General features: G+C 38.1%; 1 protein-coding gene, 1 long non-coding RNA gene and 1 pseudogene across 2 annotated transcripts; 2 read left to right on the plus strand and 1 right to left on the minus strand.

The window, feature by feature from the left end:
- The first annotated feature begins 10142 nt into the window (after positions 1-10142).
- Positions 10143-38426, plus strand: LOC118348704. The gene is made up of 3 exons (XM_035690846.1): positions 10143-11355; positions 32380-32469; positions 38143-38426. Exons 1-3 carry the CDS (start codon positions 10143-10145, stop codon positions 38424-38426), a joined length of 1587 nt encoding a protein of 528 aa, XP_035546739.1.
- A 15925-nt stretch (positions 38427-54351) lies between these two features.
- Positions 54352-60078, plus strand: LOC109015047 (annotated as a pseudogene).
- Positions 60079-61532: 1454 nt separating this feature from the next.
- On the minus strand, positions 61533-62610 carry LOC118349860. Its single transcript, XR_004802807.1, has 4 exons — positions 62562-62610; positions 62348-62453; positions 61999-62193; positions 61533-61547 (listed from the first exon to the last, which is right to left on the minus strand). It is a non-coding gene; the product is annotated as an uncharacterized LOC118349860 (long non-coding RNA).
- Positions 62611-72089: the final 9479 nt, after the last annotated feature.

Genomic DNA, 72089 nt, shown 5'->3' on the forward strand with positions numbered 1-72089 from the left:
TTACTTCTGCTTCAAACCTAACCTCCTCTAGCATGTCAAGTTGTTATTCTAATCGTTCGTTGTTGAACTTGTGGTCGAAGTGGTGCACCTTGTAGGTAGGGATCTTGACCTTGACGGGTGGCATCGCCTCATGACCGTAAGTGAGAGTGAAGGAGGTTTCTCCCATTGGGGTCCTCACTGTGATCCGGTATGCCCATAAAACTTTAGGAAGTTCCTTCGCCCAAGTGCCCTTTCTGTCACTTAGTTTTTTTTTTGAGTATTCCCATCAATATCTTGTTGGTTGCTTCCATTTGCCCATTAGATTGAGGATGTCCTAGAGACGAGTAGCAGAATTTGATCCCTAGTTCCTGGCACCAGTCTCAGTAGTAGTCAAAGTCGAGCTGCCACCCATTATCTGATATGATGATATGGAGAATGCCAAATTTGCAGATGACTATCTTCCACAAGAAGCTTATGATGTTGCTCGCCGTGATCGTTTCCAACGCCTAGGCCTCTACCCACTTGGTGAAGTAGTCTATTGCTACTACTACAGAGCTTACTCCTCATTTGCCCATGGGGAGGGGGTATACTAGGTCAATTCCCTACTGGGCGAGGTGCCAGGGTGAGGTGATTGACATCAATTCTTCTGGTGGGCAATGGGGTACTTTAGAGTATTCTTGACATTTCCTCGGCATCCTGGAGGGCATAAGGCCAGTAGTATCCTATCCCGCCCTCATTACTTTGCCTAGCAGCACCTTTCTCCCCCTTAGTGGTTGCCATAGATTCCCTCGTGTACTTCTACTAGCACGTATTCGGCTTCTTCGAGTGAGATGCACTGAGGGGTGTGGAGTATCCCCTTCTATACAGGATCCCCTCTAGCAGAGTGTAACACAATGGGATCCCCTTCTATACTCTTCACCCTCATTTGTAACAATATACACCCCTACTTCTCCTCCAGCTCGGCAGGATGAGTAGTCAACAAAGACCTGCTAGGGCTTCATGGGAGGTGCATGTCCGACCCAGTCGAAAAAGCAAGTGAATTCTGCCAACACTTGCCCTTTAAAAGAATTTCGTGGTGCTTACTCAATGTCGAATTTGCTCAGCTTCACGCCCAGTTCGTAAGACGGCTTGAGGCATTTGGTCTTTGTAGGATCTTCTTTAGGGGGTCTCAGTGAGGACCTTTATTAGATAAGCCTGGAAATATGGGTGGAGTCTTCGGGTAGTCACCACTAAGGCGAAGGTGAGCTGCTATATGTGTGGGTATCTAGCCTCTGCTCCTCGGTAAGCCTGGCTGGTGTATTACACGGGCTTTTGGACCCCACCTTCATCTCATACCAAGGCCGAGGAAGCCGCTTATCAGGAGACTGATAGGTACAGGACCAAAATTTCTCCACATCTGGGTTGGCTAAGCGTCAGAGGGCTGGTGAGATATTTCTTGAGAGCCTCAAATGCCTGGTTGCACTTGTCATCCCATGTTCGTGCCTTCCATAATACCTTAAAAAATGGTAGGCACTTATTGGTAGACCTTGACATGAATCTATTAATGGCCACTATCCTTCTGGTGAGTTTGTGCACTTCATTTATTCTTTGAGGAGGGGCCTTGCGAAGTATGGCTTCCACTTTTTCTGGGTTACCTTCTATTCCTCGTTCCAACACCATGAAACCCAAGAATTTCCCAGAGCTTACACCGAAGGGACATTTTGTGGGGTTCAACTTCATTTGGTATTGCCTTAATTCTACAAAGGCTTCACAGAGGTCATCTAGGTGTTGCTCGGAAGTTCTACTCTTGACCAGCAAATCGTCCATGTAAACCTCCATGTTTCTACTGATCTGATTCTTAAACATGCGGTTGACCAGCCGTTGGTAGGTGGCATTTTCATTTTTTAGCCCAAACGGTATGGTAGAGTAGTAGTATAATCTTCGATCGGTGATGAACAAAGTCTTCGTCTCATCGTTTTGGTTCATGTGGATTTAGTTGTACTCGGAGTAGGCGTCCATAAAGCTGAGCATGAAATGACTCACCGTAGAGTCGACAATCAGGTCGATGCGGGGCAACGAGAAGCTATCTTTTAAGCAAGCCTTATTTAAGTTGGTTAAGTGAACACACATTCTCCACTTACCTTTTTGCTTCTTCACCAACACCACGTTGGACAACCAGTCTGGGTAATGGGCCTCCCGTATGAAACCTGTCGCAAGTAATCGATCAACTTCTATAGCGATGGTGATGTTCTTCTCAGCGCTGAAACTTTGGCGTCTCTGCTTTCGGGTCCATGCTCAGGTGGTGTTGCATGATCTCAAGGTCGATTTTAGATATGTCCTCGTGACTCTAGGTGAAGACATCCTAGTGTTCCGTGAGGAATTGTTGCATGGAGCTCCTATTTCGAGTGTCATCCCGTTGCCAATCATAGTCGTGGCTACAGGGCGGCTTGGGTTCAAGGGGATCAACTCTAGTGGCTCATTTGGCTGCAAGTCCTGAGTGCCTGTTCATCTTGGATCTCTCCATTTGTTGTGGTATGTTCGGGCGGGGGTAGGAGAACGTGGTCGTCGCTTGGGGTGTGGACCACATGCACGTTGTCATCCCTTGGCTTCAATTCCTGCACGTAACACTCCTGTGTTACGACCTACTCTCCTCAAATTTCTCCCACTCCTCCAAAGGTCGGGAACTTCATCTTCAAGTGGTAGGTCGATGTTACTACCCTTAGATTGTTGAGGGTAGGTCTGCCGATTATGACATTGTATGATGAAGGACCCTTTACCACTAAGAAGATGACCATGATGGAAGTCGTACAAGGGAAGCTACCTGCCAAGACATACAGGGTGCTGGTTTCGACTGGCTGGACCATATCTCCAGAGAAACCCTTTAGTGGCATGGGAGGTCGGGGACCGATTTGCTTCTCCAATATTTGGTGGGGCGGTATTTGCCCAATACATTTCTCGGTATCTTGGTTGCCTGGAGTTCGCCTTCAGACTGGATGAGGTCGTGCCCCCGCCGACGAATCCTCTTACGATGGTCCTGATTTGTCCCAGCGGCGGTTCTTCTTGATGTGGTGCACAGGGGCAATTGTACGGGGGGTCCCCGCGCACCTACCCTTTGCCTGTCGGCTATTTCAACACTTCTTTTGCGTGATCTCCTCCTCTACTCTGACTCTGGTGTCCAGGCGGGAGGATATCGCAACCTTGGTTGCCCAGCCTGCTCTCTTTCCTCTTTCAAGGATATGCAATCTTTTGTGTTATGAGTGTTAGACTAATGGTAGGTGCAATAGCAGCTACTAGTTCTCCTATAGTCGTCTTCTTGGGCCTATCATAGAGGCTTCCTCCCTGTTGTTGTCACGTGGTCCTTTATCCAGCTTCTGGCGAGTTTTGCTCTTGGTTGGTGCCTTCCTTTTTCTTTTTGCCTGTTCTAGTTCTTTTTTCCTTGATTCAATCAGAGCTTGGAGTGTATCTTCGGTATTGGTGAAGTTGTCGGCTTGATCCATGAACTCCCGCAACGTGGTGGAAGTTCTCCTTGAACTGGGACTAGGGCCATACCCCTTCTAAAAGCGTTGCCAAAGTTATCTTCTTGTCTTGGTCGTCTGTAGTCATGCGCTCTTTGTTGAACCTAGATAGGAATGCTTTCAAACTTTCGTTTTCCCCTGCTTGATGGAAAGGAGATACGTTGTGGGACGTCTTATTCTTTTGTTCACCATAAATTCTGTGAGGAACAAACGAGCCAGCTCCCCAAAGCTGTCTATGGACCTGGGTGCCAATGAGCCAAACCATACTCTTGCTGGTCCCTTTAGGGTTAGTGGGAGAGCTCTAAAGGTTTCTAGGTGTTCGAGGGGGTCTTTGGCTATATCGTACATGTCCATAAGGGGAAATTGGAACTTCGATGGTAAGGGCACAACCATCACCTCCTCATTGTAGGGTAGGCCTATGCTAGTGAGCAGTTGGTTTACTGACGATGACGTGCCCATCTTTTTCGCCATCTCTTCATATTTTTCCATTTGAGGTTATGCAGCTTATTCTACATGTTTTTCTTTTTTCCTCCACGTCACCTCCCGCTCCTGCATTCTTGGATCCTATGTGCTCACAGTCGCTTGGTCCTGCATCATTCTCTAGTCCATTGGTGGCTACTCTGAGTGTCTTGTTCTCTCTTCGAAGGGTCTCCACTTTGGTAGTTAGCTTTCCAACCAGTTATTCCATCATGGCAAGCCTTGTTTCCATGTTTGTTGACGTTGCTTATTCTTGATCCCGAGTTGTCTGAGAATGGGTTGTCTTAAGCATACAAAGGACACGTCAAGTCAGTAGAGATCTCACAAATGGCGCCACTATTAACGTCGTGTTTCGTACATCTTTGGGCGGGGTTCCAACAACTCAGGTCTTGGGCCTTTTCACCTACACACTTAAGTAAACATAGAGAGTGGGGGGCCTTGGTGGAGGCCGGAGAGTCTTCGATGTTTAAGTCAATATATCTTCTTTGTAGTTGGTGCATGAGTTTAGAGGAATCAGAGAGTTCTTCGTACCTATGGGTAGGCTTTTATACTAGGTTTCTGGGTGGAGACAACTCATACCTAGTTTCAGGGAGTTCATGTCATTTCATCTGTTCACTAAATCAGAGTCCTTTAATGCAGTGTGGCTCTTGAGGTGGCATCATTAATGTGGCGTAGAGTCCGGGGAGTGGCGCCATTAATGTGACATGGCGAGTCTCGTCTGCTATCAAGAGATTGAGGGTTCCCCGTATCTCTTGCCCACCTACTTGCGCTGGTTCCTGAGGGTTGGGTCTCATCGGGGTGTTTCAGGGTGGCGAGTCTCGTCTACTCCTACCGTTCGCTTTTCCCCACGCATGGGTTGATTCATAGGCGGGTTTTGCTCATAGGCTGAGTACTTTGTAGAGGCCCACTGACTCCTTTTAGAGTTGGGTCGTTGGGCTTGATCTAGCTTTCTGACTCACTCGTCCAGAGATCCCTGATGGGCTTGCTATACGGGCCAATAGGAGGGAAAAACCCCCTTACAATCATCAAAGAATATCAAGCTTCCACCTTTTTTTTCCTTACTTATTTCTTGCTCTTTCACTGTGATAGTATATTTTATTATTACACATTATGTTTTGACCAATGAGCAACAGAAAGACCCTGATTTCTTTTTAAATTTTAAAATGACATCTATGCTTTATGAATCGATATTTAAGGTTTTTTTTTTTGAAGAAACAACATTTCATTGATCAACTGGTATAGAAGAGAGAGTGAATACCTAGAGGAGGATCCTCCATATCCACTATGCAGTCTAGTGTAGACAGAGCATTCTTGCCTAAAGTATGACCTAGTACATTAGCATCTCGATATATATGCTTAATTTTACAAGCTTCAAAACAAGTGATGCTAACTTTGATTTCAGATATGATTGAACCAAAATAAGTGTCATCTTCCAGTCTCTGTTGAGCTGCCTCTACCACTCTTTTTGAGTCGCCTTCTAGAACAACCTCCCTCATTCCCAGATCAATACCATTTGGAGTGAGAAACAACGTGAATATGTAATGTCTACAAAGTACAATCTACACATCACAACATCAAGAACCAACATGAATAAGTTAATAACACTATAACAGTATATAATTCCCAAATTGAAAATGAAAATCCTAAAATTACCAATTAGCAATTGATGTTGTGACGGCGGTGTGAAGACAACAATAAGGCAAGTGGTGGTGCGGCATGAAGAAATCTACAGCTACACTGCACTGGAGGAAGAGGAACAGACCAACCCAATGTCATGAGAGAGAGAATCAGAGAACTCACAGTGAGAGGGAAGAAGAAATGAAGACGAAAGGCAACGAGGCCTTCTTCTTTACGTAGCAAAACGACATCATTCCTATTTAAATGGAAAGACATCGTGTAAGTTAGGAATAATAATAAAAAAAACACAGATGCAAAATGACGTTGTTTTGCATCTACGTCTTTATAAAAAATTCGGAGTTTGGAGTCAGAATTTGGAGCGCTGGGGGACTCCTAACTCTGACTCTGAAGGTCGGACGGAGTCGAAATTCTCAAAGATTTACATAGCCCTAGACAGTTCCAGCTTATGCACCTCATTTTTGTTAGTGGGGCCGCTCAGCAGCCTACACCATGAATTCATGTTTTAAGCTCTTAACAGGAAGGAGCATATCTTTGTATTTTTTGGATGTAGTAATTTGAACATTGCTTTCTATCTCTGGATTTTATCTTTTTCTGCTGTTTAACTCAGAAGGTAAATTGTCCATAGATTCCACAGCAGTTGCCCTTGTCAAGACTACTTCTCTTGCTCTTCTCTTCCATCTGACTTTAGTAAATGTAGGTTGAACAAATTTAGTTGAAGACATGTTTGAGGGACTAGTTTGACTAACTGACTTGGAGCTGTTGAGCTGCACTCCAGATAAGATCCTCAAGGTTCTGCTAGGATCCACTGTCATTGCTTCTATACATGATTGTTCAGTATCCATTCATTTTCCTGTCATGTTTTGATTTAATATAGTGGAAGTAGATTGTTGTGCTTGCTCCATTTGAGGGACTTCATCCACCTTGTTATGCAGCTTTATGTGACTGGATTCCATGCCTTCTGTGTTGCTTTGATTTTTTATCAAGTGACAGCCTTCCTGACAGGAGATTTGAGGTTGTTGAAGAATTTTTGCTCTACTTGCTTCCCCTTCTCCCATACCTTGATTAGCCTTAATCTGTATTTTATTGCCACTCCCCCCTAATCTTTTATCTCCAACACCATTTGAATTGATTGATGAAGCTCTTAGCCATTGACCATATTGAGATTTTAAGACACCTGTTAAATTCCTCCTGGTTTTATCCATCACACAACCCCTATCCACATGTTTAATGACTCCACATTAAAAACAGAAAAGAGGGAGTCTCTCCTCTCATATTTGATTTCTATCCACCTTTGCTGGCCATCAATTCTAATCAATCTTCCTCAAGCTAAAGGTTTAGTGATGTCCAGATTGATTCTAACTCTGAGATATTTACCCCAGCCAACTCCATCTTCATCTACATCAACTGTCAATACTTCCCCTATTGTGGACCCAATAAGTTCCCACCCTCTAAGGTCATGGTAGCCTAAGGCATGCCGTGTAATTGAATCCAAAAAGGTTCATGAGTAAAAACCAACTCGGTAGGAAGTATGGTAGTAGAAAATTCTTGTATACAAATAAGGTTTTTGTCAAAATACCATGGTCTACCATTAAACACCCTCTCTATATCCATTACTTTCTGGAAATTCAACGAGAAATCTGTTATCATGCCCCACCTCGTTAAAGACTAGCCATCCATCTGGATTCCATACTTTAGTCATAGTTGTTTTAAAGTCTTCCTCATTGATTTTTTGTCCATAAGAAAGAGAATTATCAAGCAATTATGGCATCGAACATCTGACCTTCTTGTTTCTTCAGCCGTGAAAGATACTTATTCTTTCTCTTCCGCTGTTAAATTAAACCCTTCCCACAGTCGTTGTAGTTCTTCTGCCATAACTTACTGCTTAACTCAGTCTAACAACTAACTTTTACCCTGCTAATACTAGTAAAATCCTACCCACCGCCTTACCCTTCAAAAAGAAAGAAAGGACATACACCTTACGTACCCTTCTAGGAAGAAAAGGAATTTCTGCCGAAGCCTTCGGGGACATCCATCCATCTCTTTAACTTTCGTTTTCCTTGATATATAGTTGACACCGTGGCTAGAGAGGAGAGCAACACTAAGCCATAAAGTTGATATTTAAGGTTGTTGCCGCATTTATTCTTTCACTCCCTATTTTTACCTTCAACGACAATCCCTTTTACAAAGGTTTTGATGTTTCCCCCACTTTTTTCAATGTGAAAAAAACTAATATCTAGATATAAAGTGTTTACAAAGCAAAATGACAGTTTTTTTACTCTTACAAACTTAAACTTACCTAACTCTCACTAAGTTATCTCCATGAATCTCTTGTTTGTTTTCTATTAGTATTGACATGTGGCAACATGAATAAAACAACGACAGTACCGTGGTATTAGTATCCCATGTTTAGAATTGTTAACAAACTTTTACTTTCGAGCCAAAAAATAAAAAGATTCTCTAAAACTAAAACGAGACATACTTTATTAAAAATTAAAAGAGAGTCAAAGGTAGTAATTAATTTTGTAAAAAAACATATATATATATATATATATAGAGAGAGAGAGAGAGAGAGAGAGAGAGAGATAGTACAAAACAACTATGATAAAAGAAATAAAAAAACATAAATACACAAGTCCCCCAAACTTCACAAACCATTAATAAGCTGAAAAACATTATATTAACTCCAACACTTCCCAAGCTTCACAAACAATGCAACCATTATGCATTTATGCTTCCCAAACTATAAAAACCAATCTTCCAAATAGTGAAAAATTTGACAATAAAAGAAAAAAAAAGATGATATTTCATTAGGGTATAATTGACAGGCCAACTAGCAAAAGATTTAAGAAATAAATATATTATTATGAGTATTTACAACTTTGATTATTTTCGTAGCTCTCCACAAATCCAACTGAATCTCGAAGGTCGATATGCTTACTTATTATCTAATTTTGAGTACAAATTAGAGCCTTACGGTGCTTGGAGATTATAAACTCTTATGGGGTTCTAATAGAATAGAATAACATGAAGTCCGAAGCTCCAAGAACGCTCCAAGAATGGCTTTCTCCTTGAAAGTTTTTTCTTGCTTTGTTTGACGCACGTAATGGCTGCTGCTGCTATCAACGGAGGTCGGCGTCCCTTCGTGGATCTAGTATCGGTGGTCCCTCAACCTCTTCCAGATATGTCTGTGGCTTTTCGTCTGCCGAAGTCTAAGGATGGAGAAATTTTTTTCCAGTTCTCTAAGGAAGAAGTTCAACGTTTTGCTGAGCCTTTTCGGTATTCGATCGTATTGAAGTTTTTGAGAAACATACCATCATTGGATGCCATTCGGGCCTTCATTCATAAGCGATGGAATCTTGATGGAGTTCCAGTCGTCTCCAATATGCGGCATCCTCGGAATGTTTTTATTCGAATGGTTTCAGAAGAAGATTGCAATAAGGCTCTGTCTCGTGAAGTCAATGATATCGATGGAATTCCTTACTGTCCATGCCACTGGACTCCAGAATTTAAAGAAGAAGAAGAACCTTCGTTTGTTTCGGTGTGGATTGTTTTTCCAGGTTTGCCTCCGAATTACTATCATGAATCTTTCCTTAAAATTCTTACAGCACCTATTGGTAGATTTATTAGAAGTGATAACTCTACTCGTTGTGTTACTCGGACTGATGGTGCTCATATCTGTGTTGAAATGGATGTTGCTAAGAAACCGTTACTTTCTTTTTGGATTGGAATGCCTGGTTTGGAAACTAGCAGAAAGCAAGAAATTGTTTATGAAACGTTGCCAGCGTTCTGTTCTAAATGCCATATACAGGGACATAATTTAAAGACTTGCCGTGCTGGGCAAAAAAATGTAGGAAGTAATGTGTGGGTTCGGCAAAAAGATCCAATCGTGGAGGAGCCGACGGATAAGAATAATATTCCAGTTCTTGAAACTACTAATATTCCAGTTCTTGAAAATACAGAGGTTGAGTCAAAAGAATCAGCTGAGGAGGATCGGGTGTTAGTTGTTCAAGCGGATAATCTTGATCATGCGGAGTTGGAACCGGAAAAGTATCCAGAGGATAAACTTGAGATTCCGGAACGTGCGGAAGAGATGATTCCAAGAATTATGAATGGTCATTTGGATTGTGCGAACCGTTTGAGGGAAACAGAATTAGAAACAGATATGAGGGAGGGGGAGTTTGTTCCTAGTTCTGCAGAAAAAGATGTTTATGATGGACCTGCGAAAGAGGTATGTCTGGAAGATGGGTCGATGTCTGATCCGGAGCCTGAGAAATGTGCGGAAGTTTTTTTGCAGGAGAAGGAATATCACTCGGCTGCCGAAGATGAAGTTGTTAAGCGTAAATATCAAAAGAGGCAGTTTGAGAGGATCCGTAGTTCTAGGCGGGTGATCACTAGAACACAAAAGTTTTCTCAATGATTGGATCAATTTTAGTTTGGAATGTAAGAGGTTTAGGTACCTCTAAGAGAAGATTACAAAAAATGCTGTCTAAATATAAGCCAAAATTGATAGTGTTGCTGGAACCTTTTCAGAGTATGGTTAAAATCCATAGTTTCATGCGGTTATTGAGATTTGATGAGGCGATATCAAATGAGACTGATGGTGGTAAAATCTGGGTGTTTTGGAAAAATGAATTGGATGTGCAGGTGGTTCGCATGAGTTCGCAGTTTGTGTCATTATGCATTACCGAAGGAAGTAATCATTTCTTGGGTAATTTTATTTATGCAAAGTGTAATAGGCTTGAACGACAACTGCTTTGGGAGGAGTTGAATTCGGACAGAATGGGTGTGGAGCCATGTTTGTTTGCTGGGGATTTCAATGTAATTCGGTCGGATATTGAGAGATGTGGTGGGCGTCCGAGGAATAGAGTTGCAATTGATGAGTTTAATAGATGGATTCATCAGGGTGGGTTGTTGGAAATGAATTCACAAGGTGGTAAGTTTACATGGTGTAATGGTCAGCAAGGATTATCTAGAGCTTGGGCAAAGCTGGATAGAGTTTTACTTGATGCAAATTTTCTATCTCTTTTTCCGAATGCTCATTGTTTGTATCTTCCTAGGACTACATCGGACCATTGTCCTATGGTAATAGAATTTTTAAGTGATCCTTTCTCTTATGGTCCACCTCCATTTCCTTTTCAGCAAATGTGGGTTGAGCATCCGGATTTTATGACTCTTGTTCAAAAGGTTTGGTCTGAATCGGTTATAGGTTCGGGGCTGTTTAAATTAGCTATGAAACTTAAAAAACTTAAGGTGGCGTTGCGTGTATGGAACAAGAGTGTATTTGGGAGAACTAATACTCAGATTGCTATTCTTGAAGATAAGATTGAGAATCTGGAAAATTTGTTGCAGAGAGGTTGGGATGATGATATTGAAAGGGAATTAGTAAGGAGTTCTAATGAGTTGTCTTCTTGGAGGCTTAGGGAGGATATTAGATTGGCACAAATGGCTAAAATTAAGTGGAGAATGGATGGTGATAGGAATACAAAATTTTTTCATGTGTGGTTATCTAATAAAAAGCATAGGAAAATTCATCAGTTAAGAACCTCGAATGGGTTGGCATTTAATTCTCCGGAAGCAATTCATCTTGGAGCTGTTGATTATTTTTCTGATTTTCTTCAAAGATCTAATCCGGTTAGGGAGGTGCCTGATTTATCTAGTTTAATTTCGTCGGTTATTAATGATGAGGATTGTGTCCGGCTTTGTGGGATCCCTTCGTTGGTTGAAGTGAAAGAGGCTCTATCAACTATTCCTATTAATAGTTCTCCGGGTCCAGATGGTTTTGGCGCGGATTTTTTTATGAGTTGCTGGGAGGTGGTTAAAGTGGACGTTTTAGAAGCCATTTCAGAATTTTTTCTATCAAAACGCCTTCCGAGATTTTATTCGGCTTCTTATATTGTGCTTATCCCGAAGGTAGATGTACTGTCGGGATTTGATAAATTTAGGCCAATTAGCCTTTGTTCAGTTTTCTATAAAATTTGTTCAAAAATTATTGTGAATCGCATGACAGGTTTCCTTCCCAAAATGATTTCTCTTGAACAAGGTGCGTTTATACCTGGGCGAAGTATTTTTGAGAATATCAGTCTTACCCAGGAAATGGTTCACTCTCTGAAGCGGACGTCACATGGTGGTAATATTATGATTAAAGTTGATATGGCTAAAGCATATGATCGGGTGGAGTGGCATTTTTTGCTTGAGGTTTTGAGGTGTTTTGGCTTTCCTTCTTCCTTTTGTGCTCTGATTAGTGCTTGTATTTCGAATGTGTGGTATTCTGTGATGCTTAATGGTATGACGAAAGGTTTCTTTCAAGGGAGGCGGGGTTTGCGCCAAGGGGATCCTCTCTCGCCTTACCTTTTTATTATTCTTCAAGAAGTGCTTTCTAGACTTTTGAAACAAAGCTTTGATGGGAACAAGATTGGGAAATTTTCCCAAGCTAGAGGTACTCCTCATATTTCTCATCTTATGTATGCTGATGATATTGTTATTTTTCTGAATGGGGGTAAGAAATCGGTTAAGGAACTGTTGGTGGTTTTTGAAAAATATGAAAAATGGACAGGTCAGAAAATTAGTAAAGAAAAGACGGCTATATTTTATTCTCCTAAAATTTCGTTAGCAAGAAAGAGAGATCTTAAAAGGCTGACAGGGTTCTCTGAAGGTTTGTTTCCTTTTAAATACCTTGGGGTTCCGATTGTATTAGGGCGTCTTAAGCATGAGCATCTAGAGGAGATGATTAACAAAGTCTGGAATAAAATCAATGGTTGGAAAATGAAATTATTATCTGCGGGTGGGCGCTTAATTTTACTTCGTCATGTGTTGTCTAGTATGGCTTTACATATTTTTGCAGTTTTACAGGTTCCTCATTCTATTATTAAAATTTTAAATCGACTTTTGAGCACTTTTTTTTGGGGTGAGATTAATGGTAAAGGAAAAAAAAGTGGGTGGCTTGGGAGAATATTTGTAAGCCAATAGAGGAGGGTGGTCTTGGTTTGCGGAATTTGGGGGATATTCAAAGAGCGTTGCATATGAGGTTTGCTTGGAATCTTTTGAAAGGAGAATCTTTGTGGGCTAGTTTCTTTAAAGGAAAATATGTGGGTAATTCGAGTTGGTGTCTTATTGATATGAGAAAAGGTACGAGGTTTTGGAAAATGATTGTCAAAAGTATTCCGAGTGTTTTTAATAATGCTAAATGGAGAGTTCGAGATGGTAATATTTTATTTTGGTATGATAAATGGAGAGACGAGGGTCCTCTTATTGATGAGTTACAGATAGTGGGTAATCCGATGTTGCAAGTTAAAGAGTGTAAGTTGTCCAATAGTTGGGATGTGGAGTTTTTGAGTACGTTAGTTGGTCAGGATAAGGTGGAGAGTATTATTGAGGCTTTGGCTGGGTGTAAGGGAGGATCTGATGTATTGATTTGGATAAAGAATGACAGTGGGAATTTTTCGACTAAATCCGCTTGGGATTATATTCGGGTTCAAGGATCTAGTATGGAGTGGCATCCTTGGGTATGGCATAAATTACTTCCACTTAAAGTTTCGGTTTTAGTGTGGAAGGTGTGGTTCATGGCATTAAGTGTTGATGATCGTCTTCGACGCATTGGGATCCAGATAGTTTCTCGTTGTGATTGTTGTGATGAAGGTAATTATAAAGATCAAGATCATGTGTTACTTACAGGGGAATTTGCATCAGCTATATGGCATTTCTATGGATCTATTTTTGGTATTCCTATTGGTCGTACTTGGAGGGAGACGGTACAAATTTGGTTTCGAAAGGCATCTTTTCATTCTCAACTGGGAATAATAGTGGGGATTTTACCGTCTATTATTACTTGGCATCTTTGGACTAGACGTTGTGCTGCGCGTATGGAGGGAAGGTTCCAGTCTATTTTTTCGGTTCGGCTTTCTATTAGTAGATGGATGGGAGTTGTAGTTCGAGATATGAAAAATGTTAGTAATTGTTCCAGACATGATTTACAGGTTTTACAGTCATTGAATATTCCTGTTTTGATTCCTATTAGAAAGCATTTACAACCTGTGGCTTGGCAAAAGCCAGCTCATCGGTGGTTTAAATTGAATACAGATGGGAGTAGTCTGGGTAATCTTGGTTGTTCAGGGGTGGGCGGTATCATTAGGAATGATCGTGGTCTTTTGGTTTATGCTTTTAATTCTTCTATTGGTATCGGTACAAGTAATAGAGCGGAGTTGTTAGCTGTTCTTCAGGGGCTCAAAGCATGTAAGGATTTGAGGATTAATTTTGTGGAAATTGAATTAGATTCGCAAGTGGTGATTTCGTGGTGGCATAGGAGAAGGTGTGGTGTGTGGTATTTAGAAGATTTTTGGGAAGATACGTTGGCTCTCATGGATTCTATGGTGTGCGTTGTTCGTCATGTTTATAGAGAAGGAAATAAAGTTGCAGATTGGTTGGCTCGGAGTGGTGCATTGGGTCTTAATTCAGAGTGGAGATTTGTTAGGGAGGTGCCTAGGGTGCTTCGTGGTTTAATCCGTTTGGATATTTTGGGTTTGCCTTCTTTACGTTATCGTTAGTGTCTTATTCTTGTGTAATGTTTGTCCGTTTTAGTAGGTTTGTAATTTTGTTTTGTAATTTTGACATCTGGTAATATTGTTTGTAATACTAGGTGTCGGTCTGTAACCACGGTATTCCTCCGCCACAAGTGAGGGTTATTAATAAAATTTGGGACGGGATCACTCATAGACAGGTGGCTTCGGCTCTTCTAAAAAAAAAAAAAAATATTCGACTTCTAGTGCTGAAGGCAAGTACTGTGATTACTATGGAAATAAATATGGGCAACTTTTACCCTTTAGTGACCGATTTCCAAATGTAAAATATCAATTGTCACTAATTAGCGCATATTTGTTCAACAAGTACTTGTTCACCTTTTACCCTTTAGTGACCGATTTCCGCTTTTGGAAATCAAGGCATATTTTTTTATATTTAATTTTATCGTTGTCGACAAAAGTTTTGAGCTTCTAATGTCTTTCCCGTAAAGATTTCACATGTCTCGTTGAATTCTACACCCTTGTTCAATTTTACAAAATATTTTATCTTACCTTGTTTTATTTTATTTAATCATTATAATTTTTTTAAATTCTCACATAAAATAAAATAAATAATTCAATTTTTTAAATTTTAAAATAAAAATAATATTAAAAAAATATATTCTAATAATATTTTATTTAATTTTCAACTTTTATTTTCATCCATCTTATCTGTAAAAACAAACAAACATTTAGACTAATTCGTGGGCTCACTTTGAACTGCAAGCCACAATAAAGTTGAGAATATGTGCATAACAATGCACGTGTAAAAACTCATAGCCCAACACAAACTTCCCATCATCTTTGAACTTTTCTTAAAAAATTGAATCGCAGTGTAGTTGGACAATACATTGTCAACTGTAATACTCAATATCTTCTCTATATTACACTATTTCAAAACTTCATAAATACACTTACCAACAGTCTCACGTTTGTGATGGGAAACAATATAAAAAAAAGTAATAGTTGTTGTGTTTAACTTCATATTACGATTAATAATGTACACATAGTGATAGTGAGGTAAACTATATGATCATTATAACTATTAAATAAGAAGAGAAGCATTATAAACCTTAATTTCTAGGATTTTTGGAATGTTTTTATAAGTTTAAATTGTGATTGTTGTATGGTAACAGAAACAAGTTTTTTCAAATGAAAACTTATTATTCAACAAAAAAAAAAAAAAAAAAAATCATTGGAAGAATCCCAAACACAACGAATTAAGGGAGTTCAAGTTCAACAAAAGCCTATTATATAGTATGTTTATTACCATAAATAAATAAGAATACTTCATTTGGGCATAAAGGATCAGATCATTCAGATGGACATCAGCAAGTAAAGAAACTAGCCTTACAAGACATATGAAAAGGTTTTTAGCATTTCAAACTTTGAAAACATAAAACAAGATGTGATTATCAGTGTTCATATACATAAATACATACATATACATATAGATATACATATATATATACATACATATATATATATATATATACATATAGGGAAAAACAAGAAAAAGAAAGAAAGACCAACATGGTTTATATCTAATATCTTTTGAAAGAAAAGACACACGTCAAAATTATAAATCATAAAAACTTAATATATATATATATATATAATATCTTAACATTTTCCAAATCGGTGGCCCTAAAGACCTCTTTCCACTCTATCTTAGGACAGGTTTGTGGAGTGAGATGAGAATTTTATGTTTTATTTTAATTTAAAATATTATGATTTAGTATTATTATTGTATTGAGATTTGAAAAAATTAAATTATTTATTATATTTTGTATAAAGATTTGAAAAATATATAATGATAAAATGAAATAAAATAAAAATTTTATGTCTCATCCCACCTCCCAAACCTGCCCTTGGTCATTGAAAAGAAGAACAAATTGCATGTCCTACGCTCAATCAAATCAAGAGCCTCTTGGACTTTCCTGTACATTTTCAACATTAGGTACATTAAATCCCGATTTGGGCTCCCGTTTTATGTTGCCTGTCTGACGCGGGAAGGCCAACTGGCCTTTCCGTTTTAATTTTTTTTTTTGTCTCTCACATTTCTCCCCTGCCCCGTGCAATCCCTCCATTTCCCTCCCTCCCCCAGCTCTCTCTCACTTTCTCTCCCCCGCGTCTCCCACTACTGAATCCCTTTGCCAAATCCAAATATTCCATGGACTAAAACAATCGGAGGCAGATTCTCAGCATTGGTGCTTGCCCGGCCGGGCAAGTCATCTTTGACCCCAGCATTCGTATTAGGCCTAAACAAACATTCATTCAGAGCTAGGGAGAGATCATTGGCGACCGCTGAGCTGAATATGTAAAACCCATAGAGTAAATGAACCACCGAACTCACGAATAGCTCCGCTAATTGCACCGCAGCTACCACCCATTTGATCATTCTCTTTGTCAAAGAAAAAAAAAAAAACCCACAAAGAAAATAATACAGCGGGGGCAAATAGTTCAAAGCAGAGCCTTCTTCGAACCCCAAGAAAATGAGAAGTAAAAGAAGGCTCTCAGCTGAAAATGCTTGGGAGAATAAAAAAGCTCTACCTTTAACCGGTCTTAAGACCACAGAGGTTTCTCGAAGAAGCTTGTTTTTATCGTAAATAAAAGTTTCTTTGCTTTCGACTTTGAAATTGGGTTGTCACTTGTCACGACTTGCACATTGCCAACCTCGCAAAGAAACGAAAAAAGTCGCTAAAAATTACTATTCAATCATCCTTTCATTTCATTTTTCATTGGGCAGGGGAGAGAAGTTTTCGGACAAACTGGGCGGGGAAGTTTTCGGTTGAATTGGATAGGAGACGGAGACGCGGGACAGGGAGATGGAGAAGGAGATAGAGACGTGAGGGAGGGGAGATGGAGATGGAGAGACGCGATGGAGATGGAGAATGAAATGCTGTTTCACTGGGCAGGGGGAGAGAGAGTGAGAGAGAGCTGGGTGAGGGAGGGAAATGGAGGGATCGCACGGGGCAGGAGAAATGTGAGGGAGGAAACAAATAAAAATAAAAAAATAAAACGAGAGAAATGTCAGATGGGCAACATAAAACGGGAGCCCAAATCGGACTCCCATTTCTCTTAATTTTATCGTTGTCGACAAAAGTCTTGAGCTTCTAAGAGCATCAGTAGCGGACTGACAAAAGTTAAATTTTGGCCCAAGTTTAGCCATTTCCTCCAAAATGTAGTAAAAAGTGAGCTGGGTATATCTACAATGTTTTCGGCCCGAGGTATTTCGGCTGGCCAAATTTGGCCTACTAAGGCCTAGTTTGGGTATTGAGATTAGATATTCTTAGAATAATCTATTATTATTTATTATTTATTTATTAATTTTATATATGTTTTATTATTATTTATTACTATTCAATATTCTATCATTATTTTTTTACTATTGTTCACGGAATACGTCAGAATACATTTCTGCCCAAACACAACCAAATCAGCTAGCTATCTCTTATTTCTGATAAAAATGTTACATTATTTTTGGCACCAAGTGTTTTCTCCCTCGTCTGCTCTCCTGTTGTTATCATTCTCTCATCTCTGTTCAGTGTATTCCATTTCATTTTTTGGGCTGCAGCAAAGGAGATTTCCACCATTTCCAGATGCTCTCTTTCACTCTGAAAGAAAATAAAATTAAGAAAACGTAGCATTTTTATAAAGTTCTGTTTAAGAAAACTTGAAATCATATAAGTTCATAAATGACAAATGGGTGAAATTCCTTCTTTCTCGATCTTTTTCATTTTCTTGTTTTGGTCGTACATATTGCAGGTACGAGTTTGGTATTTTGCAAATCAGAGCAAATATTTTGTACACATGATTGATTCGTTGTTAGAACCCTTGCGGTTCCTCTTGTGAATTACTGTAATGCTGTGGGATCCGTAGGACAAGAATGCTGTTGGATGCACTAAGAACAGATTGCACTACAGCTGTTTGATAAAATGGAAATGAGAAATTCGAATGGCCAAATGACGGAATTCATTCATGAAATCACGTTGGAACTATTCAAGGTAGTCCCTTCCTCCATTACAATGTACTGCTACCAAAGACTTTACAATTTTCCAATCCCCTCCTCAGGTCCGTCCCTTGTCTATAACCAGAATCTCTAACAAACTTTCCTAGGCTACAGTGACCCACCTAGTATGACAGACACACGCACCTTTTTGGATTATAAATGCCAAAACGGTGTGTTTAACAACTGAAAGTAAAAACTTACACATAAAACTGAAACCAATTCTCTAATAAATGAACGCACCATTTTGGCATATGTAAGCCAAAACGTTGCGTCTGCGTTTGAATTGCTCTTCATGACGTCGTCCCATTTGATCCCCTTCACTTCAACTTACTTCGTAGCTTCCACTTCACTTCATTTCACTTCTGCCGATGTTGTCTTCCAATTAACCCTAAAGCTTCTTCTCTTCCTCGACATCATAACATTCGTTTAGAACTTGGACTTCACAGTCGTGACTTTTGATATTTTAGGGAAATTGTCAATTAAATAAGCTTCATAGTTCCTAGGAAGGAGATAGGTCCTTTCAGGAACAACTTGATCAAGAAAGTATTTGCTTTATGTCAAGTTACATTTTGATTGACAGATTAATGTCAATTGACGTGCTGCTCTGTTTATTTTCTAGATAATTTTCTTGTTATTCTCATATGTTGTCCATTATGTACTTATTTAGGAGTGTTCATCCAGGTTTTGACCCGGGAACCTGTGTAATACCCAGCTCCTTCTTCTTACGTACGCTTCTCTCTTTCTGACGTATATTTCGTCTTTATGATGTAAGCAAATCCCGAAGGCAGAGATTATGTGATCATCTGCCTTTCTCACTAGCGACTGCGAGCCAAGTTATGCGTGTCGAACCATGATGGTGTGTCTCGAAGATATCGTGTGACTTCTAGGGCACGCCCAGTGTTTTAAATATACTGAAAATATTTATAAGGAGTATTTCCATCATTATTGAATTAAAATTTGATCTTAAATACGACAATCATAATATTATTGAAGAGTTCCAAAAATATTATAATTGCCGGAAATCATTTTAATATTATTATTAAAATGATTTTAATTATTTAAGATATTATGAGATTTAAATTATGTTGAGAACTTTTATTAATTAAATGGTTTAACCCTTTTAAATATGTTAAGTGAGACTTCATCATTTTATAATGATGAAGAAATATTATTTTATAAACTAAAGTTAGTTTGAAATAATATTTACCTTAATTCTTCTAAGTGCTTTTAATTAAGTTAATGATTTACGCATCTTCAAATCAGTGTTTTAATTCCTCGTTGTTAGATCGTTGTGTAGATCCCCAGACGAAGGGACTAGGTTAAATATCCAGACCCCCTCTCTTTCCCTCTCATTTTCCCGTAACCCTCTCTCTCCTCCCTCTCCCCAGCGTACAACGTACGCAGCTTCCCTCCACGCCGAATGGCTTAAGGCCTCAGCCCTGCGCCGCCGTGCACCACCAGCTCTCACCGCCGGCACCATTGGAGCTCAACCATACCAGCCTCTCTCTCCCACGCTCTCCCTTTCTCCATTTCGGAACTGCATAGCCCGTATGGGCTTAGTGCACGTAGCGCTGCCGTGCGCCACCCTCCAACGCCACCACTCCCTCGGCAGCTTCCTCTACCACCGGCCACCACTCCCCAGCGAGCTTGGCCTCTCCCATGCAGCCACCTTCCCTCTGTCGCACACATGCACGCACAAGGAGACCCACGCACGGTTTCACCGTGCGCGGCCCCTAGCGCTGCCTTGCGCAGCACCTACGACTACCTAGCAACACCATGGCTCCTCCCCGAGCTCCTCCACGTGACCCATGGCCAAAAACCCCCTCCTCCACCTCACGGCTTCTCCCTCTCTCACGCACGGGTTGCACGCCGTGCACCACCATGCACCGCCACCCACGGCTGATGACCGCCACGTCCAGCCTCCTCAGGCCGCCACCAAGCCAACCCAACCTCCCTTGGCCCCGATCTGCCACCCACGAAAGCACACTCTCTCTCACTCTCCCACGGCTTCTCCTCCACGGTATGGCCAGATCCGCCTCCGTGAGCCACCGTGGCGCCACCTCGACGCCACCACGAGATCCACCGCACCTCCCTTAGTTAAGCCCTAGGTCCAAACCATCACTTTATGTGGTGGGTAACCACTGCACGTGATGGACAGTCACTGCGTGTGATTGACCGCCACTGTACACGGCTAGATCCGCCGTGTTATACTCTTCACCACCATCACAAGGCCATCACGAGCCTTTCCAAGACCACACCTAGCTATCCAAACGCCTAAACAGTCACCGTATGTGGGTAGCCGGCACGTACGATTCTTCCGACATCATCAGCTGTGACGGTCAATGAGTAACGCACGGGTTATCCCGTCGATGGTATAACCCTCTATCTCTCGTTAATTATGTTAGATATTGATTAGTTGACTAGGTTGTGGATTGTGCTGTTAGTATTTGTGGAGTTGTGGCATTGTGATGAAGTGTTGGGCATTCTATGTAGTGAAGTGTTGGGCTTGTCTATGTTGTATGGAGGTGCATTGTGCCGTGTAATATACTATGAAGTGTTAGGCATAATTGGGAAGTGTGCTGTGTAGTGTGATTGGGGAATATGTGCTATAATGGTGGCGTGGTGTATGTGGAATGGAAACAGTACACACTGAGTGTATTCTGTGTGTATGTGGCGTAGTGTATATGTGAAGGGAGTACATGTGGAATGTACTCCGTATGGTGGAGTAATGCACCATGTGGCGGATATGCCATAATGGTGATGTGGCATGTGGAATGGGAATAGTACACGCTGGGTGTACTTTATGTGTGGCGTAATGTGAGACAATGGGAGTATATGTAAAATATACCCTCCTGGGGTAGTGTGGAACGGGATGAGTACGAGTGGAGTGTACTCAGTGGCGTAGTGCGTGTAAAAGGAGTACACGTGGAGTGTACTCCATGTGGTGGAGTGATGCACCATATGGCGGATATGCTATAATGATGATGTGCCATAGTGTGTATGAAGGGAGTACACGATGAGTGTACTCTATGTGGGGTATGGTATATGTGGGGAGTACATGTGGAATGTACTCCATATGATGGTGAGATGCACCATATGGCGTGTATGCCATAGTGGTGATGTGGCGTGTTGTATATATGGGGAGTACAAGTGGAATGTACTCCATTTGATGGGTGATGCACCATATGGCGGATATGCCATATTGGTGATGTGGTGTAATGCATGTGGATGGAGTACACAGGGAACGTACTCCATGTGATGGAGTGATGTACCATATGGCGAGTATGCCATAGTGGTGATGTGTCGTAGTGTGTATGAAGGGAGTATACGAGGAGTGTACTCCATGTGATATGGTGATGCACCATATGGCGGGTATGCCATAGTGGTGATGGAGCATATGTAAAGGGGGTACAAGTGGAATGTACTCCATGTGATGAAGTGATGTACCATATGGCAGGTATGCCATATTGGTGATGTGGTATGTATGTGGGGAGTACATGTGGAATGTACTCTATGTGGTGGAGTGATGCACTATATGGCAGGGATGCCATGATGGTGATGTGTCGTAGTGTGTATGAAGGGAGTATACGAGGAGTGTACTGCATGTGATATAGTGATGCACCATATGGCGGGTATGCCATAGTGGTGATGGAGCGTATGTAAAGGGAGTACGAGTGGAACGTACTCCATGTGATGGAGTGATGTATCATATGGTAGGTATGCCATAGTGGTGATGTGGTATGTATGAGGGGAGTATACGTGGAATGTACTCCACGTGGCAGCGACACTCCATATGGCGTGTCGTAAAGATAAGGATGGTTATGTGATTGATGGGCTTGGAACGTGATGGATAGTATCGGGAACTGTGGAACAGTGTCCCGAAGTAATTATGGCATAGCCTGTAGTCTGAGGCGACAAGTGTCACTATAATGGACTTATGGCTAGGAGTATGCGCAAAGTAGCGGAACAAGTATAAGAGTGCGCAGCGGAAGCATGACTGAGGAATGTCACGAAGTGACATGACTACTGACAGTCGTGCTTGTGATGGGTGAAGTAGTGGAATAGGTGTAAGAGTACACAGCGGAAGCATGACTGGGCAACGTCACGAAGTGACGTGGTTATTGGAAGTCATCCTTATGATGGGTGAAGTGTTAAAGTGTAGGAACGACGTAAAGGGAATGTGATGAGATGTCACGATGTGACGGGAGTACGTGAGGAACCTTACTCGTGATGAGTTAGGAGTTGACGTAGTAGAATGTTGGGTAACACGACAAGGTCACAGTGTAGCTCTGGAGCAATCTCGGGCTATGTGACATGACATAAGGCATAGTTGTGAATGGAGTCTTGTCGTATTAAGTGTTGTGATAAACTGTCAAAAGGGACGGATAGCATGAAGAGTCATGCTAGCCGGGTTAAGAGAAGATTGGTATCGGAGTATGACCCTTGTCCCTACGAGCAGGTGATCAACGTGTTATATATGTTGATCTTAGGTGATAAAGGGGTAAGGTACCTGTGTAATTTGGTGAGAGACACGTGCCGGACGGATTCACCATATGTAATGGGTAATCTGTCATGAGCATAGTTGCACGGTGCTTAAGCCTCAGAGTTGGCTTAGAGCTGTGTGTCTTATATGGATGAGAATGATGATTTAGTGTGGGCTAAGATGCATGAAGGTAGTGACGGATGCATCGTTAGGATTGTGATGCGTGATTCCATCGGTCAGAATCATGCGTCGGAATGTGGTTGTAAGAAGAGTAAGACGAATGTCTTAGTGTCTTAATCCTAAGGTGAATAATAGATTCACTTTAGTGGATGAGCACTCGAGACAAGACTTTGAGTTGGAAGTTGTGGTGACCGTAAGTGGTCCCCGAAAGGTTTAACATAGTGAAGGGCACGTAAGTGCATGAGATAGAAGGAGAGTATCCATAGTATAGCATAGTTCTATTTATAGTTCAAGTTACTTATGCATTAGATAGAGAATGACGTTAAGGTTATGTGTATGCATGTATGTTGCCATCTAACAAGCACATGAATGGATTGAATGACATGCAAGTAGCATGGAGTCCAGGTAAGTGTTACGTTCATACTCTTCTAGAGTCTTTATAAGATAAAAGAAAATGAAAACAAAAGCTTTTCCTTTATGACGCTTTAAGAAAAGACTAAAGACGCTTTAAGAAAGAAAATGCTAAGTGTTCAAAGGTATAAGTATGTACGGCCCCTTCTTGGCAGCCCCTGTTTACGTAACCAAATTATTAATTGTACGCATGTGAATGGATGACTATACGCTGTATCTATTGTATGTATTTTCTAAGAAAATCCATAAACTGATGAAGATGCATGAAAGGCATGAAAGCGGATGCTTTTGTGAATCCTACGAACCGATGCTCTCATGTGCGCCACGAGATAATGCTCGTGGATGCCATGATTGAAGACATTCAAGGTGACACTTATGGGATGCCACGAAAGCTGATGCTTAAGCCCATGTATGTTCTTAAATGAAATTTTCCACGAACGAACCGTTAAAGAAAGGGTAGAACTGAAATGAATTGAAAGACGAAAAGACCATTTTCGGGCTTACTCCCCAAACGATATTTTCTCACGAAAAGAAATGTTTTCTCATGAAAAAGAAAGGATTGTAAATGAAAGGAAGAACTGAACGAAAGCTCCAGCTGTTTCGAGCTGACATGAAAGAATGAACGAATGAATGAAAAGCAAGAAAGAAAGAAATGAAAGCATGAATGTTTGAAGACACGTAACGGCCACATGACATGAATGAAAGGGTATCGATGAATGGGTAGATTGCAATGCCGGGTAAGTAGTACTGGAAGTGCACCCAGTGCTGCCCCCTATGAAAAAGGGTTCCCAACCCGTGGCCACGGACGGAATCCGAGTCCAAAGGAAGACCGCTAACCCCAAACACACGGGGCGTAATTGTGTGTACTGGCCTATGAAAGCGATAAGAACGAATGGATGTATGCATGTATGTAGGAACGCACAAACTTTTAAGAAATGAAGGCACTAACGGGAGACACGTTTTAAAGAAATGAAAGCCTTTTAAAAAGAAAAGCCCCATCAGTGAAGTTTTTCAAAAGAACGCACGCACGCACTCACTCTTGAAGAAATGAAGGCACTGACGGGAGAAACGTTTTACGAAAAGGATGCTCATGTTTTAAAAGAGAAAAACTCCGTCTAGTGACTTTTTCAAACGAATGCACGTATGCATGCACGTAATAGTATGTACGAGTGATGAATACATGAATGAAAACTTATGTTGCTATATTTTAACTGTATGAAGTAATGCTTACAAGTCTTCAACTCATTTTAGTTTTTATGCATGTCCCTCCCCCCACAGGAACTGCATGATCGGGACGGACACGACCCATGGGGAAGAGCACGGAAGTCTAGGCACGAGTTTTAAACGTACGAGAGGCCTTTTTATTATAAGATTTATGTTTTCCGCTGTAACCCCCTTTTATTATCAAAGCACTTTTTATTTATACATGTGGAGTCTCGCACCCTGGGTATGCAAGTGAAAAGTTTTAAATAGGACGGTAATTCCTGTCCTCCTTTTATAAAAATATTTTGAAAAAATTCCCACCACAAGAACGGGCGTTACAACCTGGGTATATCAGGACAGTAACCCGGATTTCAAACCCGGGCCGGAATGGTCTGGGTCACACCCGGGCCGGAACCTAGATTGATTCGAATTTTTTAAACTCAGAATTCCAGGTTTTGGGTTGTACCAAGATTTTTTTTTTCTCAAGGAAAAGCCTTTATTTTATTAATTTTTTTTTTCTAAGAAGTTCATGTATAGCATAATATTTGTGTTCTAAAAGCTCAATTAGCAAAACACAAAAAATTTCAAATTATAATTATTTTTTATACAAAAGCCTTTATTTTTTTAATTTTTTTTAAAGAAGTCAAGTTGAAACGCATAATGTGTTCTAAATACTAAATGCATAAATTCATCTATGCATGCATCACAATGCAATCCATTACATATTACATTATTTGTTATTTATACATTACATTACAATATACAAAATTACAATATATGAATTGCAAAATCAATAACATCTCCATCAATGATTTAATCTCCACACCAAATAGCAACTTCAAGTAATTGGACTGAGAGATCCTGCAAAATACACAAAGTTTTGAACAATGATTATATACAAGGATTAAGACAAAGTCTGCTTAATAAATTAATGATTAAGATGAGAATGGATTCTTATTTTTTTTTTCCAAATACACCCACACTAACAAATATTTTGTAGAGTTTTCATTCAAATAGATATCCCTAAACAACCACTTCTCTTAGAAAAATTAATAAACAAGAACATAAAATAGAGTAGTACTCAACTATCAAAAAGTTGCACATTCTCTTTGTCCTCACTCGCTTAACAAAAATAATTACCACATAGGAGAAAACTCCAACCCCATATCCCGTGAATAACCTTCCCATGTCAAGGGGAAAAGCTCCCTACATGAAAGTCATACGAAAAAAACCATAATAGCAAGAAGTTTTAGCAAGATGAGAAGATTTAATCTCTTACACGAAGAATCGAAATGTGCAAACAGCGCAAGAGAAATATACCGCAAGCCATCCCGCAATGCAGAAACCAACTGACATCCTCATTGCCTGCTTCCATTAAAACTCCAAAAGGTTAAAATACATCGTTTAGTAAGAATAGAGATGACCAAGGTTGAGCAATACCAAATCACAGTTTTAAATTCAACATACCCCTTTTCGAGCAATGAAGTCTGCAATCCTACCACTTGTGACAGCACTAAGCATTGCACCAATCGTTAATATGGAGCCAAACATGAAATTGTTGCTTAACTCTCTAAAGTCTTTGCTTTTCCTAAAAATATTTTGGATCCAAAGGCCCCAATTTTTTTTTCCAAACTCCACCCAGAAACAAAACTAATTTAAAAAAAAAAAAATCTAGAAAAATCAAAGATACATCATCCTAAAAATCATTTCTTCCAAATAATAACAAATCTTCATTATATATATATATAATATATATTATCGGATATAAGTTATATTCTATTTTTTAAAGTTCGTGCTTATATTCTATTAACTGGTAATTCTTATGGTTTCAACTTGTATTGTGTGGGAGTGTCACTTTGGAATTATAGTGTGAGGTACATAACTTCTACTAGCCATTCAGAGTATTCATTTTTTTATTTCTCATTTTCCATTCTCATTATTAATGAACTGTTAGCTGTTTTGATTAGATTGAATATGATGTTGATCTGTTTGGAGGTTGATGATAACTAGTATCATCTTCATGTCTATTTGAAACCTTGTGCCAATTTTATGCATTCCACTATAACAAAATGTTTTCAAACCATCTCAAGAAAGCCTCTATTGATTCCAAAAACTCGATTGTCATGTAGTCTAAAATTTCATAATTAGTAGTTCACCAAAACCTTAACCTCCACTTGCCTACCAACTGTTTGTGCATATGACTAAAGAGGTTGAATTAGAGAGTTTTTTGAGATTTTCAGCTTGCCTACTTCACATCTCTAAAAGGATTGGATTCAATAAATCACCAATATGTCTATTTCACAAATCTTATAAATAACAATGACCTTCTTATAGAATCTACAAATAAGATAGATGAACACCAAGTGTCTCCACCCCAAGTTGAGGTTATTGAGGTTGAACCTATTGAACAAAAATCACAACGAGGTTCAAACTTTTGTGTGGAGGAAGACTTGATGCTTGTGGAGGGATAGCTTGAAGTTTCCTTATATGCGATGCAAGGAAAAGATCAAAAGCACATGATGTTATAAAAAAGAATTCTTGAATACTTTGGAGAAAATAGGAAATTTGATTTTACACGTAACTACACATCTCTAATGAATTGGTGGTCAACGATACAACAAGCAGTAAATAAGTTTTGTGGTCACTTGGCAAAAGTTTAAAGAATGCATAAATGGTGTTAATGAGCAAGACGATATGTTCTCAGTATATATTTCATCAATTTCTTTGTGCTATCTTCTCTAATGCTAAATAAGGTTCTAATTATGCTTGGAATTTGAAATGTTTTAGATTGGCAAGGCAAAGGTCATGTACCTATAATTAGTGAAGAAAACTTTCCAATTCGATCATTGTTGGCATGTGGTGAGATTCTATCCAAAATGGGTGGAATACATGGAAATAGTAAAACCAAAGAAAAACTCATAGCCAAGTTCAAATATTTCAACTCCAAATTCAGTAAATCTAGGTAGATGAGGATTTGCATGCAACATCTACAAAATTGGATCGACCAATAGGCCGCAAAGTTGAGAAAGAGAAATGAAAGAGAAAAGAAAGAATGGATTTGGATTCTCTCATGATACTAAATTGGATGAAGGAAGATAGAAAGAATAAAATTGCCTTATGTAAGAAGCACATGATCATGACAAACAAAAGCTTTGTCTTAGGCAAGAGGAAGTGTGTATTCAGAAAGAGAATGTGCTAGTTGATTAGGAGAAAGTACGGAATGAAGAAAACAAAGAAGAAGAAAGAATTATGACGATTAATACAAGTGTCTTGTCTCCAATACTACAAGAATACTATCTTCAATGATAAATGGAAATTCTTGCAAGTCGTGCTAGGAGAAACTATTATATTTTAGAATGTATTTTGGGTTAATTTTCATGTATTTAAGTGCTAGTTGTTTGTTGGTTTGTTTTTCTTATGGAGTAAATTTTATTTGCTGTTTGAACCATACATTTTATATGATGTTTTAGGAGTTATTTATGTCTAACAAATGGGGTTCTTAAAGATAGAACAAAAAAAATTATTACGGTTCTAAATAATCATTAAAAAGACCATTGCACGATTTAAGTAAATAAAAAGAAAATATACAACATTCTTTTGCATGAGAGAAATGGTTACACATTCTTCTAAAAATACTCCAAGGAATCGATAGTGCAAATAAAAATGAAACATTAATACAATCATTCATGATAAAATCCTATGCTTTGCTATATAGTTGCCATAAGTGGTCAACGAGGTCTGCTTAGAGTTGACAATAGACATTCCTATTTCCAATATTTTGATGGCATTGAATGAACTCACTAAATTCAGTTGTAGGGCCGGGTTACACTTGCTCATGTGTGTTTTCTGCCAACTGTTCATATTCGAATGATTCTGATTCATTGTCATACAGATAATCTTTAATGATCATATTATGTATAGTTATATATGCCATTATAATATCGTTGAGCGTTTCAATGGGAAAAAATCACTCAGGTCCATGAGCTATAGCAAATCTTGCTTGAAGTACACCAAATGCATGCTCCACATCATTCATTGCTAACTTTTGGGTTTCAAACAAAGTATTTTTCTCTTGCTTCCTTGGGGAGCTAAGATGATTTTAACAAATTTTGCCTATTACAGATATATGCCATCAGCAGGATAGTAACCCATTGCAAAGCGATGACCATTAATTGTATAATTAACAACCAAAGTACGCACTTGAGCAGGGTCAGAAAATATAAATTATTTATTAAGCACATTTATATCATTATGAGAGTCAGGTAATCCAAAAGAAGCATGCCAAATTCATAGATCATAAGAAGCCACTGCTTCTAAAATAATTGTTGGTTTAGTGGATATGATCAGAGTACATATCATGTGAAGTAGTTGGACAATTTTTCTACTTCCAGTGCATACAGTCAATGCTCCCTAACATGCTTGAAAATCTACATTTCTCATCAATTGCGAGCAACCTAGCAATGTCATCATTGTTGGGTTTCCTTAAGTACCATTCAAAAAAAATTGAAACAATTGCTTTAACAATAAAGTTTAGGCTTTTAATGCTATAGTCTTCCCAATCTTCAAGTATTCATCCATAAAAGCAACCGTGACATCATATGCAAGCATCTTAAGAGTAGTTGTAATCTTTTGAAGGGATGAAAAATCAAGCCTTCTAGAACCATCTCTTCTCTCGACAAAATAAGATTCATGGATTTCTATCGCCGATTGGATACAATGAAAAAGAGAACAACCCATTCGAAAGCTTTTGTGAGGATAGATTGGTATATTAGTAAAATAGTCACGAAAAAGATTTTGGTGGGTTTGCAATTGATTGTACCTGATAAATCTGCGTGATTTTTTAAAACAACCACGTAAGCGTGATCATTCTTCTTCCATAATAAATTATCTCACTATCTCAAATTCTTTACAGAATCTGAACTGAGAAGTGCAATTTTTTGAAAAAACAAATGATTTATTGGGAGAAAATGAAAATATGATTTTACAAAGAAATTTGAGTTGAAGTGAATAAATATGTTGAGAAAATGTTATATTTTGTAGTGAAAGAATATAACTGTTAGAGAAATATTGCCATTAAAAAATATGGCTGTTAGAAGAAAAAGACTACTGGAAAAATATGACCATTAAAAAATTATGTCAGTAGAAATAATTTGAACGTTAGAAAATTAATGTGCGTTTTTTAAATAAGGAATAGATATTCTGAGTACCATTAGAATTAAAAAGTATAAATAAAAATTACAAATAGATATTTTAATAGAATAAAGATAGATTAGAGAGTTTTTTATTTGATGTCAATAAAAAATGACAAATTAAAATGAAAAAAATGAATTCTCTAATTAAAATTTGGCCAGTTTAGCCAGCTGTTATTGATGCTCTAATGTCTTGTCCGTAGAGATTTCACAAAGGGAAATGCTATGCATCTGCCCCACACCGGCACACACTTCACATCACTTTTTTTTTTTTTTTTTTTACACTCAATAGGTTGAGTGTGTGCCGGTGCGGGGCAGATGCATATATTTTTCCTTTCACAAATCCCATTGAATTCTGCACCTTAATAATCGATTCATGGGCGTACTTTGAACCGCTAACTACAATAAGATTGAGAATATGAAAATGTGCGTAACACTGCACGTGTAAAGCTTATAGCCCAACACAAGCTTCCATAATTATCTTTTAACTTTTCCTCGAAAATTGAATCGCAATATGGTTGGACAATGCATTGTCAAACTGCAATACTCAATATCTTCTCTATATTACACTATTTCAAAACTCCATCAATACATTTACCAATAGTCTCACGTTTGTGATGGGAAACTATATAAAACATGATAATTGTTGTGTTTAACTTTCCAGCCGTGTTGTTACACTTGTACAATTTAAACTTTGCACCAATGTACACATATTGATATTGAAGCAAATTATATGATCCTTGTAACTACTAAATAACAAGAGAAGTATCATAAACATTAATTTCTAGGATTTTGGAATGTTTTTGTAAGTTAAGGTTGTGATTGTTGTATGGTATTGAAAACAAGTTTTTCTAGTGAAACTTAATAATGCTATATGCAGTTGTGGAGTATGTAAACGTCGTGCAGTCGCTTTAAAAAAGAGTAGGGCCTACTTTTAAAATATTAATTTTTTTTTCATGTGGATCCTATATATATTCATTTTTTTTAAAGTGATTATGCGGCACTTGTGCATTCGCAACTACAATTATCATTTCTCAATTTATTATATTAAACAAAGAAGATCCATGGAATCCCAAATACAACGAATTAAGGGAGTTCAAGTTCAACACAAGCCTATTATATTCTATCATGTCTATTACCATAAATAAATAAAAAAAAAAAACTTCATTTGGGCGTAAAGGATCATACAATTCAGATGAACATCCGAAAATAGAGATATAGCCTAGCAAGGCCTATATCTTTTAGAATTTCAAACTTTGAAAACATAAAACGAGAAGGCCTAAGATATCTTTTAGAATTTCAAACTCTGAAAACATAAAACGAGATGTGATTGTCAGTGCTGTTCAAATACATACATACATATATTTAGGGAAAAACAAGAAAAAGAAAGAAATTAAAGACCCACATGATTTATATTTATATCTTTCGGAATGAAGGCATACACAAACAACAATTTCTCCAGGTCAAAAAAGTTGAAAAATAAATATTTTAACATTTCCCAAATCATCACTTTGGCTGGTTCTGAAAACCTCAAAGAATAACAAATTGCATGTCCTACTCCCCATCAAATCAAAGGCGTTTTGGACATTCTTGTCCATTTCCAACATTAGGTACAATTAGTTCCACCTTGTTTGGAACTTAAAATAAGCAATAAATGAAGTCAAGAGTATTTTAAGGATGAAGTTACCTTTAGATGTTGAGTTCCACCTTCTTTGTAAAGAGGAAAGCCACCTCAACAAAAATAGTGGAGTTCATGAACTCATGGCCATCTGGAACCATCTGGTGGCTGGGACAAAGTGGCCGCGCGCTAGGCTTGAGGACAAATAACAAGTGTAAGGAGTAGTAGGATGTGAGAGTGAGAGATATGTTAGGGATTGAGAATTTGATATGCAGAGAAATGGGTAAACCATACTTGCATCTTAATCCTCAAAATAATAATTTCTTAGGACATTTAACACATAAAAAATGTCACAGTTCCGTACATACACAATGATAGACCGAAGTCATTAGAGGCTTAGTGGGCTCAGTTCTGTTGGGCATGTTGGCTTGTGGCCATCTATTTTATTTACATGTTACTGTTGATTTGGGCCATGGCCCATTTATAGTTGTTAAGATTAAATGAGCTGTTTTTATTTTATTGTTTGGTTAAGTTGGCCTCGGGCCCATTACTTAGTAGGAGCCAGTCAGTATTTGTAGTTGTGTTGGATGCACTTGTAAGGCATGCAGAAGCATAATACACATTTTTAATTCTTCTCTCTTCTTCTCTTGGAAGCTAGGTCAACCTTGAATCTGACCAATTTCCTTCCACTTTCTCTCACATTTTCTATTCACCCAAACACCAACCATCAAGAGTGTTACAAATTGGTATCAGAGAGACACTGATCTTTGTATTATCAAGCTATGAAAATGGAAGAAATTGGTTCTAGTTCTGAACATTTTGTTGTTGAAGGAGCAAGGTCTGGCAGAGGTTTTGGATCTCCCAAAGTTCTTTTAAATGGTAGTTGCAGAAAAGCATAAGTGGACCCTTGTTGATAAGCATCTTGTGAAGTCTCGTTATCAATTGGGTACTGTGACGGGTTGCAAACTCAATTTTTAAAGGATGATGATACTACCCAATTGCATTTGTTAACGTCTAACCTTATCTATTTGGAGTATCAAAAACTAGTTGGTGGCAAGACATGTTGAGGGGACACTAGAGGCTGCAAATATATGGTGGATTCACAATCTAATGTTAATTCATTTTCACTCACTTTTGTTGCAGCTAGTGTCAACTTATATGATGCTATACCTCCGGCCGATCCAAGGAAGTCCTTGTCCGTTGATGTTGGTGTTTCAATTGATGGCTCTCAAGGTCTTTTGGTAACGTTGGCTTTTGTTGTGCATAGCATACCTGAGGGATTTGTTGTGAGGCCGACACTTAGTCTAGCCTCTAAAGTACTTATTTAGGGCATAGAATATTTCATTACTACGGAGGCACTTGAGCTAGATGAACAAGTGGAGTACATTAATGTTTTTTTTTTTTTTTTTGAGATACAAAATTATTGTTCATCCCGCCTATTCCTATTATCCATGGCTATAAAGTGTAGAAATCCCTGCCCAAGCAAGCAGTCCACAATGGCTGCTTGCTTCTCAACCCTCAAAGCCCAACTACCTATTGAATGCAACAATAAATGCATTCATACATATAGACGATACTGATCCTCGCCTATAAATTGAAGCTCCATGCGAGAGCTTCAGACACACACCCAAAGAGAAAAGAAAAGAGAGAGAGCCGAGAGAGCTCTGAGAGAAAAGAAGAGAGTTGAGTTGAGTGGAGTGTAATCCTCCTCCTCTGTAATATTTTCTTGTGTTCCACTATTTATTAGTGAAGCTCTTTTCTGTGGATGTAGGCAGTTGCTCAACCACGTTAAATTTTTGGTGTCACTGAGTGCATGAGTGTACTATTTTATTACCGCTTTTATCCCTTCCGCTGTGTTGATTTCTCCAACAAGTGGTATCAGAGCGTTTGTTGGAAGGAGTTTTTTTACAGAAAACTCGGTTTTAGTGTGTAGCTCAGTTTTCACATTTGAGCATACCACTGTGTTCGTCTCATCTAGACAAGAAAAGCGGTGGAAACCAGAGGCCAAACAGATGCCGCACGCTCCTCCACGCGCCGTCTGAAGATTAGAGAGTGAGACCCACTCTCGACACGCGCCAAGGAGAGTACCTAGCGCGTGAGTCCCACGCTTAAAGCACGCGCCACACGCGCTCCAGAGAAGCCATTGCGCGTGAAGTTCACGCGCCTGACGTGCCCCTGATTCCATAAAAGCGTGTGAGTTACGCGCGCCTACGCGTTCCACGTGCACCAGAGGAGTTTCTGCGCGTGACGTACACGCGCCTACGCGTTTTGTTCACGCCACGCACTGCACGCGCGACAGAGTTCCTGTTTTGGTTCTTTTGCTCATTCCTTGTGCTATCTGAGTCCGATTTTGACGAAACAAGACTCGTTTCCAACAAAATCAGACGTTCCGGACACAACGGTGCTGTCCGTTTTGTGATATTCCACCTCAAAGATCCTGTACTTGTATTTTGTATTTAGAACAGTCTAAATCCATGGAGGATTCAGCATCAGGCGCCATGATAAAGCTGACTGCCTCAAACTACAGTCTTTGGAGACCTCGAATGGAGGATCTCTTGAACTGTAAAGATCTGTTTGACCCTTTGGAAGATGAAGTTACGGATCAAGTGTGGAAAAATATGCACAAGAAGACTATTGGTCAGATCAGGCAATGGATTGACCATAGTGTTTTTCACCACGTGGCCCAGGAGACGGATGCATATAACCTCTAGAAAAAGTTAGAGGATATGTATCAGGCTAAAACTGCTCGAAACAAGGCCCTCTTGATGAGATGGCTTGTTAACTTGAAGTTGAAAAGCGATACCTCTGTTGCCGAGCATACTAGCGAGTTTCAAAACCTAGTTAACCAGCTCGGGTCCGTCAACCTGAATCTTGGCGATGAAGAACAAGCCCTGCTACTTCTCAGTTCATTACCAGACAGTTGGGAGACGCTGGTGGTCTCCCTAAGTAACTCTACTCCAGATGGCAAACTTACTATGACGATGGTTAAGGATGCCCTGTTTAACAAGGAGGCCAGACGAAAAGAGACAAGCATGAATCAAACTCATGTCCTTGTCACCGAGAGTAGAGAAATGCCTCAAGGTAATGATAGAGGGAGAAGTGGAGGCAGAAACAGAGGGAAGCCTCAACCACGTGGAAGGTCCACCAGTAGCAGGAACCAGCAGACGGGTAACATGAAATGTTACCACTGTGGCAAAGAAGGCCACATGAGGAAACACTGCCGCAAGTTTTTAAGGGAGCAAGGTCAAAGCAGTAAGTTGAAGAAAGAAGATGGTGAAACCCTTGTCACTCTTTCAGGAGATGTGGCAATACTCTCCACCAGTGACGAGACGTGTCTGCCCGTTGCAAGCCATGATGTTGAGTGGGTGGTAGACACAGCAGCATCATACCATGCCACTTCCCATAGTGAATTTTTCACTACGTACAAAGCAGGAGACTTTGGTACGGTAAGGATGAGGAATGCCAGTTCCTCGAAGATTGTGGGAGTTGGCGAAGTGCAGATAAAAACCAACGTTGGTTGCACCATGGTGTTGAAAGATGTTCGACACATTCCTGACCTTCGGCTCAACCTGATTTCCGGGACAGCCCTTGATCGACAGGGCTATGACAGCTACTTCAGCAAAGGCACTTGGAAGCTGTCACAAGGTGCCATGGTTGTCGCCCGAGGACATATTTGCGGTACGTTGTACAAGACCCATGTGAAGATCGGTTCTGATAGCCTCAATGCAGTGGAAGACGAGGCATCACCGAATCTGTGGCACAAGAGACTCGGACACATGGGTGAGAAAGGGTTGGATACGCTTGCGAAGAAGACACTCATCAAAGTTGCCAAAGGAACAACGTTAAACCCTTGTGAGTACTGTTTGTTTGGCAAACAATGCAGAGTCTCGTTTAAATCATCTACGAAGAGAAGATCAGAGTTGTTAAGTCTGGTACACTCTGATGTATGTGGTCCCATGGAAGAAGAGTCATTGGGAGGTAACAGATATTTCGTGACATTCATTGATGATGCTTCACGAAAGGTATGGGTATATGTTTTGAAGTCAAAGGATCAGGTTTTCGAGCACTTCAAGAATTTCCACACCCTAGTGGAAAGAGAGACGGGAAAGAAGTTGAAGTGCTTGCGAACGGACAATGGAGGAGAATATGTCTCCAAAAGGTTTGTTGCATACTGCGCTGATCGCGGTATTCGACATGAGAAGATGGTCCCATATACCCCTCAGCACAATGGTGTAGCCGAAAGAATGAACCGGACCATCATTGAAAGAACAAGATGCATGCTCAGTATGGCCAAGTTACCAAAGCCATTCTGGGGTGAAGCTGTTCTAGCTGTCTGTTACCTGATCAACAGATCACCTTCTGCACCACTGGAATTTGAAATTCCTGAGAAGGTTTGGTCTGGAAAAGATGTCTCTTACTCTCACCTGAGAGTGTTTGGGTGCAAAGCCTTTGCACACGTATCCAAGGAGCTGAGACAGAAGCTCGATGTCAAGTCAACTCCATGTATCTTTGTTGGATATGGAGATGAAGAATTCGGATACAAGTTATGGGATCCAGTGACAAAGAAAATTGTCAGAAGTAGGGACGTTGTGTTCCATGAAAACCAGAACATAGGAACTGAAGCTTCATCAAGAGAGCTTAGTTCCGATACTCCAAATCCTGCATCATTACAGTCCGCCACAGATAATGAGGATATGCAAGATTGAGATCCAGAAGCAGAAGAAGAAGCTCAGGGTGTCGAGCAGGGCGAGCAAGAATCCTCTCCACCAGCAGCTGGTGTACCACCACAAGGGTTAGATGGTGACGAACCTCCTTTGGTTGATGAACCAAGAAGATCGGCAAGAGGCCGCCTACTGATTCCGTCGAAGAGATATCCGGAATCAGACTATATTCTGCTTACTGATGAGGGGGAGCCAGAGAGCTTCCAGGAAGTTCAAACTCATGCTGATAGAAGCCTATGGGTGCAGGCAATGCAAGAAGAGATGAGTTCTTTGCAGAAAAATCAGACGTATGAGTTGGTGAAACTTCCTGAAGGAAAGAAAGTCCTAAAGAACAAATGGGTGTTCAAGCTGAAGAAAGATGGCCAAGGAAAGCTGATGAAACATAAGGCCAGATTGGTTGTCAAAGGATTCCAGCAGAAGAAGGGAATCGATTTTGACGAGATATTTTCTTCGGTGGTGAAAATGATGTCAATTCGAGTCATACTCGGATTGGTAGCCAGCTTGAATTTGGAACTCGAACAGATGGATGTGAAGACAGCCTTTCTCCATGGAGATTTGGAGGAGGAGATCTATATGGAGCAACCAGAAGGTTTTGAAGGTCCAGGGAAAGATCACTTAGTCTGCAGGCTGAAGAAGAGTCTCTATGACCTCAAGCAAGCGCCGAGGCAATGGTACAAGAAGTTCGACTCATTCATGATGAGTCATGGTTACAAGAGACTTGTTGCAGATCAGTGTGTCTATGTTCGAAGGTTCCAGAATGACAAATTTGTCATACTTCTTCTTTACATTGATGATATGTTAATCGTTGGTGAGGATAGGTCCATGATTAACAAACTAAAGAAGGAACTATCCAAGTCCTTTGACATGAAGGACTTAGGCCCAGCACAGCAAATTTTGGGCATGAAGATTGTTCGTGATAGGAAATTCAAAAGGGTGTGGCTATCACAACAAAAATATGTTGAACAGGTCATTAGACGTTTCAACATGGGAGATGCTAAGCCAGTCAAAACTCCACTTGCAAACCACTTCAAATTGAGCAAGAGCTCGTGTCCTTCTTCAAAGAAAGAGATTGAAGAAATGGAAGCAATCCCCTACTCTTCAGCAGTAGGAAGCCTGATGTATGCAATGGTTTGTACCAGACCAGATATTGCTCATGCTGTAGGCATGGTGAGCAGATTCCTTTCAAATCCAGGAAAGGATCATTGGGAAGCAGTCAAGTGGATTCTCAGGTACCTGAAAGGTACATCGAATATGTGCTTGTGTTTTGGGGGAGCTAAACCAGTTTTGGAAGGCTATACAGATTCAGATATGGCAGGAGATCTGGATAGCAGGAAATCTACTTCAGGATTTCTCTTCACCTTTGCAGGAGGAGCTGTCTCTTGGCAGTCCAAGTTGCAAAAGTGTGTTGCTTTATCCACAACGGAGACAGAGTACATTGCCGCAGCGGAAGCTGGGAAAGAGATGCTGTGGATGAAACGTTTTCTCCAAGAACTAGGGGTTAGTCAAGAAGACTACAAGGTACATTGTGATAGTCAAAATGCTCTAAACTTGAGCAAGAATTCAATGTATCACTCCCGCACCAAGCATATTGACATCCGCTATCATTGGATACGCGAAGCAATGGAACAACAGCTGTTGAAGCTTGTGAAGATCCATACGAAAGAGAATCTAGCGGACATGCTGACGAAGGTGGTTACAAGTGAGAAGCTTGAGCTATGCAGAGACATAGCTGTGATGGATATCATATAGGTAAATGGGCATGGAGGGGGAGAATTGTTGAAATCCCTACCCAAGCAAGCAGTCCACAATGGCTGCTTGCTTCTCAACCCTCAACGCCCAACTACCTATTGAATGCAACAATAAATGCATTCATACATATAGACGATACTGATCCTCACCTATAAATTGAAGCTCCATGCGAGAGCTTCAGACACACACCCAAAGAGAAAAGAGAGAGAGCCGAGAGAGCTCTGAGAGAAAAGAAGAGAGTTGAGTTGAGTGGAGTGTAATCCTCCTCCTCTGTAATATTTTCTTGTGTTCCACTATTTATTAGTGAAGCTCTTTTTTGTGGATGTAGGCAGTGGCCGAACCACGTTAAATTTTTGATGTCACTGAGTGCATGAGTGTACTCTTTTATTACCGCTTTTATCCCTTCCGCTGTGTTGATTTTCCCAACATAAAGTAGAAGATGGGGCTTATGATGGCATGGGAGCACTCCTTAATGGTGGGGTTGTGGTGAAATATGGTGTGGCAGCTGAGACAAGGAAAGTTTTTGTTTTAGACCCTGGTGGTGGGGGTGGGACCTTTGACGTCAGTGTCTTGACAATTGAAAATGGTGTTTTTGAGTCTATTGACCCTAATGACGACACTCATCTTAGAGGTGGGGAAATTGATTATAGAAAGACCTTCTTGGGACTTGTCAAGAAGACTAGGGAAGATGCCAGATCAGAGAAGAACCAAATTGCTTGAAGTTTGCTAGTCCAACGACTTCTTAAGGTCTACTTTGGACATATACCCTTACCTTGTGAGCAATGTGCTTTAAAGGGGAAGAGTTCTTCACAATTATGTACTTGCACAGTGATAGACTGGAGTCATTGGGGGCTTGGTGGGCTTAGTTTTGTTGGGCACGTTGGCTTGTGGCCATTTATTTTATTTACATGTTACTGTTGATTAGGCCATGGCCCATTTATAGTTGTTAGGATTATATGAGCTGTTTTTACTTTACTATTTGGTTAATTTGGCCTCTAGCCCATTACTTAGTAGGAGAAGATCAGCATTTGTAGTTGTATTGGACGCACTTGTAAGAGTGCATGTAGAAGCTTAATACACATATTTTTTAATTTCCACTTTCTCTCACTGTTTGACCAATTTCCTTGAATCTGATCAATTTCTTTCAACTTTCTCTCACATTTTCTATTCACCCAAACACCAATACAGGCTATAAGGAGTGTTACAAAAAATGAGTTAAATACTCATTAAGCAATACATCACGCAATTAGGTTCTTCTTTTATTTATCATGCATATGTAAACATTTATCTATCATTTGTTCACATTCAATCTATAACATCATATTTGTCATAATTGTCCTAACAAATAATTATATAATTCCCTGTGCAAGGGTAGACGATCTCAACGAACATGTATTGTTTACGTGTGCTGCTAATGAGGCACTCATGGCATTGGCCTCTACTATGTCACATATGGTATCAGAATCCATAATTAATTATTCGATATCCATAATCAATAGTAACTTATTTGCCATTAGTCATCAATTATTATAATTAAGAACTTTCATTTTCTTTCCACTTACATTTTCATTTATCAACTCATCCAAATAAAAAATAATAATAGTATACATTCACATCATTCATGTAGAACTGAAGCCTACAATCAAATCCATGATTTAATAATAAATGGTTCATCATTAGGATTATCAATGAATAGGCTTTACATATAAAAATACTTCAATGCAGTTAAAACTTGAGCAATATTCACTATATATGTTAAAAATATGTGTGATAAAGAGCATGATGATAATTACTTACTTAACTTAGAACATATGCATGATGAAGAGTGTGCTCATTATAAACTTACCTTGTAGCTCTAAGCAACAATTAGTGCATCAACAATCACTTATTTCATCACATACACAGTGTCATGTCAATTTCCAATCACATGTAGCTTCAATTTAATAGGCTACTTGTGACCCCAAAACATATTTTCTTAAAAATTATGATACGTGTAACACACCCCATCTGTAAAATCAACAAATTATTTTTCCATGATATATCATCTAAATAAAGTGTCATGATATATATATATAAATCACGAAATAATTCTTTGTTTGATAGTTTATAACTGAGCAATTAGAAATACCAAAACAATCTATCACCATATGACTAATTATGACATCATAATCCCCTTACCACTATGTCCTACCCATAATAATATTCTTTTTTTTTTTTTGAAAGAGTATCCTGTATTGACATTAACTTAAATCAAAGTTTGATACAAAGAGGAATATCGTCAACAGACAAGATACTATTACTGATGCTTAGAGCAGCTTGACATAAGGCATGAGCTATAGAATTACAAGCTCTCACAGTATGCCTCAGTCCAAGTTGGAAAAGAGTCTAATTTGTGTCCTTGATCAGTACACCAACATGAGTGTGTATATGTTATGGCTTTGAGGCAGTTAACTACTTGCAAAGAATCACCTTCCATGATCAAATCCTGCCGCCCTAGTGTCTTGCAGAACAAAGAGGCTTGAAAAACTGCAAAAGCTTCTGCTAGCAAAGGATCAGGGAAGAGGGCATGGTTCATTCTCAAAGTAGCTCTCGTATTTCTTTCCCAGTCTCGGATAACAGCCCCAACCCACCTTGCAATTGGTTTTGTCGAGGGCAACATCCCAATTTAGCTTCAGTTTGCCTCGAGGAGGAGCCTCCCATTGAGAGAGGTCATTCATGACAGTAGATGACTTTTTAGCTTTTTCTTGGACGTGGTTGATGTCTTCAATAAGAAGCTTGACTGTTTGGATAATAGATTTAGGGTGTAGGAAGACATTGTTGAAAATAAACTCATTCATTCTTTTCCAGATCTTCCAAGCTGTTAGTGCAAATTCCATCATCTCCTCATCTTCTAGAGTCTCAAATAGCACTTCCATCAAGTTCCTGAAAGACTAAAAAAACAAGCTGCATTTTTGGATCTTCTTCACACTTTGGCTCCATACATCTTGAGCAAATGAGCAGTCCCATAGAGCATGTTCAACTATTTCAAGGTGTAGCTTGCATATAGGACAAGAATCATCAACAATAGCCCTTCTCTGGTACATTTTTGCTTTTGAAGGAATGACATCTAGACAGGCCTTCCATAAGAAAGTTTTAGTAGCATTGGGATCTTTAGTTGCCACAATTTAGTCTAGGACACATCCTCCCTTTATGGACTTAGAAGGTTGGCCCCATTTCTGATGATCCATCTCTGATTTGAGGTAATAAGCGGTTTTGACAGTAAATGCACCAAAGGTGGAGCATCTCCAGATCAATCTATTTGGTTTTGAGTACGGATTGAGGGGGATTCTTCTGAGTAGATTGGCTTTTGCTCTATTAAAGATGGCTTCGACCAGTGGTAGGTTCCATTGGTGGGTGGTCTTATCAATGAGCATAGCAACCTAGGAATCTGATTGTGCTATGGGGTTTGTAAGTGGATTGTTGGGGAATCCATTTTTCATTCCATATCTCCACAGATTCTCCATCACCAATGCACCAAATTAAGCCCTCCTTAAGCAAAGGTTTTGTAGAGACAAAACTCTGCCAAAGAAAGGAAGTGTTGTGGCCTCTCTTTGCAGTGAGGAACGAACACTTCTTAAAATATTTCTGTTTTAAGACCCTGGCAGCAAGAGAGTTTGGAGAGGAGATGATTCTCTAGCACTGCTTTGCTAGGAGAGCACAATTGAAGTTTTCAAGATCCCTTAGACCCAATCCTCGTATTTTCTTGGATTTGCTCATCTGTTTCCATGCTACCCAGTGGATCTTATGTTCTTGAGGTTGCTGACCCCACCATAAGGACCTGACTAGCTTGTTAAGATCATGTAGCAACTATTTTGACAATTTGAAAATCCGCATGCTATAAGTTGGGATAGCCTGGATCACTGCTTTAATTAATGTCTCCTTTCCTGATGTGAAAGTAGTTTAGTCTTCCAGCTGCTCAATTTAGCTTTCACTCTGTCAAGGATACCTTTGAAAGGCTGAGAGACCTCAACCTACCAACTAGAGCTAGTAAACCCAAGTACTTCTCATAGGAGTTGGTCCCTCTAATTCCAACAATGCTTGTGACAATCTCTTTGATTTGTTCTCTAGTGTTTTTGGTGAAGAAGATGGAAGTCTTTTCCTTTTTAAGTATCTGCCCTGATGCTCTCTCATAGGTGTCCAACAGGTGATAGAGTTGGCTCCATTCTATGGAGTTTGCTTTGCAAAATAATAGGGAGTCATATGCAAAAAACAGGTGATTAATGTGCAAATAATGTTTTTGAATTGGTAAACCTGTGATCAAACCAGTCTGTACAGCTTTGTTGATGAGGCAACTTAGAGCTTCTGTACACATAATGAAAAGGTAAGGGGAGGGGGGATCCCCTTGCCTAATGCCTCAAGTTGGACAGAAGAAAGGCTATGGCACTCCATTTATAATGAGAGAATAGGTCACTGAGGTAACACATTTCATGATGAGGTCTATCCAGGTTGCTGAAAATCCCATTTTCTTGATGACATATTTCAAAAAGTTACACTCTATTCTATCATAGGCTTTGCTCATGTCTAGTTTCAGAGCCATGTATCAATCCTTCGGTTTTAATCTAGCCTTCATAGTGTGTAAGGATTCAAAGGCAACAATGACATATCAGTGATGAGTCTCCCTGGAACAAATGATGTTTGGGTAGGGAAAATTATATCAGGTAAGATTGTTTTCAACCTATTTGCCAATGTTTTAGCAATGATTTTGTAGAGGAAAATGCATAAACTTATATGTCTAAAATCAGTGATAATGAATGGATTTAACTTCTTAGGGATAAGGGCTATGAAGGTTTCATTGATTTTTCTATCCCACTTACCACCATTTAGGACCGCTAAGGTTGCCTCACATACACGAGTTCCCACTGTGTCTCAGTATTCTTGAAAAAATAGTGTAGGGAAACCATCAGACCCAGGGGAGCCGAGAGGGTTCATATTGAATATGGCCTCCTTGATCTCTACTCAGTGAAAGTTGTTGATAAAGTAGAGTTCATTTCCTCTATAATAACCTGCTTGATTGGGGCCAGACATTCCTCTATACCAGCTGGTTGAGAGGTTGAGAAAAGGTCCTTGAAACAATCTTGGAACACATGGCAGATTACTTGAGGATCCTAAGTTTCTTGGCCTGAAGGTGATTATATCCTACTTATAACACCCCGTTCCAGGAGGTCCGGAGAGTTAACTCTTAATACCTCAAATCAACTTAAATAGTACAACAATAAAATCCAAAAAATCCAATAAAATATTAATCAATTTAATCAATCCAAATATCTAAGTTCCTCCATGGGGACAATAAAGAAAAACTCAATAACATAAATTAAAAACTCTCTAAAACTCAAAATTATCCTTAACTCATCAAATCAAAATATCTGAAACATAAATTTGGTTTACTAACTATGACTCTCAAATAAGCACTTGTACCCTCGGGTACTTATTCCACTCTGATCATCACACCTGCTAAAACTTTCTACTCTTGTTCTCCAGCTGAATCATAAAAAATATCTGAAAAAAATATATGGAGATAAGGGGTGAGTTATCAACAACTCAGTAAGCAAATGACATATACTAGTGTGTAAACATGAGCATTTACAGAGTTCAGAATGCAGAAAAAAAATATTTTCTTTTAGAATGCAGAATCAGAATAATGTTTTTAAAATGCAGCGTCATAACATGTTATCAAAAATATCAGAGCAAAAGTTCAAAAATATTCATAATCAAAATCTCTTTGGTATAACATAAACTGAAACATCACATCTTATCTTATCATATTAGAACAAATACCATATTTAACCCCCGTAGTAGGGTTGTGCAAACCCCGGTAGCTAACCGAGCAGAAACAGAATGTGAATCTTCCCCTTATTCATTCTCGGAGCCCCGAGTGTGCACATAGGAAAGACCACGCAGAAAACCACTTTGTTTCCAAAGTGGGTACACCAGAAACAGAAAAGTTGGTACCAACCCGAACAGAGGCCACAATTTTACACCCGTGGTGAGGTCAGAACGGAATAGAAACAGAAATAGAATGTTATGCCAAAGGTTTTCAGAAATCACATCAGATCATAACAGAGTACAGAAAATCTTCAGAATAGAACAAAATCATTACACAACATAATTTATACACAAAATTTCATATTCGCTCTCTTTTTCAAAGTTCAGAAACAGAATGTCAAAAATAAGCTCATGTCTACACCAGTCATGACAGAAAATAATTTCTTCTTAAACAGAACCTCATGAGTAATGCAGAACAAATAACTGAGGCAGTTCAAATTTCTTTTCAACATCAAATATGTATATTTTCCAAAATTAACCTCAGCTTATTTTATTTTAAATGCAAAGTCTAGCATAGGAACTCCGATTACCTGAACTTCTTAGTTTTTTCGAAAATTCCTCAAAAACGTCGGACAATAATTAATCGTCACCTATAAAATAATCACGTAATTCTTATAAATTTCTAATTAATCACGTATTTCGATATTTAATCCTAAGCTTATAAAATAACCTATTTAATTCCCCAAAACCTAAAATTATCAATTATCACTTTCTAAAATCGTCAATGCTAATTTAATACTATGACTAAAACATTTAAAAGGCAGATCTATTTACTAATGAAAACAACTTATGAATCTTAATACTAAGTAATATAATTATCCCAAAATATTTTAAGATAAACCATAACTATTATTAAAAAGACTAAAATATATCTAAAATGTAGAAATAATATTACACCAATATTGTTTACTCTTAAAATAAACCTTCACTTAATAACATGTTAAAATACTTAAGCGATTTAAGGTAAGTACAAGTAAAAATTTCGTTAAATAATAATAAACAAAAAGCTTTAATCGTAATTTAAAAGTTTAAAATAAAATTTCACAATTACTAAAATAATTTGCGACCAAAGTACAATTTGAAAATCATATTTATTGTATGTAAACTTTGCTTATACCACCCGTATAAATCACGTAAAAATAGACCAAAATATATCAACATGAGCACATTCTAAAACTAGGGGTAAAACTGTAATTCTATTTCAAAAACTATGCAAAATATAAGTTACGTAAACTGCAAATGCATTCACCCAGTCTCGGTGCAAAAACCGTAAGAACAGGGGCGCGAGGCACTCACCGCCAAGGGAGGAGCTGCGCGCGACGCGGCGAAGAAGGTCACAGTGGTGAGGCACTCTGAGAGAGAGAGAGAGAGAGAGAGAGAGAGAGAGAGAGAGAGAGAGAGAGATGAGTGAGAGACCTCACGCATAAAGAGAAAGGGACGGAGAGAGAGCTCGGCGTGAAAGGGGATGAAAACTCACTGTGGGGCAGCGAGGCTTGCGACGGTCTGGGGGCTGGGTGTCGACCTGGCAGTGTCCGAAGGTGGAGGCTTGTCCTCCGGCGTCTTTTGATGGTAGTGGCGTCGAAGTTGAGGGGGCTGACGACGTGGCTCACGGTGGGGATGCTTCCCCTGTTTCGGCGTGCAAAAACAAAGTCCTTCACGTCCCAACGTATCAGCGGTTGATGCGGAGGTGCAGGGCAGAGCAACGTCAAACATGATGGTTTCCATCATGCGGGATGTGATTCGAGTGTTTCAGGTTGGTCTCGGTCGTGGCAGTGGCTGGGATGCATCACGGTTGCCTTCGCGTTGCACTACGGTGCAGTGGTGATCTATGCAGCGGCGCCATGGGTTAAACCGTGTTGCGATACAGGTTTGGCTCGTTTGGGGTAGTGGTTCTGGTGCTGCACAGCTGCGCTATGGGGAAAGGGCTCACAGTGAAGGAGGCAGAGGCGTGAAAAGAAGAAGCGGCACTCTAGGTTTTTTTATTGAGGATGAAGAACGGGCAAAAAAAAAAAAAAAAAAAGGATGAAAGGATGATCGAAATAATAAATAAACCCTAGAGAGCCGAGAGAGAGAGAGACGTGCAGGTGGATGTGCCGTGTGTGTGCATGGAGTGGGCGAGAGGAAAACTACGGGAGTAAAGAAAAAAAAAGACGGAAATGAGAAGAAAACAAACAAAAACAAAAACAAATAATTAAACATGCGGGGAGAATAAAAAAAATAAATGGCCAAGATCTCCAAATTAAAATAAATTCACTACTCAAATTCGTAAAATAAAAACTTAAAAAAAAAAATCAAGCTCCAATAAATAAATAAATAAATAATCTAAAGTCCAACTATACAAATTTTGGGTCCGGGTGTCACATTCTCCCCCTCTTAAAAAAATTTCGTCCTCAAAATTTACTAGTACCACAAACAAGGCCTAAATATTTATCCGCTACAATAATTCCATGCCTAACCCATTCGTTAATCGTAATGTCAAACCTAATTAATATTCCGCAATTGTCGAACCTAATGTTCAAATTCTAACCCTCCCATATTGTCGATCGTATTCTCCCATAATTTCTCTAGTCATACACATTCGCATACACTGTCTTTTAAAGTCTAGAATATAAACCTCAATAATTAACGAAATAAACTCTCAAACTATCATATCACTCACCAAACCACGCTTCCGCTGCTCACTCTATCAACTTATAGTCCTAAAAACATTGAATCTCATACCTTGGAAAAGAACTAAACCTCGCATTTACAACTAACTAATAGAGAACTCTTAAAACAATATAATATAATCAAAAGTTCCAAGCTTAAGTCCTGAATAACCTCGATTCACAAATTTCAAATCTTTAGAAAATCTACTCTCAAACAAACTTCAATATTCTAAGCTATCCAATTAGAACAATTCCATACAAGCACAACTAATCTCGATTCAAAAAAAGAGTTCAAGGAGAAAATAGAGTGAGGTACCTGTGATCTCATTGTTGTCATTCTCAGCATCTTCAGATGTTAGTGCGAACACTCGGGCCGGTCCCATTCTACGTTGATTATTACCCTGATTCGCTTGTTGGGAACCTGGTTGTGGGTTAGGCTTCTTGTTGTCTGTCAGCAACAAAGGGCATTCCCTGATAAGATGTCCGGTCTTACCGCATCGAAAACATGCCCCCATTTCCCTTCTGCACTCTCCAGTATGTGCACGATTACAAAACTTACAGAAGCCGTTTGATTGATTTACTAGCATTTGCCTTTGCCCCGAGCTGCTCCCATCATTTCTCTTTTTCCACGGCCCTTGATCCACTGCAGATTGAGACCCCTGTGGCGCAGTCCTCTTCCTCTGTTCCAGTAGTGTTGCGCTTGTTTGAAGGCTCTACTCAAATACTGTGGCCTTATCCACCAACTCTGAAAAGTTCCGAATTTGAAAGCCCATAATTCATTCATAAATCTTTTCATTCAGCCCTTGCTCAAACTTACGAGCCTTCTTCTCCTCATCAGGGATCAAATATGCAGCAAAGCGTGATAACTCGATGAATCTAGCTGCGTACTAGTGTACTGACATAGCTCCCTGTACCAAATTAGCAAACTCCATAGACTTGTCGTCTCGAACAGAGGTTGGGAAAAAGCGGTCCAGAAAGATCTGCTTGAAGTGCAGCCAACGGACTATTTTTGTCCCTTTCGCTTCTCTGATGGTTCTTTCATAAATCCACCGTCTTTTTGCTTCTCCTATTAGTTTGAAGGCAAAGTATAGAATCTTCTGTACGTCCGTGCAGTTTGTAACGCGGAGTATCTCCTCAATATCTTGGATCTAGTCTTCTGCTAAGGTTGCGTCGCCCCGACCATCGAAGGTGGGAGGATGCATTCGATTAAACTGCTCTATGGTACATCCCCATTCATCATTTGTCGCATTCATACCCGATACACTTCTTTCTCGACGATGAGGTGGCATCCTGACAACTTGGATTATTAAAAAAAAAATACAAGAATAAAGGGGTTTGTGCAAAATAATCAAATGGTGATGATGGTAAAACAAACATAAATACATATAAAAAATTGTACAAGCAACAGTGGTATCTCTATATTACTCCAGACTCTAAACCTTCCATCCTGTGAAAAGCCTTATATGCGGTCTAGAAAACCGAACCGAACCTCAATCCACATGAACATCTTAGAATATCTATAAAAAAAAAAAAAAAAATTCCTACCGTTCCAATTCCATAAATATCTTGTCTAACACCTGAGACTTCTAATACCCTAAATACACATAAAAATCACCTCCTATAGCCCACAATTGTCTACACCACAACTCTGAAAAAATTATTTCCTCAACGTCATGACCCAGCGCCGACAAGAATTCTAAAACCTTAACTCTCATTAATCATCTTTTATTCTTAAAAAAAAAAATTCTAAATCTCAAATCTGAAATTTCTTCCTAATCCCACAAATATCTAAACATCAAAGGTTTATAGTATGCAGAATTCAAACCGGACTCTGATACCAACTATAATGCCCTGTTCCAGGAGGTCCGGAAAGTTAACTCTTAATACCTCAAATCAACTTAAATAGTACAACTATAAAATCTGAAAAATCCAATAAAATATTAATCAATTTAATCAATCTAAATATCTAAGTTCCTCCATGGGGACAATAAAGAAAAACTCAATAACATAAATTAAAAACCCTCTAAAACTCGAAATTATCCTTAACTCATCAAATCAAAATATCTGAAACATAAATTTGGTTTACTAACTACGACTTTCAAATAAGGACTTGTATCTTCGGGCACTTATTCCACTCTGATCATCACACCTGCTAAAACTTTCTACTCTTGTTCTCCAGCTGAACTATCAAAAAAATCTGAAAAAAATATATGGAAATAAGAGGTGAGTTATCAACAACTCAGTAAGCAAATGACATATACTAGTGTGTAAACATGAGCATTTACAGAGTTCAGAATGCAGAACATAAATATTTTCTTTTAGAATGCAGAATCAGAATAATGTTTTCAAAATGCAGCGTCATAACATGTTATCAAAAATATCAGAGCGAAAGTTCGAAAATATTCATAATCAAAATTCGTTTGGTATAGCATAAACTGAAACATCACATCTTATCTTATCATATCAGAACAAATACCATATTTAACCCCCGTGGTAGGGTTGTGCAAACCTCGGTAGCTAACCGAGCAGAAACAGATGTGAATCTTCCCCTTATTCATTCTCGGAGCTCCGAGTGTGCACATAGGAAAGACTACGCAGAAAACCACTTTGTTTCCAAAGTGGGTGCACCAGAAACAGAAAAGTTGGTACCAACCCGAACAGAGGCCACAGTTTTACACCAGTGGTGAGGTCAAAATGGAACAGAAACAGAAATAGAATATTATGCCAGAGGTTTTCAGAAATCACATCAGATGATAACAGAGTACAGAAAATCTTCAGAATAGAACAAAATCATTACACAACATAATTTATGCACAAAATTTCATATTTACTCTCTTTTTCAAAGTTCAGAAACAGAATGTCAAAAATAAGCTCATGTCTACAGCAATCATGACAGAAAATAATTTCTTCTTAAACAGAACCTCATGAGTAATGCAGAACAAATAACTGAGGCATTTCAAATTTCTTTTCAACATCAAATATGTATATTTTCCAAAATTAACCTCAGCTCATTTTATTTTAAATGCAAAGTCTAGCATAGGAATTCCGCTTACCTGAACTTATTATCTTTTTTGAAAATTCCTCAAAAACGTCGGACAATAATTAATCGTTACCTATAAAATAATCACGTAATTCTCATAAATTTCTAATTAATCACGTATTTCGATATTTAATCCTAAGCTTATAAAATAACCTATTTAATTCCTCAAAACCTAAAATTACCAATTATCACTTTCTAAAATCGTCAATGCTAATTTAATACTATGACTAAAACATTTAAAAGTCAGATCTATTTACTAATGAAAACAACTTATGAAGCTTAATACTAAGTAATATAATTATCCCAAAATATTTTAAGATAAACCATAACTATTATTAAAAAGACTAAAATATATCTAAAATGTAGAAATAACATTACACCAATATTGTTTACTCTTAAAATAAACCTTCACTTAATAACATGTTAAAATACTTAAGCGATTTAAGGTAAGTACAAGTAAAAATTTCGTTAAATAATAATAAACAAAAAGCTTTAATCGTAATTTAAAAGTTTAAAATAAAATTTCACAATTACTAAAATAATTTACTACCAAAGTACAATTTCAAATTCCTATTTATTGTATGTAAACTTTTCTTATACCACCTGTATAAACCACGTAAAAACAGACCAAAATATATCAACTTGAACACATTCTAAAACGAGGGGTAAAACTGTAATTCCATTTCAAAAACTATGCAAAATATAAGTTACGTAAACTGCAAAAGCATTCACGTAGTCTCGGTGCAAAAACCGTAAGAACAGGGGCACGAGGCACTCACCGCCAAGGGAGGAGCTGCGCGCGACGCGGCGAAGAAGGTCACGGTGGTGAGGCACTGAGAGAGAGAGAGATGAGTGAGAGACCTCACGCAGAAAGAGAAAGGGACAGAGAGAGAGCTCGGCGTGAAAGGGGACGAAAACTCACCGTGGGGCAGCAGGCTTGCGACGGTCTGGGGGCTGGGCGTCGACCTGGCAGTGTCCGAAGGTGGAGGCTTGTCCTCTGGCGTCTTTTGATGGCAGTGGCGTCGAAGTTGAGGGGGCTGACGACATGGCTCACGGTGGGGATGCTTCCCTTGATTCGGCGTGCAAAAACAGAGTCCTTCACGTCCCAACGTATCGGCAGCTTGGTGCGGAGGTGTAGGGCAGAGCAGTGTCAAACATGATGGTTTCCATCGTGCGGGATGTGATTCGAGTGTTTCAGGCTAGGCTCGGTCGTGGCAGTGGCTGGGATGCAGCGCAGTTGCCTTTGCGTTGCACTATGGTGCAGTGGTGATCTGTGCATCGGCGCCACGGGTTAAACCGTGTTGCGATACGGGCTTGGCTCGTTTGGGACAGTGGTTCAGGTGCTGCACAGCTGCGCTATGGGGAAGGGCTCTCGGTGAAGGAGGCAGAGGAGTGAAAAGAAGAAGCGGCACTCTAGGTTTTTTTATTGAGGATGAAGAACTGCCAAAAAAAAAAAAAGTTGAAAGGATGACCGAAATAAATAAAGAAACCCTAGAGAGCCGAGAGAGAGACGTGCGCGCGGATGTGCCGTGTGTGTGCATGGAGTGGGCGAGAGGAAAACTACGGGAGTAAAGAAAAAAAAAGACGGAAATGAGAAGAAAACAAACAAAAACAAAAATAAATAATTAAACATGCGGGGAGAATAAAAAAAAAAGGGCCAAGATCTCCAAATTAAAATAAAATCACTACTCAAATTCGTAAAATAAAAACTTAAAAAAAAATTCGAGCTCCAATAAATAAATAAATAAAAAATCTAAAGTCTAACTATACCAATTTTGGGTCCGGGTGTTACACTACTGATTGTGTTGGTCTTCTTTCTTTGGCTTGTACATTTGTGAAAATACTTAGTGTTTCGATCTCCATCCTTCAGCCAAGCCTGGTTTGCTCTTTTGTGCCACTTTAAATTTTCAGTATTCATAAGGGAATTGAGCTCTTGCTGAACATTCTTAATCTCTTCATGTAAGTTGCCTTGATTTGTTTCTTGCAGGAGGTTAAGCTACTTAGCTTTTTCTTTGAGGAGTCTCCCTTGGTCCCTATGTTTGATCCTGCTCCAGGCCTTCAGTTCTTCCTGACAGAATTTAAGGCCTTGCAGGGTCCTTTGTAAACTACTTGGTTTGCTGGTTGAAGATTCCCATGCACTCTTGATGAGGCCCCCACAATCCTCCCATTTGCTCCAAGCATATTCAAACTTGAATATCCTCTCTTTTTTTCCCCATAGTGAGCTGAGTGTTTGTCTGGACTAGAATAGGCCTGTGGCTTGATTGAGAGCAAGCTAAGTGAGATACATAATGATTGGCAAAGCTGTTAATCCATGGAGTGTTGCCACAAGCCCTGAATAGTCTTTCCTTTGTGAATTGACTCCCTTCCCTACTGTTTGTCCATGTGTATTTGTCACCATTGAAACCCAGATCGTATAGACCACAAAAGGATAGTGCATCCTTGAACTAAACCATTTGCTTGTATGGTCTGAAGGCCCTATATTTCTCCCTTTGGTGGGGAATTTCATTAAAATCACAAAAGCAAAGCCAAGGGATATTATCATCAGGGTTTAAAACCTTTAACAAGTTCTAGCTCTCATGTCTTTTAGCAGTTTTGGGGTGTCCATAAAATCTTGTGATTTGCCATCTTAATGATTCTGAAGGGAGTTTTAACATAGCAGATATGTGCCAATTGGTGTAGGTTAGCACTCAACAACTGTTGTAGTGTTCCACAATAAATGAAAGGGTATGTGAATCCAGAAAGGAGATAACACACCTTCGAACTCTTTCATGCAGATGAGATGACGGTCAAAAGACCATGGCCTCCCCTGCACCACTTTTTGTTTATTTGAGTAAAGCTGAAATTCCAAAAGGAACTGGTTTGTACCAAGCCCTTTGAAAGTGATCCAGCCCTTTGTGTTCCATATCTTAGCCATGGTCGATTTAAAACTTCCTTGTTTGCAGCTCTATCATTAAAGATCATTTCAAGGAGACAATGTTTCCCTTTGATATTTGATGATAAGACTGCTTCATCTGAGAGGATGATCTCCTTTTGTTCTTCTTCTGTCAGCTTCAATGATTCCCAACGTGGCATAGTATCTTCGCCATTGTTAAAGTCTCGAGCCTAAGAGACAAACCAGCTTTGACACTAGTCAAATCTGAAAACCTCACCGTGTAGAGAGGAGAGGACCATAAAAAAAAACCCACCCATAATAATATTCTAATCGCTTATGTTGGAGAGAGAGAGAGAGAGAGATCACCTGTCCGTTTAGAGATTGTTTCATTGGCATGGCCTGGGAGAAGGAAGATAGATTTGGTTTAGCGCAATGAGATGGCCTTAAGGTGGAGGTGGGTTCCAAAGTCGAGTTTTATAGTCATCGGTGTGGTTTGAGAGAGAGAGAGAGAGAGAGAGAGAGAGAGAGAGAGAGAGACCTTTTCTATCCACAGTGCAATGATGGGCGACTTTTCTTGTGATGCAAAGATGTGCGAAAGGCAGTAGCTTGCTTTATAGTGGTGCAGGGGCATTAAGAGGCAGAAATAGAGAAGAAAAATACTTTTTTTCCGTAGGCTTGGATTAGTTCTAATGTACAGAGATTTGAAGGGAGACTGAAAGTGTAGAGAGACGATGGGTGGAGAAAGACGTGAACTTGAACTTAAAGGCTGTCTAATTTGCTTCCAGTTTAGTCTTATTAATCGATATATGATGAGATTGAGCTTTTTGTAGAAAGGGTAGAGAGATAGAGAGAAAAAGAAGGAGCGAAAGAAGTGTAGAGTTTTGTTCAAATTGGAAGAGTGCTTGCAGGTAGAGTTCTTTTTTTCTAATTTGGGAGAACTTAAAGAGGATAGCTAGCTATGTCTACCCACAATGACGTAGCACTCACATCATTTTCTCCTCCCAAGTAAGAAACAAGATATGTTGAAAGAAAGAAATTCAAAACAAAGTTGCTCGATTCATTTCGATCTTTCTACATCCCCAAGCTCAAGCCCCACACGTTCAAGCTAAAAGGTCCTCGTGATTGTGATGTCATATCCGACAGTACATCGCCCCACAATGCCTTCCTACCCACCTTTTCTCTATCGATATCTTCGTCTATGTCCCTACCTCTTGCCATGGCCTCGCTGTTTCGACCACCCCTCCGTGAGCTCTCTCTCTCTTGAACAATTCCAAATAAACTCGGATTGCTTTCAGCCTTTCATCGCCTATATGAAAATCCCTTTGTCTTAATTGTGAAAGTGCTACGTCATTGTGGGTAGACATAGCTAGCTAGCCTATAGGATATCTCTATGCCCTGTCCTAGAAGAGTAGTGTGCTCTTCTCACCTTTAACATCTTCTCTTTCTCTGTTTTTTGGATTATGTTTTTCTTTTATTTAAACCAAATACATCTATAGCATCAATCAAATCAATTTTGTAAAATGTTTGAAGACATATTATCAATATAAATGTTAAATAAGAAGAGAAGCATAATAAATATTAGAGAAATGATAGTTGTAGTCGTGGAGTGTGCAAGCGCCGTGCAATTACTTTGAAAAAATAAATAAATACAGGACCTACAAAAAAAAAATTAATTTTTTAATAATAGACCCCACTATTTTTCAAAGCGACTACACGACGTTAGCACACTCCACGATTGTATGTAGCATTACTCTAAATATTAATTTTTAGGATTTTTGGGATGCTTTTGTAAGTTAAAGTTGTTATTGTTGTATGATATCACAAAAACGTTTTTCTAGTAAAAACTTATTATTCAATATAAAAGATCATTGGAAGAATCCCAAACACAATGAATTAAAAGGAGTTCAAGTTCAATACAAGCCTATTATATACTATGATTATTACCATAAATAAATAAGAACGCTTCATTTGGGCATAAATGATCATATTATTCAGATGAACAATACAAAGTAAAGAAACTAGCCTAACAAGACCTAAGAAATATTTTAGCATATCAAACTTTCAAAACATAAAATGAGACATAATAACTATATATAGGAAGTATATTAGTGTTCATGTACATAACATACTCTCTTTCTCTGTGTCTTTTTGCCTCCCGCATACACAGAGCCTGATCAGGCTCCTCCCCCATCCACTCTCTCTCTCTCTCTCTCTCTCTCTCTCATGGCTTCCCAAGTAAGTCTCCTTCAAAAGCAGCTCAAAGATCTTTGCAAGAATCCTGTAGATGGGTTCTCCGTCAGCCTGGTCGATGAGACCAATGTTGAGTGGGTCCAGCCCACATGTGGTAGCCCAAATCTCATTTAAACCCATTAGGGCTTCTACTTGCAATTATAAAAGGGAGGTTGAAGTGCTTTACGAGTGAGTGAATGAGAAAGCAACAAAACAAACAGAAAAAGAGTGAGACAACGCAACAAGTGAAAAGGAAAAAAGGCAAAAGTTTTCTTTTGTCGTTTAGGTGTGGATTTCACATAGGTATTTCTTTACACAGTAAAAATTGAGAATTTCTCTAAGTTGTGAATTTTCTTTGGGCACTCTAGAGAGTTGTAGTATTCAAAGTGGGGATCTCATAGGCATTATCAAACTAGTGGTTTGGGGTGAGATTATTGTTGTATTTCCCAATTTGTTGAGAACTCAAGTTTTGGGCATAAACTTGAGTATTGTAAACTCTATATTATTATAGTGGATTTGATCGGAGTTGCCCTGTGGTTTTTTCCCTCTACACTGGAGGGTTTTTCCATGTAAAAAATCTGTTGTGTTTTGCTTTGATTGTTTGCTTGTTTAATCATTCTAGTTATATGCTTGGATAATAGATTTAATTTTGCAAGTGGTTATATTACCCAACAAGTGGTATCAAAGCTTGGTTGTGTGGGTGTGGTGAACTTGCAAAAATTAAATGGAGAATACTTGGGGCATTATGATTAAATTATCGGCTTCAAACTATTCTATTTGGAAGCCAATGATGGAGGATATCCTTTATTGTAAGGATTTACATGAACTCATTGAGGGTGCTAGTGCCAAGCCAAATAGTATGAGTGATAGTGACTAGAAGAAAATGAACAGGAAAACCATTGGGTATATTAGATAGTGTGTTGATCTTAATGTATTCCATCATATATCTCAAGAGACAAATGCCCATAGTCTTTGGGAAAAATTATAGGGTCTCTATGAGAGGAAGACAACTCAAAATAAATCTTTTGCTATTAGAAAGCTTGTGAATTTAAAGTTGAAGGAGGGGAAATCTATTGCTGAGAATTTGAGTGAATTCCAAGACTTAGTAAATCAGTTGACCACAATGAAAATAGTGCTAGATGATGAGATGCAAGCACTATTACTTTTGAGTTCATTGCCTGATAGTTGGGAGACTTTGGTAGTATCACTTAGTAACTCTGCTCCAAATGGTGTGCTTGGACTTACTCTAGTTAAAGACAGTTTGTTTAATGAAGAAATAATAAGAAAATACTTGGGTAAGAATGATGCACAGGCTCTTGTTACAGAGAACAGGGGAAGGAGTAAGAGCAAAGGTCCTAAGGGACGTGGTAACTACAGAAGTTAGTTAAAGACAAGAAGAAAAGTCAAATGTTTTTACTGTGATAAAGAGGGTCATATAAAGAAATATTGCAAGGCTTGGAAAAACAAATTGAAAGAGGAGAAAAATCAGAAGAAGCCGGATGATCAAAATACTACAGCTAGTGCTTCAGATGAAGAAGTGGCAATACTTTCTATTGGAGAGAATGAGTCTTGTCATGTTGCAAATTTTTATGTAGAATGGGTGATTGATTCAGCAGCTTCCTACCATGTTACCCCAAAGAAAGAACTCTTTACTAAGTATAGAGGAGACAACTTTGGCAAGGTGACGATGGACAATGAAAGTTATGTTGATATTGTGGGAATTGGTGACATTTGTGTTGTTACAAATGTTGGATGTACCCTAACATTGAAGGATGTGCGACATGTTCCAGATATGCGCTCTACACATGCTCTTGATGAGGCAGGTTATGAGAGTTATTTTGCAACAAAAGATGGAAACTATCAAAGGGGTCATGGTGTATGCTAGAGGCAAGATCTGTTGTACACTTTACAACACTGAAGTAAAGGTGTGTGGTGATGCAGTGAATGCAACTACAGATAATGTTTCACCAGACTTGTGGCACAAGCGGCTAGCTCATGAGTGAGAAGGGATTGCGGACTTTGGGAAGGAAGTATCTTATTCCTTTTGCCAAAGGTACGTTGCTGAATCTTTGTGATTATTGTTTCCTTCGTAAGCATCATATAATTTCTTTTCAGAAAACCTCTAGTAGAAAAAAAAATGTGTTGGATTTAATTTATTCTGATGTATGTGGTCCCATTGAAGTGGAGTCCTTAGGTGGAAATAAGTATTTTGTTACTTTTATTGATGATGATTCAAGAAAGTTGTGGGTGTATTTTTTGAAAACAAACGATCAAGTATTCCAACATTTCAAGTTCCATGCCATGGTAGAAAGAGAAATTGGAAGATCTTTGAAGTGTTTTCGTATTGATAATAGAGGTGAGTACAAGTCTAATGTGTTTAAGGAGTATTGTTCAGAACATGGCATTAGACATGAGAAGATAGTTCCGGGTACCCCACAACATAATGGTGTGACAGAGAGAATCAACCGTACTATTTTAAAGAAGGTCAGATGTATGATGAAGATGGCAGGATTGCCTAAGTCTTTTTGGAGTGAAGTTGTTTGTACTACTAATGAACCGGTCTCCATCAATTCCTTTGGGGTTTGAGGTTCCTGAAAAAGTGTGGACTGTAAATGATGTGCCTTACTCTTACTTGAAGGTATTTGGGTGCAAGGCATTTGCACATGTGCCAAAGGAACAACGTGTTAAGCTTGATGATAAGGCCACTCCCTATATATTTGTTGGCTATGGAGATGCAGAATTTGGCTACAAGCTGTGGGATCCAGAGAAGAAGAAAATCATCAGAAGTAGAGATGTGATTTTTATAGAAAATCAGACATTGGCAAACTTTGAGAAAGTAGAGAAGCCAAGGCAAGAAGATGAATGTGTTTCTAAACTTACACCTATCTCTTTGTCTCCTGAGAGTGCCATTAATGGGGAAGAGCCAGCAGCAGTTAAAGATCAAGGTGATGAGCCAGCATCAGTTGATGAGAATGATGAAGTAGGCACAGAGAGTGTCGAGCAGGGGGAGCAGTCTACTCCACCAAAACCTCAGGTTGGGAGGTCTACAAGGGAGCATCATCCATCAACTAGATATCCTAAGTTCGATTATGTTTTGATTACTGATGAGGGAGAGCCAGAAAATTTTCAAGAAGTGAAAACTCATAGGGAACAACAAAGGTGGATGAATGCTATGCAAGAAGAGATGAATTCTTTACACAAGAATGACACTTATGAGTTCGTGGAGCTCCTTAAAGGCAAAAAGACTCTAGGAAACAAATGGGTGTTCAAGCGTAAGAGTGATGGTGGAAAGCTAGGAAAACACAAAGCTCGTTTGGTGGTAAAAGGCTTCAATCAAAGGAAGGGAATAGATTTTGATGAGATATTCTCTCCGGTTGTCAAGATGAATTCCATTTGCGTTGTGTTAGGTCTTGCATCTAGCTTGGATCTTGAGCTTGAACAATTAGATGTAAAGACTGCTTTTCTTCATGGCGACTTGGAGGAAGAGATCTACATGATTCAACTAAAAGGATTTGAAGTTAAAGGGAAGGAGCACATGGTTTGGAAATTGAAAAAGAGTCTCTATGGGTTGAAGCAGGCCTCAAGGCAATGGTAGTAGACGTTTGACTCATTCATGACAGGTCATGGATATACCAAAATAGAGGCAGATCATTGTGTGTATGTCAGAAGGTTCCCTGATGGTAAGACTATTATTCTTCTATTATATGTAAATGATATGTTGATAGTTGGACAAGATGTTCAGTTGATTCAAAGTTTGAAGGCAGAGTTGCTCAAGTCATTTGACATGAAAGATCTTGGCCTAACACGACAGATTCTAGGTATGGAGATTGTTCGTGACAAGAAAGCTAAGAAGTTGTGGTTATCACAAGAGAAGTATATTGATCGGATACTAAAGAGGTTTAATATGAAGCATGCTAAACTTGTGAGGACTCCTCTTGGTGGTCACTTCAAGCTAAGTAAGAAGAGTTGTCCTTCTACCAAGGAAGAGAAAGATAACATGGCAACCATTCCTTACTCCTTTGCAGTCAGGAGTTTGATGTATGTTATGGTTTGCACACACCTAGATATTGCTCATGTAGTAGGAGTTATTAGCAGGTTCCTAGTTAATCCTGGTAAAGATCATTGGCAAGCAATAAAATGAATTTTTAGATATTTGAGGGGTACCTCAAAGATGTGCTTGATTTTTGGTAGCTTGGAACCAATCTTGGAGGGTTATACAAATGCAAATATGGTTGGGGACCTTGATGGTAGAAAATCAACTTCAGAGTACTCGGGTACTTTTGCAGGGGGAGCTGTATCATGGTAGTCAAAACTACAGAAGTGTGTTGTCTTATCTACTACTGCCGTTGAGTATATTGCAGCAACTGAAGCAGGGAAAGAAATGCTTTAGATAAAATAGTTTCTACAAGATTTAGGTTTGAAGCAAGATGAGTATGTAGTTCATTGTGATAGTCAAAGTGCACTAGACTTGAGCAAGAACGCCATATATCATTCACGTACAAAGAACATTGATGTGAGATACCATTGGCTACGCGTAGTTGTGGAACAAACATTACTGCTGAAAAATATTCACATTGAGAATAACCCACCTGAAATGATGACAAAGGTTGTTACTAGAGAGAAGCTGGAGTTTTGTGCCAGATCAGCCATCATGGACTCTAACTGAGATGTTAGATTATAAGCTCCTCTTATAATGGGCTGGAGTGGGAGATTGTTGAGTGGGTCTAGCCCACATGTGGTAGCCCATTTCTCACTTAAGCCCATTAGGGCTTCTACTTGCAATTATAAAAGGGAAGTTGAAGTGCTTTACGGGTGAGTGAGTGAGAAAGCAACAAAACAAAGAGAAAAAGAGAGACGGTGTAGTAAGTGAAAAGGAAAAAAGGCAAAAGTTTTCTTTTGTTGTTTGGGTGTGGATTTTACACAGGTATTTCTCTACACAGTAAAAATTGAAAATTTCTCTTAGTGGTGATTTTTCTTTGGGTACTCTAGAGAGTTGTAGTATTCAAAGTGGGGATCTCATAGGCATTATCATACTAGTGATTTGGGGTGAGATTATTGTTTTCTTAGAGATTGATTATTGTTGTATTTCCCAATTTGTTGAGAACTCAAGTTTTGGGCATAAACTTGAGTATTGTAAACTCTATATTATTATAGTAGATTTGATCGGAGTTGTCCTGTGGTTTTTACCCTTTACACTGGAGGGTTTTTCCACGTAAAAAATCTTTTGTGTTTTGTTTTGATTGTTTACTTGTTTAATTATTCTAGTTATATACTTGGATAATAGATTTAATTTTACAAGTAGTTATATTACCCAACAACCAATATCTTTGAATGGAGTGTAACCATTATTGGACCTCTAAATACTCTCTATGAGGGCGGTTTTTTCAATGCCATTATGACGTTTCCATCCACTACCCAAACAACCCTCCGACAGTGAAGTTTACTTCAGAGATATGGCATCCTAATGTATATCCTGATGACCTTGTTTGCATATCAATCCTACATCCTCCTGGTGAGGACCCGAATGGCTATGAGCTTGCAAGTGAATGCTGGACACCGGTTCATACGGTTGAAACTATAGTTTTAAGTATAATATCAATGCTTTCCAGTCCTAATGATGAATCTCCAGCAAATGTGGAAGCTGCTAAAGAATGGAGAGATAGGAAAGATGATTTCAAGAAAAAGATCAGCCGATGTGTAAGAAAATCACAAGAAATGTTATATATGATCCATCGTGCTATGCTCTTTTGTGCTAGTGAATGCCAGAGAGAGATTTTAAGTTCTTGTGCTGGGGGGGACTGGTTCTATAACGCCCCAAACCCGGGTGGCTTGGAGAATTACTACCTGTCACTTATAAATATGTCTCCCTACACATCTAAAAAAAATCTCCAAAGACTTCATCAGCAAAATCAATCTCATATCTTCTAAATAACTCATTACAAACTCCACATAGTCTATAATGCATTAATAGTAAATCAAGGGGTCCCCAATCTTCCAGTGATGATAACATACCAAACTGATGAAACCATAGGTCCTACTAAACCAAAGTATAATTAAAACTTAACATAATAAACTGATACATCTTAAGTCTCAATAAATCTAAATATCAAGAAGAATTTCAAACTCTTCTTCTCACAATGGTACCCTTAGGTACATGACCGTCTATCCATATCTAGCCAAGCTCCCATTTCTAGTCTTGACCCCCAGCTCCCATTTCTATTCCTGACCCCCAGCTGAGTCATTAATATCATCTGAAAAATAATGAAGATAAGGGAGGTGAATTATCAACAACTCAGTAAGCAAAAAACCTATACTAGTATGTAAACATGAGCCCTTTTTAAAAAGTTTGGTATGCAGAAACAAAACATTTTAGTTTCATGTGCATATCTCAATACGTGTTATTAGAAAAATCAGAGCGACATTTCAACATTTTCTTATTCATAAACCATTTCATGTACAAGAACACTTTGGCATAACATAACTGAATATCTTCATCTTATCATATCATATCGTGTCATATTAAATACCATGTTTAACCGCCGTGGTAGGGTTGTGCTATCCCCGGTGGCCAAACCAGGCAGTATCATATTGTGAAACTTCCCATTTTTCAATCTCGGAACCCCGAGTGTGCACACAGGAAAGAACACATAAAAGACCACTTTGTTTCTAAAGTGGCTGCACTCATATCATATCATGTTGGTACCAACCATATCACGTGAACCAGTATCACCATATCAGAACCATATTCAGAATCAGAATAAAAACAGATAAGTATGCCAAAGGTTTTTCCCATTCATATCATATCAAACCAAGTGTCGAACATATTCATATCATTTCCATTTGATCATAAACAAACCCAAATTATTTTATATTATACGTACAAAAATTCACAGATATCATATTCGCTCTTTTGCACATTTCATAAACGTGTCAAATGTTGCTCATGTCCACACTATTCATGTCAAGAAAAAGTATTTTCCTCTTTCATTTAGATTTTCATGAGTGAATACAAAACACATACTGAGGTCGTTTTCACATTTTCTTTTAAAAACATATCATGCATATTTTATAAACCAACCTCAATTCATTTTCTTTATTTTTTTATGTAAATCTAGCATAGGAACCCGGCTTACCTGACTCTTGCAGCGTATTATCTAAGCCTTGAAAATGACGTATATCAGTCTCGTCACCTATTCATAAAATAAGATATATAAACTAAGTGTTGAAAGACAATTGACACAACTTCTATCTAAATAAATAAAACCCATAATCCCAAACCATATAGTAGCAAAAACAACTCACTGTGACAATCAAATAGTAATATGGACAGCACGCATTCCAACCTAAAGTATCATATACTAATCTTAATATTATCCAATACAACTATCAAAACTAATGTCAACTCAACTCATTAATAAATCACATTTATTTCAGCAGCTCATGATCCCAAGCAATCACCAATAATTTAACTAAAATGATACTACACATTGCACATTTCTCTCCGTTCACAATTCTACAACAGAAAAATCCTAACACTGCTAGATATTCATCAGCACACAACAAACTCCCTTATAATTATTTCTAAAACACCAAACCAACTAACCAAAAATTATAAAATACACAACGAAGTGAAAAACTTACATTGAATGCTCAACGTTTAAGTGAAACCAAGAAGATTGCGAACTCACTGCACTGCAACACAACACACACAATGCGAACCGAAAGAAAAACCACCAACTCACGGACCACTGAAGAAGCTCTCGGCAACCAGTTACAAAATTTGTTTTCCACCCAACTTCGTTCAACAAGCCTCAGCGTCACTCATAGAGATTGCCACTGCAACTCCAAGTAAAACGCGGAGAATAACAGAGTAAGAGAGAGGGAAAACCAGATAAGAAATAAAAGAAACTGAAAGAGAAAGAGGGGTCGGCTGGGAGGATGTAATACAGGGTCTTAGATTGCAGACTAACAGAGAGGGAGGAGGAGATACCTGCGGCAGAAAAATTACCAAGTGGAAGAGGAAGAGCCGCGTATGAAGAGGGAAAAACCAGCTATCGAAAACAGAGGTACACGATAGGGAGAAACACAGTGATCTGCTGCAATGGAGGGAAAAATCGAAATGAGGAAATTTAGGCCATGATGATTCAGACGCAAGAAGTTAAGCAAACGAAAACAAGGAGATGCGGTCGGTGAAAATGGGTTACCTGTGAGAGAGATCGTCTGCGCGAGGGAACCCAGAAGAAGAAGAAAAAGAAAAGAAACCGAAGAGAAAGAGGGGGAGAAAGAATCGCGGGAAAAAAAGAAGAGAAAACTTACCCCAAACGACGCCGTTAGCACACCTCCAAGGAAAAGGGCTGGGCCCTCGAGCACGAACCGGTCTCACACACAAGAAGAAAACTGGGCCTTACAGGTTCACTGGGCAATATGTTGGTTCTTTTAGCATGCTGCTGAAGTTCTCACACCTATCTTATTTCGTTCGTCGGCTTTCTCAGTATGGTCAATTGTATGACGTGGAACGTCATCTATGTATTCAAAAGGCTTTGGCTAGTACTGGCGTTTGGTGACAAGCGGTCGTGTTGGGTACCTTATGTTATCTTTTTGAGTATCTTGGGATTAATCCTAGGAATCGATTTCGTTTCTGATCAAAATGTGTATTGTTTTTTTTTTTTTTTTTTTTGTGTATTGCAAAACCAAAATGGGTAGACAAGCTAATAGAAATGTTTCGGATTCCTCCCTAATATTTGGATATTGAAGCTGCCTTATATATATATATATATATATATATATATACACACACACACACACATACACACACATAATACATACACACACACATATACATACATACATATATATATATATATATATATATATGGGGAAAAACAAGAAAAAGAAAGAAAGACCCACATGGTTCACATGATCTATATCTTTCGAAAGGAAAGGCATACGTACACACGCATCCCTGCTATGGATTTGATGCTAGTATATATTAGTATAATGTGAGAAATCTTCACTCCATACTTGCATGACCTTGTTCTTTCACTCAAATGATTTGTCCCACGATGCAGCTGACTTTATATCCAACATGCATGACACTTTTCATTTTAGCATGTTATCTTGTTTTCTTTGTATTTCCTAATAATATTGATATGAGCAGCTAGGATTTTAAAACAATTTAGAAAATTTTAATAGGACACAGTACTCTGTGTTATAACCGATTTGAATTTAGGAGCTTATCTATTTTTCAACAATAGCTCCCTTGTGATTTGGGATTTTTAGCAAGCTATTTCTTTTAGGAAAATTATACGTAGTAGTACTATGCCCCCTAAATTTGCTTCCACAATTTGACAGCTTATGTATTTTATTTTATTTATAATTTTTTTAACTTAACGGTTAAAAAAATGATTATTAATATATTGATATTTTTTAAATATATTTTTAAAAAAAAGTACAATTTCCACTAGAAATACAAGGGCAAACTGGAGTGGCACAGTAGCATTACCTTTTTTTTTTTTTTTTTTTTACTTTCTGTCCATCACTGTTAACAGAGAAAACATGGCCCAATGATGGGTCACCAAAGTGGCGATTTATTTATTTTTTAAAAAATTAAATGAAAAAAATAAGAAGTATTTCTTTCCAATAAAACTATGGAAATTGTGCATGTTGTATGTGTTGTGCAAATATATATATGGCAATAAAGTTTTGGAGGAATTTTTTAATAAATGTTGCAAAATAAATAAAATAAATTTATGAAAATTTTTAAGGGACGCCGTCAGTGCTATGCTCTATTTGGATTTCATATCCTAAAAAATCATTTGATTCTTTATTCCATCCTACGAAAAGAGATTAAAAAAAAAAAAAATTGTATAAGCGTATATGAGTTGTAGTGATATTCAACAACTCGACTTTAGTTGATCTTCACACAAATAAACTCATGTTATTTTGTAAAAAAATTGCTTATAAGCCTGTTTATAAAGTATTTAACAAATTTTAGATTACATATTTGATTGTCACTTTACAGCTCTTTCTGTAAACGTCACTCTTTTATCTTTTGACAGGAGCTTATTCAAGATATTGAACAAAGAGTATGCACATGTGGCATATCAATATTTATCGGATTTAAACTTTGTTAACACCTAGTTGTTTAATTACATGCTTTCTGGTTACATACGGTGACGCTTCCAAGGTCACATATCTCCGTTCGTGACAGTTAAGAATGCAATGCATCTAGCATGCATCTAACAATATGCAGTGTTCGCAGTGAATAACTTTTTTTAACAATACTTGATGTACCGAAATGCTAAATCCCCAAACATAACATATTTCCAATAATATTTTGAAATCAAAATATGTATTGGGGACAACACTCCATAAGTACATACATAAAATACAACTATTGAACTAAACACCAAGCAGCTCATGCAACTCGACAATGATTTCCAAAATATGATCCAAAGGCTGGAGGATTGACTCCATAAGCTTCTCGTGTGTCATCCATGGCCTACTCAAGTGAGAATGGTCTATCATTTTGGAGAAAATAGTAGTTGGAACTACCAAGTGAGATTTACAAAATCTCAAAAAGTAAAACTCCTAAACTACCAACAATATTAATAGACATGCATGATAGTAATATGACATGTATGCTTCGTGACATGGACTTGTACATGTATGACTTGACTTGAAAGTAACATGACTTGACTTGGAAATAACATGACTTGACTTCAACGTAACATGACTTGACTTAAACATGACATGCTTGCATGAACATGACACCTTGTTACATATACATGTTTGTTTACTTGAAAAATGGATGCACCACGACTCCCTAAGGGTCGTGTGCTTCTGCCGAATATTGCATCATATCACAGGCTCCTGCACTAGTTGTGAGTACGTCATGATAACTTATACTTGTAAATTTGTAGTTTTGACACCACTGGCGTTAGGTTCATGACTTCGCTCTGAAAACCAATTATTTGAGTCTCATTCAAAGCCTGTTGATTGTACTAGAAGATTCCACATTCAATTTAAATACTCTAAAGTGGGCAGAGGAGTTCCATTAGAATAACTCATCATCCTCACTTGGGATCGTGATAAAAGAAAAGACTCATGCATGACTCAGAAGTATTCCATGACATAATGAATGCTTATGACATGACATGTAACAGAAAATCATGTAATAGATATGATGACATGACATTCATGGCACGAAACAGATAATCATCTCATGACATGGGATGGCATGTTTATAAAAAATTCACATAGGCATAAACGAATATGAATGTAAACTTCGCAAATCTTGCCACCTACATACGGAAAATACTGGGAGTAAGTTAGAAACTAACTTACAAACTTGTCGTGCAAATGTGAGCATAACATAAAAGAGTGTAAACTGAAATGAGAGATATTCTAGGGTTAGAATATCGTACTTATTCCTCCAAATAAAAAACTCATTAACTTGGAATCAAATTTACAAAGTTATCCCTTAACTTATGGGAAATTACAAATTTATCCTTAAAAATAAGGAATTTTTAAATAGACTCCAAAACTTACTAAAGTCTACATTCCTCATGTAAATCTCATCCTAAATCTAAATATGAACTCAAAGTATTTTTAAAACTAAACCAAACTATACAAAAATCCTCTTGGCCAATTCATGTATAGGCTAAATCATGCTTTTGTTGCTACTTGGCCATTTAACTCACTAACATGCTTAAACCGAATTTAACAACTCTAAAAAATCAAGTCCTTAGTTATAAAATCATGCTAATACACTAAATCATACATCTAATAAATCCTTGAATTCATTACATAAAGTAAAAGCCAAAACATCAAGGTTAGGTCAAATAAAACCAACTCTTGATGTTCTTGGTCTAACATTTTCATATCCACTCCAAGGCCTCCAAAAGTCCATAAATAACACTTCTAAAAAATTTATCATTCAAACCTAAGTGATAGCATGCTTAACTAATCAACCAAAAATCATAAAACACAACATAGAACAAGTAGTTTGCAAGAAAACTTAGAAACTGAGCAAGCATATTTTTGGACTTGAAGCAAAGGGACTAGATCCTCGAATTTCATGCAACAAATCTTGAAATAATCCAAGTATATTCCTCCCATTCAAGTTCATTTAAACTTGAAGGTCGTGGCAAAATTTTCATTAAGGACTCGTTTGGAACTTGGACTGAACTGAGATTAACTCAATTTAGTCTAATTTTAAACTGAGTCTAACATCAAAATACTCAACTCTCAAATCATTAAAACTCATCTTATCTCAAAAACTCTTTACACCTGGGACCCACCACCTTTTTCAACTCAACACATTTTTACACGTGGGACCCACAACCTTTTTCAACTTCCCATAAATGCATCTAAACTCATCCTAACTTCCAAGCACATCTAAACTCATCTTAAGCGATCTCCACAAAACTCACTCCACAATCTCAACTCACTACTATTGATGAAGAACTTAACTCATCTCAACTCAGTTCAACATCCAAATGGAGCCTAAAACCAACATCGAACTCAAGAGCCTTTAGTTTAAACTCAAACTCAAACTCTTGCATGCTCTTCAAAAATCCAACAAAGACCTAATTTATAGATCTTCAAAAACTCATTCTTAGTCCATAGATCACAAACTAAACCAAACTCAAAACTATTTTGAACCAATTGGTTTCTACCACTTCAAAGATCATGTAAAACCATCTTATAAGATCCTAACATACTTTGAATCATACCATAACTTGTATACAAACCATGCTAACACTTCATTAGTTCAAGAAATACATAACTTCTCATCAAAGTCTTACAAAACTTCCAAAGTTATCACAATCACCAAAACCGAACATTTCCACCATTAATACAGCGTTTCATCCATCAAAACGCTAAGAAACAATAACCAACACACACCCAAAGAAACTAGACTCATTATTAATCAAAACAGAAGATATTAGAGTCAAAGAAAATACTCAAAAACGGCCGAAATAAAGCAAGCAAGAAGCTACCAAAAATTCTGTCAATTTTCTGTTGGAAGAAGGATGAAAATGTGTCAAGTGTTGGAGGCAAATGGATGAGGCATGGGGTATCGGTGAAGGGGATGAATTGCTAGTTAAGTGAGTGACATTTGAGGTGAGTTTGACTTGTGAAAGAGGAAAAGAAAAGGCTGAAGTGGGCAGCTGATTTTTAGCTGCTAAAGCTGCTGAGTGGGTAAGGCTTGATGTTGCTTGTTTGAGTGGCCATAAATGACACTATCTGCGATAGAAATTTAGGTGGCATGTCAGACATGTTATGGCCTTGTAAGGGTGGAGAAACCTGTTGAAGAAGCTTGGGGTAATTGGTGGTTTCAGCTTGATCAAAGGGGGAATAATCGCGTGGCACACATTCAGGTTTCATTTGGGGTTTCGGTTAAGATTTGGTTCCAATGTAATTTTTTATTTTTTATTTTTTTTATCAAATGTAATTACCAAGGTGTAAGAGAGTAGATGAGGGTGTAAGAGTGTGTACTTAAGTGGTTGTTTGCTTGTAGGGCTGTTTTCTCTATTAACACTGATGGACAGTGATGTACTTAAGTGGTTGTTTGCTTGTGGCTAGTTTGCATGCAGGAAATCCCATGCTCAAAACTGGCCACAAGTAGGGCTGATCATTGATTCAATCGAAGTCAGTACGCCTTAATACCAACTCCGACTCCGACCCTTATAGACTTTGCTCCACCAAATCGGAATCGAAATCGGAGCGGAGTCGGATCTACAACCACGCGGTACCAAATCACAGATCTGAGAACATAACATCCAATCACAAACCACAAACAACCCATCACAGATCACAACCAGCAACCATGAACCACCCAATCACTGAAATCATCCAAAAAAAAAAAACCAAAATGCATATGTAAAATCGGATTAAAAGCAAAAAAATAAACTTAAAAAAATTGACACAAATCGAGACTCGAGAGACATGGATCAAGAGGCAGGGCGTCTTCTTGATGCATGCACGGCGAAGGAAGAGACCGAGAGGCGAGTGACGGGCTAGTGGCTAGTGGCTAGGGTTTTTTCAAGGAAAGTTATAAACTGAGGGAGTAAGGGTTCAGAAGGGTTGGAGTTAGAGGGGTATTCGAAGGATGGCGTTTTGACTGGATGGGAAGAGATCGTGTGGCGACGGGCTGGAGCTTGGAGGCTGGGGTTTTTTTCGAAACAACGAAAGACTGAGGTAGACTACGGGCGCAGGGTGATTTTTGAAGATAACATATTAAGATTAAAAAAACAACAACAATGTTTTGCAAGGGAAGTAGAAAGGCTAAAAAATTCAGCCAAAATGGCACGGTTTTTTTTTTGGAAAAATGAGATCGTTTCAGCTTAATTTGGGTTGGGTTTTGCCTTTTGGGCTGGCCTGCTTCGATTCTTGGCCCTTTTGAGCTTCTAAGCCCAATGTTTTTCATCTGTTTTAAGTGTTTTGGGGTTTTTTCCCCCTAAATCCTAAACTAAACACTTTATTTTAAAACACAAAATTTTATTTTAATCTAATATCTTTGTTTTAGGTTTGTAAGTTTTTAACCCTAACTATTTTTATTTATGGTTTTATAATTATTCGTATTGATTATTATTAGATATTACTTAAATGTTATCATATTATACTTTTAACATTTTATCATACTATAGTGTCTAATTATATGTTATATCAACTTATCATTCTATTTATGGTTTTTATAATTTTTTTCATCACTCAATTTAATTGTTTGTATTGATTAATAACAATTATTATTTAAATCGACTTGTACTATATTATCTAAAATTTAAATAGAATTATTATACTAGTGTTATTATACATTGGTATTACATGTACTATAACTCTATAATCTAATTATACATTATTATAAATAGACTTGTATTATAGGGTTTAAATACAATTGTTAGTATTTATACTTGTACTATAGTATTGATTGTAGACAATTACATATTGTTATACTAATAGTATTGAATGTTATTAACTTGTTATACTTGTAATATATTAGTTTATAACTTATTTCTAACTTAATGATATACTAGACTCAGAATTTTATGTTATTATAGTAGTGTTATTATATATTATTATACATGTTAATATGTTATTATACATTAGATATTATACATTAATATTACATCTTATTATACATTGTTAGTACTGATTATTAGCAATTACAATTTAACTGATGTTTAATTACATGTTACTATACTATAGTATTACATATTATTAAATATTAACTTCGTATAATATTTTATACTAATGTTTAACTTATTCTTATTATAAACTTATACTATAGTTTTAATTATATGTTATTATATTAGTTTCTAACTTATTTCTAATTTAATTATATACTAGACTTAGTATTAAATGTTATTATACATTAGTGCTTCTGTGCTTATACATTAGTATTACTTGTTATAATAGATTAATTACTATACATTACTATTACATGTTATTATACTTTAGTATTACATTAATATTTATTCATTAGTGTTACATGTTATTATACATTGATTATTATACATTACTAGTACATGTTATTAGACTTTTGTTGTTATACATTAGTATTACATGTTATTATAAATTTATATATTTGCGTTTATACATAATACATTAGTTATTATATATTAGTAATACATGTTATTATATATTAGTATTACATGTTAGTAATAGTATGGTGTTTACATATACTAAATTATTATTAGTCAATTTATATTATAGTCAGTATATTATTTTAGGTACATTTGTTCATACTAGTATTTAACTAACTATAAAATTTATAGTTATATAAAATATATATGATTATTATATAAAAAAGTACATATATTTTTATAAAAATATGTACAATATCGGAGTCGGGGTGGAGTCGAAGTTGTACCACCACCTCTAACTCCAACTCCAACTTTTTGTTGGAAAAAAACTTTGACTCTGACTTATAGAATCGTAACAGAGCTAGAGTTGGATTTTTAGATTTTTGCTTAGCCCCAGCCACAAGCATTTAAGGTTTGGGCGTTTAGGGTTTCAGCTTGTCCATAGGTTTTGGATTTTATTAGGGTTGAAATCTTGTTTTAGTTGACCAAATAGTATTTGGTTGGGTCGAATCGTGAATTGTGTAAGAGAGCATGATAACAAGCTTGATTCACACTCCATCTTTTACACCCTTTGTCCTCCTCTTGACAAGTGTCCTAGGGTTTCCAAGGGGATGGCTATGATTGTGCCATGTGTCTAAATAAAAAGTTTTCTAGTGATTCTAAGTGTATTTGGACATCTTACATGAAAATTTTATAATTGTTTGAACCATATGCCAAGTGACCCTCTCCGAAGGGTTACCATTTACCCGAAAAACTCAAAACTTTTTATTGCACCATAAAATTCTAAGTATTCATACGAGTATAATGATGAAATTTGTTTCATAAAATTATACTCATAAGTGTCATAATTAAATAAAAAGGAAATTCCATCACCATAGTAGATCGAGATCCGAATATGCAAATAGACTAAAACCTAATTAATTGGTTAATTCGTGAAATCCTTTCTGGATTTTACGACATTTCTAAGGTCTAAAGAAATTCTTCTATTGAATTTCTTTCGAGATGTTACACATACACATATTTGGGAATATTAAGCATATTGGTAGTTTGGGGTAAGCACCGACTTAGTCGGACTCGAATTTTTCGAAATCTGACTCTGACTCAGACTTTTTCTCAATTCAAATCCGAACTCGAACTCTGACTCTGATTCTAATTTGTGTAGGCTCTGATTCGACCGACTCCGATTATGATTTGTCAAAGTGTACTCGGATTTGTTCTTTGGGACTTTTGTGTTTTTGCTTCGTATTGAACTCATTTTAAAAAAGATTTTTTTTGTAGGCTTTCAAACTTACCAAAAATTTAAACCCTATTCCTCATAATTTGCAACTCATTCCATGTTGTTTCAACTTCCATCAACACTTAAATGCTTAAGCTTTTCTTGTTTAATTGTTGAATTGGCTTGGCTATTTTGACATTCAAGTATTCGATTTCATCTCGCAGTTATTTAATTATAATTCAATTGTATTTAAACATTTCAGCACCCTATCCAAATTAAGACTTGCATGAGACCCCCCCCCCCCCCCCCCCAAAAAAAAAAACTCTATATCAAGCCAACTTATAATAAGGCCATTTTACCTTCTAGTCTGGGGAGGCAAAAAATTATACCATTTTAACTATGCCACTATTTGATATATACATTTTTGACATTTGAACATTTGAAATACAAAATGCTTCACCTACAAGAAACATAGTTGGTTCTCCTCTAGCTATTTCTCTATAAAGATACAATAATTGTTAAAAATAGATATATTTTATAAGCTATTTCTTTCTAAACATCACAACAGAATATACAAGCCGCTTCTTTATAAATATACAATAATTGTTCATTGCCTACCAAAAATGTTGTTGCAATTGGGTCATATTTGCAGCCAATTTATGATCAAGCAGACCATTGAATATGTGAAAGCAACTACAATTGCATCAAAGTGATGAAGAACACTCAAATTTTCACATTCAATTTTTAGAATTTAAAATAATTCTTGGTACCTAAAAAAGTGAACCTACCAAACTCGTAACCAATTTATGACCAAACAGATCGTTGAATAATGAGAAAGCAACTCAGATGATATCAAAGTGGAATATAAGTGGAGAGATTGAGCCTAACAAATCCACCAAAATTGAAAATTTCTCTATCTACCCTAA

Source organism: Juglans regia, chromosome 1 (genome assembly GCF_001411555.2).
Source record: "Juglans regia cultivar Chandler chromosome 1, Walnut 2.0, whole genome shotgun sequence".
NCBI lineage: Eukaryota > Viridiplantae > Streptophyta > Magnoliopsida > Fagales > Juglandaceae > Juglans > Juglans regia.

What these genes read in the sequence shown, in the direction of transcription:
- LOC118348704 (XM_035690846.1), top strand. Translation starts at nt 10,143, where the DNA reads ATGCGGTTATTGAGATTTGATGAGGCGATATCAAATGAGACTGATGGT. An exon ending in TCCTATTAATAGTTCTCCGG is followed by an intron (nt 11,356 to 32,379) that starts GTCCAGATGGTT and finishes CTTTTGTTGCAG; the next exon opens with CTAGTGTCAACTTATATGAT. An exon ending in TTCAATTGATGGCTCTCAAG is followed by an intron (nt 32,470 to 38,142) that starts GTCTTTTGGTAA and finishes AACATAAAGTAG; the next exon opens with AAGATGGGGCTTATGATGGC.